Here is a 51987-nt window from a genome sequence, read left to right on the forward strand (position 1 = left end):
AGCCTTGACTGGATGGACCTTATTTGGCAAAGCAATGTCTCTGCTTTTCAATATGCTGTCTAGGTTGGTCATGACTTTTCTTCCAAGGAGTAAGTGTCTTTTAATTTCATGGCTTCAATCACCATCTGCAGTGATTTTGGAGCCCCCCAAAAATAAAGTCTGACACTGTTTCCACTGTTTCCCCATCTATTTCCCATGAAGTGATGGGACCAGATGCCATGATCTTCATTTTCTGAATGTTGAGCTTTAAGCCAACTTTTTAACTCTCCTCTTTCACTTTCATCAAGAGGCTTTTTAGTTCCTCTTCACAGATTAACTGTACCTAAAACAATCAAGACAACACTGGTCAGCTCACTGATGACCAATTTCAAGATGACTGTCAGAGTGAACTGTGCTGTTTCTGAATGTATTGCTCTCTCTGAGTCTATAAAAGCTCTTGTGCTATGCTCAATCATGTCTGAGTCTTTTCGAATCTATAGACTGCAGCCCACCAGGCTCCTCTGTCCATGGGATTCTCCAGGCAAGAATACTGGAGGGCATTGCCATGCCCTCCTCCAGGAAACCTCCCAATCTAGGGTTTGAACCCAGGGCTTCTGCACTCCAGGCAGATTCTTCACTGTTTGAACCACCAGGGAAACCCAAGGATACTGGAGTGGATAGCCTATTCCTTCTCCAGGTGATCTACCTGACCCAGAAGTTGATGTGGTATCTCCTGCACTGCGGGTGGAATCTTTACTAGTTGAACTACTAAGGAAACCCATTGAAGCTGTTACTGTCTGCTTGTTGGGGTGGGCAGGGGAGTTGACCTTTGGCAGTAGTATAACCCCCCTCCCACCCATTGCTGGCATCCAAAATAAAGCAGACTTTCCTTCCACCAACCTGTATTCCACCCTCCAGTATTCTTAATGGCTTTTGAGGAGCCAGCAGCCAGACTCTGCTTTTGGTTATGACACGACTGAACTGATTGATTACTTAAAGAGGGTTAAAATGGTCAATTTCCTGTTATTTGTACATTGGTGGTGGTTTATTCACTAAGTCATGTCCAACTTTTGTGATCCCATGCACTTTAGCTTGCCAGGCTCCTCTGTGTATGGGATTCTCCAAGTGAGAATACTGGAGTAGGTAGCCTATTCCTTCTCCAGAGGATCTTCCCAACCCAAGAATCGAACCTGGTCTCCTGCATGAAGGCAGATTCTTTACCGACTGGGCTATGAGGGAGATGTCATTTGTACATTACCCCAGCTTAAAAACATCTTTGAAAATCCCGTGACGGTAACCACAGACATGTTAAGGGCTGACAGGAACTTTGCATAAGCTTCCGGTCCTCCCAGCCTCCTCCCCACCCCAACTACCCAGGGGTTAAGGGTTGTCTTCTGTGCTCAGACTTCCCTCTTTGGTTTTTGGACAAAGATCAGCTCCTGCCATGCACGACTTACCCTCAGCCTCCCTGACTGACCCAGTGCTCCAGGCTCTGCTCCAGGGATCCAGTAAGTCTCGGGTCACCCTCTTCTGTGGGAGACTGAGTGCTGAGTTCACATCCTCCCAAAGAGACCTCTGCAATCCCAGAGTGCAGGGGTCACCCTGGCTCCAGCCTGAGGGTGGAGAGACCCATTTTCCAGATGAAAGTAGGAAGAGCTGGGAGCTGTTGTGTTTGTGTGAGAAGAGGAGGGGCTGGGAGAGATTGAATCTATATCCAAAGGCTCTTCGACCAGGTTTAAACTGGTGCTCACTCAACACTCAGATGACCCTCACATAGAGTTTGTGATTTGGGTACCACTGCCTTCAGTCTCCTGTCCCTTTCTGCCCTCCATGTCTGCTGATGCCTCATCTAGGAGCTGAGCATTCTGCTGAGGACAACTCGCTGGTGCTTCATGTTAAGTTACCTTGGAGTTTTGTACACTCAGCAACTTTGTGAGGCTGGCTCTCCTGTTCATCACTGGCATCATTTTTTTTAAAATTGTGGTAAAATACACATAAATTTGCTATCTTCACTATTTTTGAATGAACTGTTCAGCAATATTGGGTAAATTTACACAGCTGTGACACCAATTTGCAGAACTCTTTTCATCTTGTAAAACTGAAACCGCGTTCTCATTTAACAATGACTCCGTATTTTTCCTCTCACCCAGGCCGTAGTAAACCACCGATCTATTTCTGTTTCTGTAAATTTGACTGTATCAGGTACTTCATAGAAGTGAACTATAGAGTATTTGTCTTTTGGAGACTGGCTTTTTATCATTTAGCATATTGTCCTCAAGTCTCTTGTCCACAAGGGTATTGTCCCTGTTGTAGCATGGGTCAGAATTTCCTGTCTTTTTATTCCTGAATGATATTCCTCTGTAGGCATACATCACTTTCTGTTCATCCATTTTTCGTGGATGGCCATTTGGGCTGCTTTCATCTTTCAGCTATTGTGAACCAAGCTGCTACAAACATGGGTGTGCAAATGTCTCCTGTGACCTCAGTTTCAGTTCTTTTTAGTGTATGCTGAGAAATGGGATTGCCCAACCATGATGGTAATTTCAGTTTTGGTTTTTTGGAGGAGCCACCATACTTTATCCACAGCAACTGCACCATTTTATGTTCCTAATGAGAGGGCTCAAAGGTTCATCACAAGCATTTGACCAAGAAGGAAACACAGGTCCAGAGAAATATATGACTTGTTCAAAGGCAGAGAGGTGTTTGTGGGGCCCAGATACTAATCATAGCTTCCTGACTCTTTGAATGCTTGTCCTCAACCATAATTGAGGCCACCCCTATGGTAATGTTTGTGGCTATGCTTGCTGTGTTGGCTTGTCAGCCGAGGCCCTCCAGTGCAGAAGAAGTTCATTGTGCCTATTTGCCTAATCCGCCTTTCCTGCGTGTTGATTGGATGAATGAACTCATTCGTGTTTTTGTTAATGATACTCTTCTTTTGGGCAGGGCTCCCATCTATCCTAATAATGTTAAAACAGTGGTGAGCACTCCCTTCAATTTTTCAGGTGTGTCCATTTATCCACCTATTTGCTTTGCCATACCTTCCTCTCTTCAAGAAGTAGCTGCAGTTTTGAATGGATACATTAGCACTTCCTTGAAAGGCATGCTTACTGATTCTCTGAGAAGTGATGGCAAGATAGAGTTTTGGTCTTTACAGCTGCTGATGCCAGGGGCGCAAGAAAGACTATTTGAAGCCTTAAAAAAGGCAGTCCGAGCTGTGCACTCCCCACCTTGGACTCTGATGAACAAGGACTACAGGCCTGGGAAAGCATAAGCAGAATTTCTGGCTTTCCTCATTGGAAAGAATGCATGTACGCCACAAAGTTATCTATTTCCATTGCTGCCACCAGACATTTTCTGACCGACTGGGGGTGCCCCTATCTTTTGAATCAACAATGGGGCTTAACTTATGTAGAACCTTTTAGGTCCACATGGAATAATTCATTTCTCCCTATGCCTTTAGTAATTACTAGGTGGCATGCTAATGGATGGGTTCCTCCTTTAGTGAGCTTCAATGGAACGGGTCCCATGCAGCCTGAGTTTTGGAAAGGGTTGGCTGATGTGGCACCTGTGATTTTACATAGACCTTTAAATGAACGAAGATAAACTGTATGGGCCTGCGTACATTCTCCCTATGCCTTTTTGTTGGCCAGAAATCAGAGTGATTTGCAAGTTTCTGAAGGAGAAACTGTTTACAATGTTATATGTGTGAATTGTTTTATATCAAATTGTGTTGATGGGAATGATTATAATAATTATAAGGCTGTGATGATTGTAAAACAACCACCATATTTGATGGTTCCTGTAAAATTAGAGTGACAATGGTTTGATGATTATGCATTGAAAGTTTTATATGAACTTAATGGCTTAATTTCTCAACCTAAGAGATTCATTGCAGCTCTGGTTGTGGGAATAACTGCCTTGATTGCTATAACTGCATCAGTTACAGTTTCTGCTGTTGCCCTGTCAAAAGAAGTGCATACTGCCTCGTTTGTTGATCAGCTGTCCAAAAATGTCTCCGTAGCTCTTACTATGCAGGAAATTATAGATAAGAAAATAGAAAATAAGGTCAATGCTTTAGAAGAAGCAGTTCTGCTTATGGGGCAAGAAATTACAAATTTAAAAATAAAATTGTGTTTAAGGTGCCATGCTGAATTTAAATGGATGTGTGTTACCCCTCTACAAGTGAATGAGTCCATGCACTCTTGGGAACACATTAGAAGTCATATTTTAGTCGTCTGGAATCATTCAGATTTTAGTATTGATATTTCTAAGTTGCATCAGGATATTCAGAATATGAAGCAGGCAGAATCTGACTTTTCCTCTCAATGGCTTTCTAATTCCCTCTCTGAAAATCTGGAGGGATATCTTTCCCACGGATCCTTTGTACAGTAATGATTAATGTGGCCATGTGCTTATGCCTGTTAGTTCTGATTTGTGTGATGACCCCGTGCCTTTTCAGAATGCTCAGCCAAAAATTCTCTGCTCTATCTACTGAGTTTCATACCTATGCTCTAAAAAATAAAAAAGGGGGAAATGGAGGCACAGTCCCCAGCCCCCTCTCCTCATTCTGCAGTCACAGATCCCGGGATGAAGGAGTTAGGCCTTGTAATTCTGACTTGTATTTTCCTCTCCTCAGCTGAGTTGACTGAAAAGGAATATTAAGGTGCTTATTGTTCTTGAGAGGAGCATGAGAAGGCATAAAGCCTTCTGCAGCATTGCTCTGAAAATAATTCATAAAGTTAATCATTGACATTTGTTCAAGGACTTTTATAAAAAAGTGTTCCAGGATGAGCAGATAGGCTGCAGCTTGAGGCCATGGGAGGGATTGATATCTGAAGCCTATTTGTGAGGAGAATGTTTGTGGGGAAGAAGTTTACTGAGTTTAGGGTTTAGAAATAATTTAAAAAGTTAAAAGTTAAAGATTTAGGGAATGTTGTAAAATTAGCATATTTTACTATAGCTTATAGAAGTTAGGAATTTTTAGAGACACTATAGCTAGAAGCCTTTTTAAGAGATAGTGAGCTCAGGATGTTAGGGGCAAACAGGATTTAGGAAGATAAGTAGTAAACTGAGGAGTGTAGCATAAGTTACAGTGTAATCACAAGTTAGCTATAGGACACATTAGAGGAGGTAGATAATAGATGATAAGGTTGATTCTGAGAGAATCACTGAAGCAGGAACTCTGTTTGAAGAGCAACAATGATTTATGGAGATAATAAATCTGGGGGAGGGGGATCTGAAAATGTCAAACCTCTGGACTAATGCTTTTGTAAAAGTATAAAAGAGAATCTTAAACTTGGAATAAACAGGCAGTCCATAGAAAAATGAGAGGCTGCCTCATTCACCGACACCATCCATCTCTTAGGTTGAATCCGTGGCTGCTGGAGTTGGACTCCGGCACATAATTCTCAACTTGAACTTTAGAGTAACATGGACAGAAGCCGTCTGACCTTAACTGGTGTTCACTGAGTCAGCCTAGCCCTGCAGAGCAAGTGTGATGGGGAGACATTCTATGTCCCAAAGGATTGAAAACACAGTCTCTCATTTCTGATTGAGAATGAAGATTAGTCCTTCCTCCCTCCAGGCACTTGGGAGGCCATCTGTTTTTCCTTTTTTTTTTATTTCCCAAAATTTAATACTTTATTTTCTTAATTTTTACACTTTTTTAGTTGGAGAATAATCACTTTACAATGTTGTGCTGGTTTCTGCCTTAAAACAAGGAGGCTCAGTCATAACTATATGTGTATGTCCCCATCCCTCTAGGTCACCACAGAGCTCCAGACTGAGCTCCCCATGCTCTACAGTGGCTTCCACGAGCTGTCTGTTTCACACACAATCGTGTATAAATGTCAGTGCTACTCTCTCAGTTCGTCCTCCCCTCCCCTCCATCAACTGTGTCCACAAGTCTGTCCTTACGTCTGCATCTCCATTCCTTCCCTACAAATAGGTTGATCTGTCCTATTTTTTTAGATGCCATACATATGCATGATATACGATATCTGCTTTTCTCTTTCTGAGTTCCTTCACTCTGTATAACAGACTCTAGGTTTATTTACCTCACTACAAGTGACTGAAATTCTTTCCTTTTTATGGCTGAGTGACGTTTCATTATATGTATGTACCACATCTTCTTTATCCATTCACCTGGCTGTAGACATCCAGGTTGCTTCCATGTCCTGCCTGTTGTAAACAGGGCTGCAAGGAACATTCATGTACATGTATCTTTCTGATTTGGTTTGATTTGACTTTGGTTTTCTCAGGGTTTATGCCCAGTAGTGGATTGTCAGGTCATATGGTAGTTTTATTCCTAGTTTGTTAAGGAATGTCCATCCTATTTTCCATAGTGCCTGTGTCAGTTTACTTTCCCACCAACAGTGCAGAAGAGCTCCCTTCTCTCCTCATCCTTTCCAGCATTTACTGATTGTAGATTTTCCAATGGTGACCATTCTGACTTCTGTGAAGTGATAGCTCATTGACATGAGGACCAGTGGGGGAAGGAGAGGATTGAACGAACTGGGAGATTAGGATTGACATGTATACACTACATGTGCAAAACAGGTAGCTAATAGGAACCTGCATAAAGCACAGGCACCTCAGCTTGCAGCTCTGTGATGCCCTAGAGGGTTGGCTTGGGGGATGGGGTGGGAGGGAGGCCCAGCAGGGAGGGGACATATGTATACATATAGCTATTCATGGGGCTTCCTTCCCTTGTGGCTCAGCAGTAAAGGATCCACCTGCCAATGCAGGAGATGCCAGTTTGATCCCTGGGTTGGGAAGATTCCTTGGAGAAGGAAATAACAACCCACTCCAGTATTCTTGCCTGGAGAATCCCGTGGACAGAAGAGCCTGGCAGGCTACAGTTCATGGCGTGGCACAGAGTCAGACACGACTGAGTGACTAACCAGCAACAAAGCTGATTCACTTCATTATATCACAGAAACTAACACAACATTATAAAGCAATACACCTGTGGCTGAATCATGTCAATGTATGGCAAAAACCACTACAATATTGTAAAGTAATTAGCCTCCAATTAAAATAAATAATTTTTTTAATGGAAAAAGAGAACACTCAAATAAATAAAATCAGAAAGGAGGAGATATTATAAATAGTAGTTTAAATATACACAGTCTTATAAGAAACTACTATGAAAAACTATATGCCAACAAATTGGATAACCTAGAAGAAACAGACCAAAATTTAGAAGCATCCAACATATCAAGACAAAATCAGGGTAAAATAATATGAATAACAAGTAAGGAGGTTAAATCAGTGATAAGAAACCTCTCAACACAGAAAAGATAGTTTCACTGGCAAATTTTACAAAACATTTGATTTTTTAAAAGCTGTTAAAATGTTGGCTGCACTAGGTTTTAGTTGCTGCGTGTGGGCTTTCTCTCTGGTTGTGGCGAGGGGGCTACTCTTTGCTTTGGTGTGCATGCTTCTAACGGTGGCTTCTCTTATTGTGGAGCACAGGCTCAGTAGCTGTGGAGCACAGGCTTAGTTGCTCCATGGTACGTGGGATCTTCCCAGACCAGGAATCGAATCTATGTGCCCTGCATTGGCTGGTGGATTCTCATCCACTGTGCCACCAGGGAAGTCCAAAGAGTAAGAATATCAACAAACACAAAAAAACTACATTTATTTCTAGACTCCTTGCTTTTTACAAGATAGTGGAGAAAACTTGGGGTGTGTGTGTGTGTGTGTGTGTGTGTGTGTGTGTGTGTGTGTTCCCAAGAGGGTCCCCTCATAATGGAAGAATCGTTGACAATACCGTGATTGGGAATTTTTTCATGCTCTTCCCAGGTTACATGACTTTTTCTCGACTCCCCTGTGATTTAGTTTCCATTCTGTCAGGGCTAGCCTGACTTAGGGATTTGGATTGGTTTCCAAATGCAACCAAGACAGGAAACCCACTGGTCTAAGGCACAGTGATGAATTCATGTCAACAACAGGATGCATGGGGGAGGGGGCAGAAGGCAAGAGAGAGACAGAGTGAGATGAAGAAGTGTTTCCATCTGAGACAGAAAAGAGGCAGAAAGAGGAGGCGCAGATGGGAGGACTAACATGCTGAATCCCAGAGTGGCGGGAGGGGAGGGGGGCAGGTTATCAACTGTGAATCACAGGCCACAGTGAACTCAACATCAATGTAAAATATTCACATATAATGTAAATACAAAGCACCCAAACTCAGCGAGGGATATAGAATTGAGTAATAATTTCAGACACTTTAGGAAGTACACAAAAATGAAAAGGTGTTAGTATGGGGTCATGAAGAGTCGGACACGACTGAGCGACTTCCCTTTCATTTTTCACTTTCATACATTGGAGAAGGAAATGGCAACCCACTCCAGTGTTCTTGCCTGGAGAATCCCAGGGACAGAGGAGCCTGGTAGGAGGTCGTCTATGGGGTTGCACAGAGTCAAACACGACTGAAGCGACTTAGCAGTAGCAGCAGCATTTGAGAGATAGAGGTCAGAGGGCTGGGAAGTTAGAGAAGGGATAATGGTCAGGACACTCACTTGGAAACACAGGGTAACTGTTGAATGAAAAAGGAAAAAGAACAGGAATGTGAGCATGTCTCTGACAGTTACTGCAGTCACCGTGAGATGAATTAAAAACATGGGAAATTATGTTGGAAAGAGGAGAGGGTGGGGAGAAAGCAGCAGAGGTGGACCTGAGTGGCTCTCTCATGAATCGTAGCAGGAAGAGAGTGCCTGTCAGTTGGGCTTCCCTGGTGCATCAGTGGTAAAGAATCTGCCTGCCAATGCAGGAGACGTGGGTTTGACCCCTGGGACAGGAAGATCCCCTAAAGGAGGAAATGGCAACCCTCTCCAGTATTCTTGCCTGGGAAACCCCATGGACAGAGGAACCTGGCATGTTACAGTCCATGGGGTCACAAAAGAGTCTGACATGACTGAGTAACTAAACAACAAGAAAATTCTATACAAGGGGATATCAGACATGCCTTTCTCATGGCTTAAGTCTCTGTCCTTACATTATTTTAAACTCTGTATGTTTTCTCCTTTTATATTACAGTTGTTTAAAAAGTCAGATTTTTAAAAACCAATGTGGAATTTTTTTCAGTATAATATATGTGGGTTGGATTCCAAATGTCCTGCTGCTGTTAAAGAGGGGAGTGCTCCTTACTACTAAATCCCTAATGCCTATTTTAGATGTCTTATTTTTTAAATTTAGACTCTCACTTATCGGCTGCTTCAATTTGAACTATTTTCTTTTCATTTTATTGAAGTATAGTTGATTTACAGTGTTGAGATAATTTCTTCTGTACTGCAAAGTGACTCAGATATACATATATATTGATATATTCTTTTCAGTGACATTTATCACAAGATATTGATTATAGTTCCCTGTGCTATACATAGGATCTTGTTGTTTATCTATATAGAATAGTTTGCATGTGCTAATCCCAAACTCCCAGTCCTTCCTTCTCCCTCTCCCTTGGCTATCATATGTGTGGTCTCTATATCTGTGAGTCTCTTTCTGTTTCATAGATAAGTTCATTTGGACTGTATTTTAGATTCCACATATAAGTGGTATCATATGGTATCTTTCTTTCTCTTTCTGACTTTCTTCACTAACTATGATAAGCTCTAGGTCCATACTGCTGCAAGTATCATTGTTACATTTTTCATGGCTGAGTCTCATTCCATTGTATGCATGTATGAATATATATGTATGTGTATATATATATATATTTGTTGTTGTTTAATCACTCAGTTGTGTCTGGCTCTTTTGTGACCCCATGGACTATATCCTGCAAGGCTCCTCTGTCCATGGGATTGATTACCCAGGTGAGAATACTGGAGTGGGTTGCCATTCCTTTCTCCAGGAGATCTTCCTGACCCAGAGGTTAAACTGGGAACTCCTGCATTGCAGGCAGATTCTTTACATCTGAGCCACCAGGGAACCCTCATCATATTGTAGAAGCATTTAAACTTTATTGCTCTTGGGGCAGATAATCTTGTCCTCTATCCTCCTAGGTTCTCTGTCTAGAGCCTGCAAAGAAGACACACGAAGGGTAGATGAACAGGAGAAAAACTACATCTACAACTAGCCTTCTGTTTACATTTCCTGAGGAATGAGGCGGGTGAGGGCTAGGCTAGATATTTACACTAGATTTCTGTTTGCACTTGGGGATGGAAATGCCAGGAACAGGGTAAATAACTGGACTTTGCCTGCTGTGGGCATGTTACTATAACAATCATGGCAGGGACAGAAAGGGGCTAAACCCTGTGTGTGTAAAAGGTCAAGAGGTCACATATTTTCTATCTTTGGGGCACCACACATGTGCAGAAAAACTCCTTGGGGGGGGGACAAAAAGGAGGGGGTGCCATCTCATAATAGGTGATGTCCAGGCCCTCACAGGCCTGTGTGCTGGAATCCATCTAGAAAAATAGCTGCACACACCTGTCAGGGAGGGTCCTAAGGCAGGGGCAGGTGTGGAAAAAGAAGGCAGGTAATTGGCCAAGGTAAACAAAGACGGGAAGAACTGCCCTGCATAGACGATTTAACAGTCTCTTTATGGGGCCCCTCCTCCTTCTGGAGGACGCCCACAGCCTTTCTCTTGGGTATGAGCTCTGCCTGGCTTCTGTCTTAACTAAACAAACTGTTCCTCTGTGTGCTCCCACACGGCTGTGCTGTGTCTCTACTAATACACTTTTACCATATTTTTGTTTTTGCCTCCTGGAGAAATACTTCTTTTTTTTTTTTTTTTTAACTGGGTACTAGAGCCAGGAGAACCTTGTCTCTAGTTTCTAGCCCCCGATGTACTGGCGACTAGAGGTCCTCGTTTTCTTACAGCGTACTCGAGCCCAATTCTTGGGCAAAGAACTAAGCCAGCACTCACGGCTCTCTCTCTCTGGGATCATTTGGGACTGAAACCCAGGATTTCACGGTAAACTGCAGGTCTCCCCAAACTGCTGGCTGGAGACTTCTGACTCTCTCTCTCTCACAGGAGAACTTGCTCTCACTCTCTGCTTTGTTCTCTTTCCAAGACTTGCAGAGGTTTATCTAGGTCTGCTCAATAAAGGAGCCCCAGTTATCTTTTTCTTGCCCTTCTCCCCATTTCTTTCATTCTGCCTAAACAACAACACCCAGCCTTTCCCTCACCCAAGCAGAGCTTCCTCATCAACTTTGGGAGAACCATGCCTGGAATCAAGGCACAGCACCTACCACCACAGCCATCAAATAGCTCCCACTTTGTTGTAGCTGTTGTTTAGTCGCTAAATCATGTGCGACTCTTTGCGACCCTGTGGACTGTAGCCTGCCAGGCTCCTCTGTCCATGGGATTCTCCAGGCAAGGATACTAGAGTGGGTTTCCATTCCCTTCTCCAGGGCATCTTTCCCACCCAGGGATTGAATCTGTGTCTCCTGCACTGCAGGTGGATTCTTTACTGTCTGAGCCCCCAGGGAAGCTCAACCCGGGAGGATTCCCTTCAAAAGCCAGATGGGCCAAGAAAAGGAAAACTCAGGTTTGCTTTAACAAGGTCTGGCCTTTATTTAAGTTGAGGGTTGGAAAGTGGCCTAAAACTTGGGTCTCTAGATTATAATGCTATCTTACAATTAGATCTTAGTTGCCACAAAATAGGTAAATGGACTGAGATTAACTCTCCTGACATTCTAAATGACCCCCTTCTAACTTCTCCCAACTCTCAGAGGGAACCCAAGCTTCGCCAATCCTGTTGTTGTTGTTTAGTCGCTCAGTCTTGTCTGACTCTTTGCAATCCCTTTGACTGTAGCCTTTGAGGCTCCAGGTTTCCTTACTCCTTCAGATTCAGTAGTCTTAGGACACTGTATCTGTAAAAAGAAACATTGCTAACCATCATCTGACAACATACAGTTGCCACAAACCTTCAATTTTTTAAAAAAGTCTATATATTGTGGCACAATAAGTGGATGTATGTTTGTGCTTGTGCATCTACATTTGAACAGTTAAGGAGAGACAGAAAGCATTTCCTGAGTCTGCAGGTCTTAACTGCCTTCAGCTCAAGACAATCCAGGGATCTCCCAGGGGTCTCAGTGGTAAAGAGTCCACCTGTCAATGCGGGAGACACAGGAGACTCAGGATTGATCCCTAGGTTGGGAAGATCACCTGGAAGAGATCATGGCAACCCACTGCAGCATTCTTGCCTGGAGAATCCCACAACAGGGGAGCCTGGCAGGCTGCAGTCCAGGGGGTCTCAAAGAGTCAGACAGGAGTGAGCATATACACACACCAAACAATCCATATTCCAAGTGGCACATTTTGGGGGAGACCTAATCCTCTCCATCTCACTTCTCTTTAAAAAGCCTTTCCAGTAACTTTGAAACATGTGAGAAGATTTCTTTGTGTTTGAAGAAACCAAAACTCAGAGATGGAGACCTTGTCCCAAGTGTCCTTTTACCACCTGCCCCTCATTGCTCCACTGCTCCGTGGAATTGGACTCCCAGGGCCAAGGGCGGGTGGACCTTGCTGATGGCTTCATGTCTTGTTTCCTCAGCAGATCACAGCTCCTCAATTCCATCCAGGATGCGGTGTCAGGACCTCCACCAGTTTGGTCAGAAGCTAGTCCGCAGGCGGTTCCTGGAGCCCGCCAAGGATTCTGAGAGTCCCACGGCTCCTCTGAACATCCTGAATCTGGTGGCTTTCGGTGTGGCCAGCACCCTGGGGGCTGGCATGTACATCCTGGTGGGAGAAGTGGCCATGTTCATCGCTGGACCAGCGATCGTCATCTCCTTCTTGGTGGCTGCTGTGTCTTCTGTGTTATCTGGGCTTTGCTATGCCGAGTTTGGGACACGGGTCTCGTGGACCGGTTCTGTGTATCTCTACAGCTACATCAGCGTGGGAGAACTATGGGCTTTCGTCACTGCCTGGAACCTCATACTGTCCTATGTCGTTGGTGAGGGGATGGGTGGGGGGTAGGTGTGGGGCTGAAGTCTGGGAGACCAGGAGCGGGCATTTGGGTCTTCGGTCATGCATGAGAACTGCATCATCCACTCCATGAAGGGAGGAGAGAAATAACGTCTGGAAAAGTCCACAACTTCATTCTCAGCTCTCCCCTGCTTTCCTTCAATGATGGACCAAGAACCCAGAGGAAAGGGCACTGTAGGGAGTGGGTGAGAGGGAGGCATGGCCCACAGGCTTATCCCCTCACCATACTGAAGTCTCTGCTTAGCAGTTGCCTTCATAGAGTTTCTATTAGCATTTGAACTAAAATTTTAATCCTCATCACCCAGACAACTTGCTCTCACTTCTCTCTTTTCTTGCATAACTTTGATCTCTCACTGACATTAAATAGTTAACCTATTTTAGAATTATCTGGGTCTATTTTCCCCACCCCATGAAAAGAAGCTCTCTGTGATTTGGTATTTTGTATTTTTTCCCCAACATACATGACTTTGTGTATTTGTTGTTGTTTTTTTATCACTAAATAGTGTCCAACTCTTTGCAACCCCTTGGGCTACAGCATGCCAGGCTCCTCTATCCTCCAATATCTGGAGTTTGCTGAAACTCATGTTCACTGAGTCGGTGATGTTGTCCAATCATCTCATACTCTGCCGCCCCCTTCTCCTTTCATCTTCAATCTTTCCCACGTTGGACACCTTCTGACCTGGAGGGCTCCTCTTCAGGCATCATAACTGTTTGCCTTTTCATGCTGTCCATGGGGTCCTCCTAACAAGAATACTGGAGTGGGTTGCCATTTCCTTCTCCAGTGGCCCATGTTTTGTTAGAACTCTTCACTGTGACCCGTCCATCTTGAGTGGTCTTGCACGGCATGGCTCATAGTTTTATTGAGCTATGCTCGCCCTTCACCACGACAATGCTGTGATCCACGAAGGGGTCTTGGTGTATAGCGGGGGGTCCAATTTATATTTGTCAATGAATGTTCCTTCTTATTCTGCTGCAGTCACGGGCAGCGTGGCCAGGGCCTGGAGCATCGCCTTTGACAGCCTGATTGGGAACCACATCTTTCAGGCCTTAGAGGGAACTTTCTCTCCATATATGCCCTACTATCTGGCCAAGTATCCAGACTTTGTCGCCCTGTCCCTGGTGCTGTTGCTCACGGGTGAGACAGGGATCCAAGTTAGGATGGGAAGACTGGGATGTGGAGTGGCGGGGGAACTAGGGTGGGAAAGGCATGAGGTGGCAGAACTGTGGGAACTAGAAATTAGGGTCTGGTTAATGAAAGACAGGAAGTCAAGATGTAGACCGTTGTTTCCCACCCTTGGCATTACTGACCTTCCAGGCAGAAACAGCCTTTGGTTTTGGGGGCACTGCAGGATTTTCTTCATCAATCACTGTCAGGCGTGTAGCATCTTTGGAATTCATTCACTAAACACCTGTGACTCATATTTCCCAAACTGTGACAATCAGATGTCTCCAGACATTGCCAAATGTTCCTTGGGAACCCAAATCACCCCCAGCTGAGAATTATTTACTTAGAGTGACAAGTTTCTTCCTCTGTACTGAGACCTTTTTCAAATGGGAGGAAATTAATGTTGCATAAAATTAGCCATTTTATTATTTTTCCTTAGCCTTATTGATATATAATTGACATACAACATTATGTAAGCTGAAGGTGAACATCATGATGATTTGATAGATGTGTATATTATGTGACTGGAGTAGGAAATGGCAACCCACTCCAGTAATTTTGCCTGGAAAACTCCATGGACAGAGGAGCCTGGCAGGCTACACTTCGTGTGTCTCAAGGGGTTGGACACGACCGAGTGACTGAGCCCATATTATATGATAATGGCCACAGTAAGAAACTAACCATGTTAAAATATGCAATTCAGTGGTACTTACAGCATTCAATACGTATAACAATCACCTTCATCTGGCTTCAAACATTTTCATCATAGCAAAAGGAAACCCGGTACCCACTGAGCAAAGACAGACTATCCATCTTAATCTCACAGCCCCCTAACCTCTGGCAACTACTAGTCTGCTTTCTGTGTCTATGGATTTGATTTGGCTATCTTGGAAGGTCTCATATTCCATCTTTCCCACAGGAGTACTGGTTCTGGGAGCTCGTGAGTCAGCCCTGGTTGGAAAAATATCCACAGGCATCAACCTTTTGGTTCTCAGCTTCATCATCCTCTCTGGCTTCATTAAGGGAGACCTACACAACTGGAAGCTCACAGAACAGGACTACACATTGAACACATCTGAATCTGGTGACATCTATAGGTCAGGAGGGTGCTCCTGGTCCTTGTCATGCTTGTTGGGGCTGGTGCAGAGCTGGGAATCTGGCAGGGACTAAAGAGACCTGGGCTGGTGGATCTGGATAACGAGGTCCTGGAGCCCAGGGCTTGTGGTATTAACTGTGAAGTCCGGCAGAGATGACTGAACGCACCTCCCTCATGGTCTTTCTTGCTTCTTCTCTCACTGTAGCTTGGGCCCTCTGGGTTCTGGAGGGTTTGTGCCCTTCGACTATGATGGAATTCTCCATGGAGCAGCTCTATGTTTCTACTCGTTTGTGGGTTTTGATGACATTGTCACTAAAGGTAACTGGTCATTTTGTGCTCCATCAAGGGATTGGGCTGCCCTTGGGCATAGGGGTTGATAGAAGATTTTTAAAAGCTTTTGCAAGTTTAGAGGAAAGTGGATTTTGTGCTGTGTCATCAGTGTTTTCCTAACCTGAGATGTTCACCCACCCTGCAGGGGAAGAAGCCCCAAATCCTCATCGCTCCATCCCCATCAGCATCATGAGCACGGTCTTCATCTGCTTTTTGGCGTATTTTGGTGTCTCGGCGACTCTCACCCTCATGGTGCCCTACTACCAGATTCAGCCTGACAGCCCCTTTCCACAGGCTTTCGTCCATGTTGGGTGGGGCCCTGCCAGATATGTCGTGGCTGTTGGCATCCTCTGTTTTCTTTTATACAGGTCAGTGTCAAGGCCTTCTCTCCATGAACTGTCAGATGCTCAGGTGTTTCAGCCCTTGGGATTGAGAGACGAGAGGGGAAGACCCCTTACCAGGTAGACTAGGGAGCCAGAGCCCTGGTCTCTCCTGCTTAACATCCCCACCGTCCCTTCCAGACTGCAGAGCTCCTTGTTCCCCGTGCCTCAGGTGATCCAGGAAATGGCAGAGGATGGGCTCCTTTTCCGAGGACTTGCCCGAACCCATGCCCGCACGAAGACCCCCATCATGGCCACCGTGTACTCTGGAATTCTCGCAGGTGAGCAAGAGAATTCACTCCTCCTCTGATCCTTTTCCTTATCTGGATACATCCAGTGGTTTCTCACTGCCGACCCCCACCTCGTTTGTGCCCTCATTCTAGGGATCATGGCTTTGCTCTTTGAGTTCAGTAATCTGGTGGACCTCATGTCGATTGGACACCTGCTGGTTTACACTGTGGTGGCGTTTTTTGTCCTTGTCCTCAGGTGAGACTCCACTGCACCCTGACTGGGGCTCTTACATTCCTAAACTCAATGGCCGTTCATCCTTTTCAGGTTTTTTTTTTTTTTTTTTTTTAAATTGGAGGCTAATTACTTTACAATATTGGAGTGGTCTTTGCCATACATTGACATGAATCAGCCATGGGTTTACACATATTCCCTATCCTGAACCCCCCTCCCACCTCCCTCTGCATCCCATCCCTCTGGGTCATCCCAGCGCACCAGCCCTGAGCACCTTTTCTCATGCATCAAACCTAGACTGGTGATCTGTTTCACATATGATAATATAAGTTTCAATGCTATTCTCTCAGATCATCCCACCTTCACCTTCTCCCACAGAGTCCAAAAGACTGTGCTATACATCTATGTCTCTTTTGCTGTCTTACATATAAGGTTATTGTTACCATCTTTCTAAATTCCATATATATGTATTAATATACTGTGTTGGTGTTTTTCTTTCTGCCTTACTTCACTCTGAATAATAGGCTCCAGCTTCACCTACCTTATTAGAACTGATTCAAATGTATTCTTTTTAATGGGTGAGTAGTACAGGAGACAGGGATCAAGACCATCCCCATGGAAAAGAAATGCAAAAAAGCAAAATGGCTGTTTGGGGAGGCCTTACAAAAAGCTGTGAAAAGAAGAGAGGTGAAAAGTAGAGTAGAAAAGGAAAGATATAAGCATCTGAATGCAGAGTTCCAGAGAATAGCAAGAAGAGATAAGAAAGCCTGCTTCAGTGAACAGTGCAAAGAAATAGAGGAAAAGAACAGAATGGGAGAGACTAGAGTTCTCTTCGAGAAAATTAGAGATACCAAGGGAACATTTCATACAAAGATGGTTTTGATAAAGGACAGAAATGGTATGGACCTAACAGAGGCAGAAGATATCAAGAAGAGGTGGCAAGAATACACAGAAGTGTACAAAAAAGATCTTCATGACCCAGATAATCATGATGGTATGATCACTTACCTAGAGCCAGACATCTTGGAATGTGGGCTTGGAATGAAGTCATCCTGGAATGAAGTCAAGTGGGCCTTGGAAAGCATCACTACAAACAAAGCTAGTGGAGGTGATGGAATTCCAGTTGAGCTGTTTCAAATCCTGAAAGATGATGCTGTGAAAGTGCTGCACTCAATATGCCAGCAAATTTGGAAAACTCAGCAGTGGCCACAGGACTGGAAAATGTCAGTGTTCATTCCAATTCCAAAGAAAGGCAACACCAAAGAATGCTCAAACTACCGCACAATTGCACTCATCTCACATGCTAGTAATGCTCAAAATTCTCCAAGCCAGGCTTCAGTAATACATGAACCGTGAACTTCCGGATGTTCAAGCTGGTTTTAGAAAAGGCAGAGGAACCAAAGATCAAATTGCGAACATCTGCTGGCTCATGGAAAAAGCAAGAGAGTTCCAGAAAAACATCTATTTCTGCTTTATTGACTATGCCAAAGCTTTCAACAGTGTGGATTACAATCAACTGTGGAAAATTCTGAAAGAGATGGGAATACCAGACCACCTGACCTGCCTCTTTAGAAATCTGTATGCAGGTCAGGAAACAACAGTTAGAAGTGGACATGGAACAACAGACTGGTTCCAAATAGGAAAAGGAGTACGTCAAGGCTGTATATTGTCACCCTGCTTATTTAACTTATATGCAGAGTACATCATGAGAAACGCTGGACTGGAAGAAACACAAGCTGGAATCAAGATTGCTGGGAGAAATATCAATAACCTCATATATGCAGATGACACCACCCTTATGGCAGAAATTGAAGAGGAGCTAAAAAGCCTCTTGATGAAAGTGAAAGAGGAGAGTGAAAAAGTTGGCTTAAAGCTCAACATTCAGAAAATGAAGATCATGGCATCCAGTCCCATCACTTCTTGGGAAATAGATGGGGAAACAGTGGAAATACTATCAGACTTTATTTTTTTGGGCTCCAAAATCACTGCAGATGGTGATTGCAGCCATGCAATTAAAAGACGCTTACTCCTTGGAAGAAAAGTTATGACCAATATAGATAGTATATTCAAAAGCAGAGACATTACTTTGCCAACTAAGGTCCGTCTAGTCAAGGCTATGGTTTTTCCTGTGGTCATGTATGGATGTGAGAATTGGACTGTGAAGAAGGCTGAGTGCTGAAGAATTGATGCTTTTGAACTATGGTGTTGGAGAAGATTCTTGAGAGTCCCTTGGACTGCAGGAGATCCAACCAGTCCATTCTGAAGGACATCAGCCCTGGGATTTGTTTGGAAGGAATGATGCTAAAGCTGAAACTCCAGTACTTTGGCCACCTCATGCAAAGAGTTGACTCATTGGAAAAGACTCTGATGCTGGGAGGGATTGGGGGCAGGAGGAGAAGGGGACGACAGAGGGTGAGATGGCTGGATGGCATTACTGATTCAATGGACGTGAGTCTGAGTGAACTCTGGGAGTTGGTGATGGACAGGGAGGCCTGGCATGCTGTGATTCATGGGGTAGCAAAGAGTCGGACATGACTGAGTGACTGAACTTAACTGAACTGAATATTCCATTGTGTATATGTACCACTGCTTTCTTATCCATTCGTCTGCTGTGGACATCTAGGTTGCTTCCATGTCCTGGCTATTATAAACAGTATTGCGATGAACATTGGGGTACACGTGTCTTTCCTCGGTGTGTATGCCCAGCAGTGGGATTGCTGGGTCATATGGCAGTTTTATTTCCAGTACTTTAAGGAATCTCCACACTGTTCTCCATAGTAGCTGTACCAGTTTGCATTCCCACCAACAGTGTAAGAGGGTTCCCTTTTCTCCACACCCTCTCCAGCATTTATTGCTTGTAGATTTTGGATAGCAGCCATTCTGACCAGCGTGAGTTGGTACTTCATTGTGGTTTTGATTTGCATTTCTCTGATAATGAGTGATGTTGACCATCTTTTCATGTGTTTGTTAGCCATCTGTGTGTCTTCTTTGGAGAAATGTCTGTTTAGTTTTTTGATCCATTTTTTTGATTGGGCCATTTACTTTTCTGGAATTGAGCTGCAGGAGCTGCTTGTACATTTTTGAGATTAATTCTTTGTCAGTTGCTTTGTTTGCTATTCTTTTCTCCCATTCTGAAGGCTGTCTTTTCACATTGCTTATAGTTTCCTTAGTTGTGCAAAGCTTTTCAGTTTAACTAGGTTTCATTTGTTTATTTTTGCTTTTGTTTCCATTACTCTGGGAGGTGGGTCATTGAGGATCCTGCTATGATTTATGTCAGAGAGTGTTTTGCCTATGTTCTCCTCTTGGAGTTTTATAGTTTCTGGTCTTACATTTAGATCTTTAATCCATTTTGAGTTTATTTTTGTGTATGGTCTTAGAAAGTGTTCTAGTTTCTTTCTTTTACTAGTGGTTGAACAGTTTTCCCAGCACCAGTTGTTGAAGAGATTGTCTTTTCTCCATTGTATAGTCTTGCCTCCTTTGTCAAAGATAAGGTGTCCATAGGTGCGTGGATTTATCTCTGGGCTTTCTATTTTGTTCCATTGATCTATATTTCTGTCTTTGTGCCAGTACCATACAGTCTTGATGACTGTAGCTTTGTAGTATAGTCTGAAGGCAGGCAGGTCAATTCCTCCAGTTCCATTCTTCTTTCTGAGGATTGCTTTGGCTATTCGAGGTTTTTGCATTTCCATACAAATTGTGAAATTATTTGTTCTAGTTCTGTGAAAAATATTGTTGGTAGCTTTTAGGGATTGCATTGAATTTATAGATTGCTGTGGGTAGTATACTCATTTTCACTATATTTATTTTTCCAATACATGAACATGGTATATTTCTTCATCTATTTGTGTCCTCTTTGATTTCTTTCATCAATATTTTTTAATGTTCTATATATAGGTCTTTTGTTTCTTTAGGTAGATATATTCCTAAGTATTTTATTCTTTTCATTGCAATGGTGAATGGAATTGTTTCCTTAATTTCTCTTTCTGTTTTCTCATTGTTAGAGTATAGGAATGCAAGGGATTTTTGTATGTTAATTTTATACCCTGCAACTTTAGCATATTCATTGATTAGCTCTAATAATTTTCTGGTAGAGTCTTTAGCGTTTTCTATATAGAGGTTCATGTCATCTGCAAATAGTGAGAGTTTTACTTCTTTTCCAATCTGGATTCCTTTTATTTCTTTTTCTGCTCTGACTGCCGTGGCCAAAACTTCGAAAACTATGTTGAATAGTGGTGGTGAGAATGGGCACCCTTGCCTTGTTCCTGGCTTTAGGAGAAATGCTTTCAATTTTTCCCCGTTGAGGATAATGTTTGCTGTGGGTGTGTCATATATAGCTTTTATTATGTTGAGGTATGCACGTTCTCTTCCTGTTTTCTGGAGAGTTTTTTTTTTTTTATCATAAATGGATGTTGAATTTTGTCAAAGGCTATCTCTGCATCTATGGAGAAAATCATATGGTTTTTATCTTTTAATTTGTTAATATGGTGTATTACATTGATTGATTTGTGGATATTAAAGAATCCTTGCATTCTTGAGATAAAGCCCACTTGATCATGATGTATGATTTTTTCTAATATGTTGTTGGATTCTGTTTGCTAGCATTTTGTTAAGGATTTTTGCATCTATGTTCATCAGTGATATTGGCCTGTAGTTTTCTTTTTTCGTGGCATCTTTGTCTCATTTTGGTATTAGGGTGATGGTGGCCTCATAGAATGAGTTTGGAAATTTACCTTCCTCTTCACTTTTCTGGAAGATTTTGAGTAGGATAGGTGTTAGCTCTTCTTTAAATTTTTGATAGAATTCAGCTGTGAAGCCATCTGGGCTTTTGTTTGCTGGAAGATTTCTTATTACAGTTTCTATTTCAGTGCTTGTGATGGGTCTGTTAAGGTTTTCTATTTCTTCCTGGTTCAGTTTTGGAAAGTTATACTCTTCTAAGAATTTTCCCATTTCTTCCAAGTTGTCCATTTTATTGGCATATAGTTGCTGATAGTAGTCTCTTATGATCCTTTGTATTTCTGTATTGTCTGCGGTGATTTCTCCATTTTCATTTCTAATTTTGTTGATTTGATTCTTCTCCCTTTGTTTCTTGATGAGTCTGGCTAATGTTTGTCAATGTTATTTATCTTCTCAAAGAACCAGCTTTTAGCTTTGTTGATTTTGGCTATGATCTCCTTTGTTTCTTTTGCATTTATTTCTGCCTTAATTTCTTAGATTTCTTTCCTTCTACTAACCCTGGAGTTCTTCATTTCTTCCTTTTCTAGTTGCCTTAGGTGTAGAGTTAGGTTATTTAGTTGACTTTTTTCTTGTTTCTTGAGGTGAGCCCGTATAGTTATGAACCTTCCCCTTAGCACTGCTTTTATAGTGTCCCACAGGTTATGGGTTGTTGTGATTTCATTTTCATTCATTTCTATGCATATTTTGATTCATTTTTTATTTTTTCTATGATTTGTTGGTTATTCAGAAGTGTATTGTTTAGCCTCTATATGTTGGAGTTAAAAAAATTTTTTTTTCCGGTATTTGACATCTAATCTTACTGCATTGTGGTCAGAAAAGATGCTTAGAATGATTTCAATTTGTTTGAATTGACCAATGCTAGATTTATGACCGAGGATGTATTCTATCCTCAAGAAGGTTCTGTGTGCACTTGAGAAAAGGGTGAAATTCCTTGTTTTGGGGTGAAATGTCCTATAGATATCAATTAGGTCTAACTAGCCCATTGTGTCATTTAAAGTTTGTGTTTCCTTGTTAATTTTCTGTTTAGTTGATCTATCCATAGGTGTGAGTGGGGTATTAAGGTCTCCCACTATTATTGTGTTACTGTTAATTTCCCCTTTCATACTTGTTAGCATTTGCCTTACATATTGTGGTGCTCCTGTGTTGGATCCATACATATTTATAATTGTTACATCTTCTTCTTGGATTGACCCTTTGATCATTATGTAGTGTCCTTCTTTGTCTCTTTTCACAGCCCTTGTTTTGAAGTCTGTTTTATCTGATATGAATATTGCTGCTCCTGCTTTTTTTTGTTTGTTTGTTTTGTTTTCCATTTACATGAAATATCTTTTTCCAGCTCTTCACTTTCAGTCTGTATGTGTCCCTTGTTTTTAGGTGGGTCGACAGGGAGGCCTGGCGTGCTGCGATTCATGGGGTCGCAAAGAGTCAGACACGACTGAGTGACTGAACTGAACTGACATTGTAGATAGCATATATAGGTGTCTTCTTTATGTATCCATTCAGCCAGTCTTTGTCTTTTGGTTTGGACATTCAACCCATTTACATTTAAGGTAATTATTGAGAAGTATGATCCTGTTGCCATTTACTTTGTCGTTTGGGTTTGAGTCTATAAACCGTTTCTGTGTTTCCTGCCTAGAGAAGATCCTTTAGAATTTGTTGAAGAGCTGGTTTGGTGGTGCTGAATTTCTCAGCTTTTGCTTGTCTGTAAAGCTTTTGATTTCTCCTTCATATTTGAATGAGATCCTTGCTGGGTACAGTCATCTGGGTTGTAGGTTTTTCTCTTTCATCAGTTTAAGTATGTCCTTCAGGCCATTCCCCTCTGGCCTGAAGAGTTTCTATTGAAAGATCAGCTGTTATTCTTATGAGAATCCCCTTGTGTGTTATTTGTTGTTTTTCCCTTGCTGCTTTTAATATTTATTTTTTGTGTTTGATCTTTGTTAATTTGATTAATATGTATGTTGGGGTGTTTTGCTTTGGGTTTATCCTGTTTGAGACTCTCTGGGTTTTTTGGAGTTGGGTGACTATTTCTCCATTTTAGGGAGGTTTTCAACTATTATCTCTTTAAGTATTTTCTCATGGCCTTTCTTTTTGCCTTCCTCTTCTGGGACTCCTATGATTCGAATGTTGGGGAGTTTCACATTGTCCCAGAGGTCCCTGAGGTTGTCCTCATTTCTTTTAATTCTTTTTCCCCTCTGTGCTTCATTTATTTCTACCATTCTATCTTCTTCTACCTCACTTATCCTATCTTCTGCCCCCATTAAACTACTGTTGGTTCCCTCCAGAGTGTTTTTGATCTCATTTATTGCATTATTCATTATTGAGTGACTCTTTTTCATTTCTTCTAGGTCCTTGTTAAACATCTCTTGCATCTTCTCAATCCTTGTCTCCAGGCTGTTTATGTGTAACTCCATTTTGTTTTCAAGATTTTGGTTCATTTTTACTATCACTTTTCTGAATTCTTTTTCAGGTAGACTCCCTATCTCCTCTTTTTTTTTTTTTTTTTTTGGTTTGGTTGTCTTTTATCATGTTCCTTTACCTGCTGAGTATTTCTCTGCCTTTTCATCTTATTTAGGTTGCTGTGTTTGGGGTGGCCTTTCTGTATTCTGGCAGTTTGTGGTTCCTCTTTATTGTGGAGGTTCCTCCCTGTGGGTGGGGTTGGACAAGCAGCTTGTCAAGGTTTCCTGGTTAGGGAAGTTGTGTCAGTGTTCTGGTGGATGGAGTTGGATTTCTTCTCTCTTAGGTGTCTAGTAGTGAGTTTTGAGATGCCTGTGGGTTTGGTGTGACTTTGGGTAGCCTGTATACTGAAGCTCAGGGCTATGTTCCCACGTTGCTGGAGAATATACGTGGTATGTCTTGTTCTGGAACTTATTGGCTCATGGGTGGTGCTTGGTTTCAGTGTAGGTATGGAGGCCTTTGGATGATCTCTTATCAATGAATGCTCCCTGGAGTCAGGAGTTCTCTGGTGTTCTCAGGTTTTGGGCTTAAGTCTCCCACCTCTGGTTTTCAGTCTTCTTCTTACAATAGCCTCAAGACTTCTCCATCCATACAGCACTGATGATAAAACTTCTAGGTTAATGGTGAAAACATTCTCCACAGTGAGGGACACCCAGAGAGGTTCACAGAGTTACACAGAGAAGAGAAGAGGGAGGAGGGAGATAGAGGTGACCAGGAGGAGAAGAGGGGGAATCAAAAGGGGAGAGAGCAAGGTAGCCAGTAAACAATTCCCTATGTGCTCTCCACAGTCTGGAACCCTCAGAGAGTTTTATGGAGTTACATAGAGAAGAGGAGAGGAAGGAAGAAAATCGAGGTGAGCAGGAGGAGAAAGGGGTAGAATCAAAAGGAGAGAGATAGATCTAGGCTGTATTCTGTTCCTAAGTGTTCTCAACAGCCTGGAACACACACAGAGATTTACAGAGTGGGTAAGAGAAGAGAAGGGGGAGAGAAGAGATAGAGGTGACCTGGGGGAGAAAAAGGAGAGTCAAAAGGGGGAGAGAGTAATCAAGCCAGTAATCATATTCCTAAGTAAAAATGGGTACTGAAGATTGGATTCTTAAATGTACAAATTGATGACAAATACTATAAAGCAAAGATTAAAAATCTAGAGTCGAGGTTAGACTCTCAAAAATACAATATCATAAAAAAAACAAACCCCACAAAATATATAAGAAATATATATGATGTTTGCTTTGAAAAGAGGGTCTTTTTTTCAATGTAATAGTAGTTTATGAAAGTGAAAATTAAAGGAGTAATAGAGGAATTTTTAAAAAGGTAAAAAATTTTTAATTTAAAAAATGAAAATAGTAAAATATATCTAGGAGTTTCTCTGGAGCTGTTGTGGGCAGTGTAGGGTCAGTTCAGTTTCAGATAGTTCCTTGTTCCAGCTTATATTTCTCAAGATCTATAGGCCCCTTCCAATGTAGTCAGTGTTAATGACAGGGATTTAAATCTGTTGCACCTGTCACTTCCAAAGCGGTTCCCTGTGTTTATTTGGCTTCTGTTTGCAGGTCTCTTCAGTGTCTAATTTCCGACCTGACACAAGGGGGCGAAGGTGGTCTCTTGTTTAGGCTCACTTGTTCAGTGGTGCTGTGGGGAGGGAGAACACTGCAAACAAATATCACAGGAGTGTGTGGGGCATGCTCACAGTGTCTCAGCCACACTAGGTTTGCCCCTGCTCACCTCGTGTGTGCTTTCCCAGTCTACACGCTCAGGCTTCAGGTTGCTCTGCAGGGAGCGGGCTCTGGGTTGCATGCACTTCCCAGGTCTAAGCTGCTCAGGCTCAGGCACAGACTTGGTTGGGCCTGTGTTTTGTGCCCTTCCGTGATCCGAGCAGCTCAGGGGACCAGGTGCTTGGCGAGCGCACTCTTCTAAGATGCGGTACGATTTATCACCTCCCCGGACCCAGCCGCTTGGTTTCTGGGGCACACCCGTCTCCAGTGGGCAGTGTGTCTTTTCTGGGGAGCTATCGCTGGCTGCGACCGTCCCAGTGGATGTTACACTCCGAGAATCTCAGGAAGTCTTGGTTAGAAACTGGAAGCCTCTTCGCAGTTTGGTAGGGGATGCCCTCTCTGGGGCTGAGATTGCCCCCTGAGATTGTCTCTGGCTGCCCCTCCACCTGCCTCCAGCTGGGGATGGCCGGTCCGCAGCCAGCTAGCTCTCCTCTGGTTTTCGCTCAGTCCTTTGTTCTGTGAGCAGGCCGGCAGTGCCTTAGATTTGGGCTTTTCACAGGATAGTTCTCTCTCTCTCTTTTTCCCCTCGCTCTTTCTGGCTATCCCACCGGTTAGGTTTCCGTCTCATGTTAGCTCCCTCAGATTGCCCTCAAGGCATTCAGGCATGGTCCTTACCCTAAGCAAGGCAGCCTGCTCGTCCCCATTCAGTCCCTGCTTGCTGGTGGTGCAGGAAAGCGTCTGGGGTATTTCTTCTCTGGGAGTCGCCATTAGGGACGTAACATGTGGGTTTTATTTATTTTTCCTCCTGGTTTTGTTGCCCTCTGAGATTCCAAAACTCCCCCAGACCCGCCAGTGAGAGGGTTTCCTGGTGTTTGGAAACTTCTCTTTTTAGAATCCCTTCCCAGGACCGATCTCTGTCCCTATTTTGTCTCTCTTTTTATCTTTTATATTTTGTCCTACTTCCTTTTGAAGACAATGGGCTGCTTTTCTGGGTGGCTGATGTCTTCTGCCAACGTTCAGAATTTGTTTTGTGGAGTTTTCTCAGCGTTCAAATGTTCTTTCGATGGATTTGTGGTGGAGAAAGTGGTCTCCCCATCCTATTCCTCTGCCATCTTTGCCTAACCCCCCCCTCCCCACCCCCCATCTGCCACCTCCTTCAGCCTTCTAAAGTCCTGCTCTGCTTAAGGCAGGAAAGTGGTGCATTAGGATATCTGTTTTTGAATGAGTAGGGACTGCTGTTAATATTCCTATAATATCTCTAATTCAGATACCAGCCAGACTGGAATTTAAGCAAGAATGAGAAAACAGAAGACAAAATTCAGATGAAGCCTCTAGTCAAGGAAAATCCTTTGGACTCTGAACCTGAAGCAGGAAGCTCAAAGACTCTCAAGAGTCTGTGGTTGCCTGTCAGCAGCAGCCCTACCCAGAAATCCGCCCAGATTGTCTATGGATGTGCCTTCCTGCTTGGTGAGCACTGGGACCTCTTTGGTCATATTTTGAAACTGACAGGATGGAGTGAGAGTGTGTATTTTGTCAGTGGAGGAGTCTTGCAGATATGATGGCCCTTCCTGATACTGGTGGTTTCAGGGAGGGATGTGACCAGAGGTCCTGACGTCTTTGTCTTCTGGGTCCAGCCTGTTCTCCTCCTCCTTGACCCTTGCAGTTCTCCTGCTGATTATCCTGAGCCTGATCCTGGCCCAGTGGCCCAGCCAGGTGTTCTCTGGAGACCCCGTGCTCACAACAGTGGCTGTGCTGCTGCTGCTGCTCATCACTGGGGTCACGGTCATCATCTGGAGGCAGCCCCAGGACCCCTCTCCTCTTCCATTCAGGGTAAGTGAGCTGATGTGTCCAAAGTGTCCTCCTTGGGTGAATGAGGTCTGTGTCCTTTGATGGCAAAATGTCCTTTCCTGGACAGGGAATGAGGGGAGTTACTGAAACCAATGGACTCTTCCCTGATCCACCCTCAGGGCTTTGCATACATAATCTCAGTAGGCACTGAATGCACAGCCCGAAGAGGACAGGATCCTCCCACTCACGTGGGGTAGGGTCCCCTTTCAGACATCTGGGCTGTGTTCAGGGATGAGCTGCCTCTGCCCACAGGTCCCTGCTCTGCCTGTCCTCCCGCTGGTCAGCATCTTCGTGAACGTTTATCTGATGATGCAGACGACCTCTGGGACATGGGCCCTGTTTGGCGTCTGGAATGCCATTGGTAAGTTGCTTTCTGGGATAAAGAGGTTTCTCGAATGACTGCACCCAACATCTTCCTACTATTTCTCCCCACACTGTATCAGATGCCATAGAAGGTCTACTGGGCATTTGGAAGTGAGGAGAGCACCTACGTTTCCTTATCGTCTCATCTCCCTACTAGGATTTCTCATATACTTTGGATACGGGATCCGACACAGCCTGTCAGGGAACAATCATCAACAGCCACCAGCCACCAGCCTCCACCTCCCAGACTCTTGACAAAAACATCCCTGGTGCTGAGTCATCTTAACCACAGGAAGTAGATGCTGCATGGATACCTCCATGCCCTGGTGGATCTGCTGGTGCAGGGGACACTGTGAGCCTCGGTGGAGTGTGACGGTGGAGGCATCTAAAGCCCTGTATTTCTTGCTTGTGGAGAAAGTGACTGGACTGTTGTGCAATTTTCGGTAAACTTTTAAAAGCATACTATACATACTTATAAGCGCATGCTTCAGAAGTGTGCAGCAAGATGAATTTTCACAAAGTACCACAATGTAAGCAGCAATGAGAGGAAGAAATAAATTATTATGGGCACATTAGAAGCACCTTCTTGTACTTATTTCTAACAAGAACACAGAGGCTGCCCCATTGGAAGGAAACTCAGGTGAGGATGAATTATGTGAAGAGTTATACTCCAGGGACTTCCCTGGCAGTCCAGTGGCTAAGACTCCACGCTCCCAGTGCAGCGGGCATGGGTTCAACCCCTGGTTGGGGAACAAAACCCTGCATGCCCAATGGTGTAGCCAAAAAAAATTGGTTTAAGAATGACTGACTTTCCTCTCCTAGCTTCCCCTTATTAAAATGCAGGTGGACCACACGGGCAAGAGAATCTCTGGTTGCAGGTAGGTCACTGAAGCAAGACAGTGTCCTGGAGAAAATAGAAATTCAGCAGGCTTGTAGCAATGGAAAAATGACAGTAACTTTCTGCCTTAACGATTAACTGAGATCGTTTCCCTTTAAAGATGGTCATGGCTGAGCAGAACTGTCATGGATACAAGTCCACCTTTCCTCAGATCACTGGCTTCTCTGAATAAAGCATCTTTCTGCTCAATGAAATCTTGCCCCATAATTTATTGTCTGTTGAGCAGCAAGTGGCTGAACCTGCATTTGGTTAGATATCTAACTCCGGGTGCAGAATAGCCAATGGGTCCATATGAGTCACCATGTCTTTGAGTTAATATGCTCAAGGTGAATCTTCTATCTTAAGGAGCAAAGAGTGAAAATGGTCATTTATAGTTAGGATGGCCTAATGCTGGAGCTTGGGCTATTGCATATTTTAAAGCATTTATAACTTTATGACTTTTGTCATTTGTTCAATGGGTCTGGTTGGGTAGACTTTATTAAGGCACAGAGAGATTGGACAATGTGGAAAAAACTAGGTACCAAATTTCTGTAAAATTGTGTTGTTGATGTTCAATTGCCAAGTCATGTCAGACTCTGCGACCTCATGGACTGCAGCATGTCAGGCTTCCCTGTCCTTCACCATCTCCTGGAGTTTGTTCAAACTCATGTCCACTTAGTCGGAAACCCCCTGAGAGATTTCTTTATTCTGAGAATTGAAAAAGTCAGGATTCTCTCAATTCTTTCAGAATCAGTGAGTAAGCCTGTCTTAGTGATGTGTGTGTTTACAAAGTCAATTCTCACCCTTTGTGACCCCATGGACTGTAGCCTGCCAGGCTCCCCTGTCCATGGGATTCTCCAGGCAAAAGTACTGGAGTGGGTTGCCTTTTTCTCTTCCAGGGAATCTTTTCAGTGCAGGGATAAAACTGGTGTCTTCTGCTTCGCAGGCAGATTCTTTACCACTGAGCCACCTTGGAAGCCTCTGAGAAGGGAGTTACTCATCCTTATCTTCAAATCAGATGTTCTTTACCCCAAGGGTTAAATTAGATGAGCTGCGAGGGTTGGACAATGCAGCCTTGGTTCACACAAAGTTCAGGCTGAACCATGTATAAGCCAAATTGACCTCCCCTCAATATGTGAACATTCTCTCCATCATCAGCAGATAAAAATCTTAGAACTCCATGATCCAGTAATTCTACCTCTGAAGATATACCTGGAAGAGTTGAAAGCACACTCTGGAAGAGATATTTGTACACCCATGTTCACAGCACCATTGTTCACAATAACTAAAGCATGAGAGCAATCCAAGTGCCCACTGACTGAGAAATAGATGAGCCTATGTGGCAAGCACAAATAACAGAGTATTCTTCATCATTAAAAAGGAAGGGAATTCTAACACATGCTACAACATGAAGGAACCTCATGAACTCATTCTTCTAAGTGAAATAAACCTGACAAATATTCTGTGATTCCACTTAAAGGAGTATCTGGAGTGGTCACATTTATCAAGACAGAGAGGAGAAGGGTAATTTCCAGGAACTGGTGGAGGAGAAATAAGTCAGCTGGAATTCCATCACCTCCACTACCTTTGTTCATACTAATGCTCCGAGGCCTGCTTCACTTCACATTCCAGGATGTCTGACTCTAGGTGAGTCAGCACACCATCGTGGTTATCTGAGTCATGAAGATATTTTTTGTATAATTCTTCTCTGTATTCTTGTCACCTCTTCTTAGTATCTTCTGCTTCTCCATACAATTTCTGTCCTTTAGCGAGCCCATCTTTGCATGAAATGTTCCCTTGGTATCTCTAATTTTCTTGAAGAGGTCTCTAATCTTTCCCATTCTATTGTTTTCCTCTATTTCTTTGCATTGAAAACTTAGGTAGGCTTTCTTTTTCTCCTTGCTATTCTTTGGAACTCTGCATTCAGATGGATATATCTTTCCTTTTCTCCTTTACTTTTCTCTTTGTTTCTCAGCTATTTGTAACGCCTCCTCAGACAACCATTTTGCCTTCTTGCATTTCTTTTTCTTGAGGATAGTTTTGATCACAGCTGTGAAAGTGCTGCACTTAATATGCCAGCAAATTTGGAAAACTCAGCAGTGGCCACAGGACTGGAAAAGATCAGTTTTCATTCCAATCCCAAAGAAAGGCAATGCCAAAGAATGTTCAAACTACCGCACCTTTGCACTGATCTCACATACTAGCAAAGCAATGCTCAAAATTCTCCAAGCTAGGCTTCAACAGTATATGAAACAAGAACTTCCAGATGTTCAAGTTTGATTTAGAAAAGGCAGAGGAACCAGAGATCAAATTGCCAACATCCATTGGATCATAAAAAAGGCAAGAGAATTCCAGAAAACATCTACTACTGTTTCATTGACTACCTAAAGTCTTTGACTGTGTGGATCACCACAAACTGTGGAAATTTCTTGAAGAAATGGGAATACCAGGCCACCTGACCTGCTTCTTGAGAAATGTGTATGCAGGTCAAGAAGCAACAGTTAGAATCATACATGGAAAAACAGACTAGTTCCAAATTAGGAAAGAAGTACATCAAAGCTGTATATTGTCACCCTGCTTATTTAATTTATATGCATAGTACATTATGTGAAATGCAGAGCTGGATGAAACACAAGCTGGCATCAAGATTGCTGATGCAATAACCTCAGATATGCAGATGACACCACCCTTATGGCAGAAAGTGAAGAGGAACGAAAGAGCCTCTTGATGAAGGTGAAAGAGGAGAGTGAAAAACCTGGCTTCAAACTCAACATTCAAAAAACGAAGATCCTGGCATCCAGCCCCATCACTTCATGGCAAATCGATGGGGAAACAATGGAAACAGTGAAAGACTTTATTTTCTTTGTCTCCACAATCACTGCAGATGGTGATCACAGCCATGACATTAAAAGACACTTGCTCCTTGGATGAAAAGGTATGACCAACCTAGACAGCATATGATAAAGCACAGGCATTACTTTACTGACAAAGGTCCATCCAGTCAAAGCTATGGTTTTTCTGGTAGTCATGTGTGTGTGTGAGAGTTGGACCATAAAAAAAGCTGAATGCCAAAGAATTGATGCTTTTAAACTGTGGTGTTGGAGAAGACCCTTGAGAGTCCCTTGGACTGCAAGAAGATCTAACCGGTCCATCCTAAAGGAAATCAGTCCTGAATATTCACTGCAAGAACTGATGCTGAAGCTGAAACTCCAATACTTTGGCCACCTGATGCAAAGAAGTGGCTCATTGGAAAAGACTGTGATGCTGGGAAATATTGAAGGTAGGAAGAGAACAGGACAATAGAGGAGGAGATGGTTGGTTGGCATCTCCAATTCAATGAACATGAGTTTGAGCAAGCTCCAGGAGTTGGTGATGGACAGGGAAGCCTGGTGTGCTGCAGTCCACGGGGTCACAAAGACTTGGACACGACGGAGCAAACTGAACTGAACTGGTGGAGGAGAAAGGGGGAGTTGCTGATGAATGGGTACAGAGCTGAAGTTCTGCAAGGTGAAAAAACTCCTGGGGTTTGGTTGCGCAAAGTGTGTATGTACTTACTACTACTGATATGGAGACTTAACGGTGGTTAAAATGGTCAATTTTAAGTTATGTGTGTTTTACCACAATAAAAAAAAAAAAAAAGCCCTCTCAGAGTCTCCCTCGAGGGTAACCACATAAGTGTCAAGGACTGATAACAACACTGCAGATCCTCCCCACCCGCCCAACCCCATCTCCACCCCCAACAACCCAGGGGTGGGAACTGTTTTCTGTGCTCAGGACTCCCCACTTCAGTTCTTGGAGATGTCTCAGCTCCAGCCCCGCATGGCTTACCCTCAGCCTCCCTGACTGACCCAGTGCTCCAGGCTCTGCTCCAAGGATCCAGTAAGTCTCAGGTCACCCTCTTCTGTGGGAGACTGGGTGCTGAGTTCACATCCTCCCAAAGAGACCTCTGCAATCCCAGAGTGTGGGGGGTCAGCCCAGCTCCAGCCTGAGGGTGGAGAGACCCATTTTCCAGATGAAAGCAGGAGCTGGGACCTACAGATGTGGGTGAAAAGAGAAGCGTGTGTGTGTGCTGGGGAAGGGGAGTGACTGGATCAACGTCCTTGCATATGAGACTATTTTGACCCATGTGCAAACAGTAATTATGCTCGCACAGTGAATGTGACGCGTGCACCACTGACTTCACTCCTCACTCTACCGTCTGCTCTTTGTGTCTGCAGATGCAGGGGTGACTAGGAGGAACTCGAGCACCCACGGCTGTGGGTATTCCTGAGGGGCGACAGTTTGGTAATTTATATTACATCATGTTGAGGTTTGCTACTAACAGCAACTCTGTGAAGCCGGCTGTATTATTTACCATGGGCAGCAGTTTAGGAAAGTGGTGGTAAAGCACACGTTAACATAAAATTCCCCATATTAACTGTTTTAAGTGTACAGTTAAGCAACATTGAATATATTTAAATTGTTGTGCATCCAATTTCCAGCACTCTTCTCATCTTGTAAACTCGAAACTGTGTCCCCATTTAGCAATAACTTTCTGTTTTTCCCTTCACTCCAGCCCTGGAGAAACAACTATTTTTTGTTTGTTTGTTTGTTTCTACTTCTATAAATTTGACTTCTTAGGAACTTCACACAGGAAGAAATAGACACATTTGTCATTCTGTGACTGTGAAATCACTTATCATAATGTCCCAATGGTTCCTTCACATTGTAGCATGGCCCAGAATTTCCTGCCTTTTTCACACTGAATAATATCCCGATATTTATAGACCACATTGTGTATGTCTGTTCTTTCCTTCATGTACCGTTGGGCTGCTTCCAACATTCAGCTATTGTGAATAATGCTGCTATGAGTATGAGTGTACAAATATTTCTTTGAGATCCTGATTTCAGTTCTCTTGGGTGTACACCCACAGAGAAATTGCTGGATCACATAGTAAATGCATTTTTAGTTCTTGGAGGAACCACCATATCAGCTGCACCATTTTACATTCCTACTAACTGTGCACCATGGTTCATCAGCCAGTTTAAACAAGAAGAAAGCAGAGGACCAGAGAAGTAAGTGAATTGTTCAAAGGCACAGGTGGTATCAAGATTCCAACCATACTTTTCTGGCTCTTTGAATGTTTATTCTTAACCAAAATGCTAAACCTGGACTTTGGAGTATCACAGGCAGAAATCCCATGGCAGTAACTTGTGGTCACTGGGTCATCCTAGTCCTGCAGAGCAGTGTAGTGAGGGGACATTTCATGCCCCAAAGGAGCAGGAAACAGAGTCCTGTCATTTCTGATTCAGAATGAAGGTTAGTCCCTCCCTCCAGTTGGGAGGCCACTCTGGTTTGATGTTTTGCCTGAGCTGGGCCACAATCTGTCCCTCCTACAAATTCCATCTCCTTCAGCTGTAAAGCAGAGTTCCTATTCCATGTCACTCTGTAGTAATAAACAGGAAGATAACAAGTTTCAGGATCCTTGGTGAAGATATGTGTGGAGTCTGAACTCTCTGATCATCAGGCTCCTAAAAGAGTCACTTCAAGCATATCAAACAAGGGAGGGGATAATGATGTTAGTTAAGTTCCCTGTTTTATGGAGTGAAAGTGAAAGTGAAAGTTTTAGTCACTCAGTTCAGTTCAGTTCAGTTTCTCAGTCAAGTCCGACTCTTTGCGACCCCATGAATTGCAGCAGGCCAGGCCTCCGTGTCCCTCATCAACTTCCGGAGTTGACTCAAACTCATGTCCATCGAGTTGGTGATGCCATCCAGCCATCTCATCCTCTGTCGTCCTCTTCTCCTGCCCCCAATCCCTCCCAGCATCACAGTCTTTTCCAATGAGTCAACTCTTCCAATGAGGTGGCCAAAGTACTGGAGTTTCCGCTTTAGCATCATTCCTTCCAATGAACACCCAGGACAGGTCTCCTTTAGGATGGACTGGTTGGATCTCCTTGCAGTCCAAGAGACTCTCAAGAGTCTTCTCCAACACCACAGTTCAAAAGCATCAATTCTTCGGTGCTCAGCTTTCTTCACAGTCCAACTCTCACATCCATACATGACCCCAGGAAAAACCATAGATGGACCAAAGATGGACCTTTGTTGGCAAAGTAATGTCTCTGCTTTCAAATATGCTATCTAGGTTGGTCAGAACTTTCCTTCCAAGCAAGGAGTAAGCATCTTTTAATTTCATGGCTGCAGTCACCATCTACAGTGATTTTGGAGCCCACCGAAAATAAAGTCTGACACTGTTTCCACATCTATTTCCTATTAAGTGATGACACCAGATGCCATGATCTTAGTTTTCTGAATGTTGAGCTTTAAGCCAACTTTTTCACTCTCCTCTTTCACTTTCATCAAGAGGCTTTTAGTTCCTCTTCACTTTCTGCCATAAGGGTGGTGTCATCTGCATATCTGAGGTTTTTGAGATTTCTCCCGGCAATCTTGATTCCAGCTTGTGCTTCTTCCAGCCCAGCATTTCTCATGATGTACTCTGCATAGAAGTTAAATAAGCAGGGTGACAATATACAGCCTTGACGTACTCCTTTTCCTATTTGGAACCAGTCTGTTGTTCCATGTCCAGTTCTAACTGTTGCTTCCTGACCTGCATATAGGTTTCTCAAGAGGCAGGTCAAATGGTCTGGTATTCCCATCTCTTTAAGAATTTTCCACAGTTTCTTGTGATCCACACAGTCAAAGGCTTTGGTATAGTCAATAAAGCAGAAATAGATGTTATTCTGGAACTCTCTTGCTTTTTCCATGATCCAGCAGATGTTGGCCATTTGATCTCTGGTTCCTCTGCCTTTTCTAAAACCAGCTTGAACATCTGGAAGTTCATGGTTCACATATTGCTGAAGCCTGGCTTGGAGAATTTTGAGCATTACTTTACTAGCGTGTGAGATGAGTGCAATTGTGCAGTAGTTTGAGCATTCTTTGACATTGCCTTTCTTTGGGATTGGAATGAAAACTGACCTTTTCCAGTCCTGTGGCCACTGCTGAGTTTTCCAAAATTTGCTGGCATATTGAGTGCAGCACTTTCACAGCATCATCTTTCAGGATTTGAAATAGCTCAACTGGAATTCCATCACCTCCACTAGCTTTGTTTGTAGTGACGCTTTCTAAGGCCCACTTTACTTCATATTTCAGGATGTCTAGCTCTAGGTGAGTGATCACACAATCGTGATTATCTGGGTCATGAAGATCTTTTTTGTACAGTTCTGTGTATTCTTACCACCTCTTCTTAATATCTTCTGCTTCTGTTAGGTCCATACCATTTCTGTCCTTTATTGAGCCCATCTTTGCATGAAATGCTCCCTTGGTGTCTCTAATTTCCTTGAAGAGATCTCTAGTCTTTTCCATTCGGTCGCTCAGTATTGTCCAACTCTTTACGACCCCATGGACTGACTGTAGCCCACCAGGCTCCTCTGCCTTTGGAATTCTCCAGGCAACTCTACTGGAGTGGGTTTTCATTCACTTCTCCAGGGGATCTTCCTGACCCAGGGATTAAGTAAAGGAAGACAAAGAGTGGTATGTAGCTTGTGCAAAATCAGATAAACTATTATGTAGCAGAGTGAAATTTGAACCAACAGATGGATTTCTATCCAAAAGTCAGGATTCTTATCCACTCAACTCATACCGACTAAGCAGCTACTCTGTGCCTGGCACTTTGCTGGAAGCCTTTGCTTCTGTAGGAGCAGAAAACATTTCTTTATAGGGTGCTTTGACTGGTCTACTAATTAAATTGGCATAAATTAGATTGACAAGCTTAATTTGTTATGTATTGGAGCCCCATGAAAACTCAGAGGCTCAAAGACAGGCATTTGAGGCTTATATGCCCTCTGCCCCGAGCTAAGGAGAAGGGGTTAAGGATCTGGGGCTTCAAAAGGGAGGAAGACAACCCACAGGGTGATGGGAAGAGCTATTATTTGGGAAGCAAACATTTGCCACTCCAGACAGGTAAGTCTTTCTGAGATAAAAAGCTATCCCTCGTAAATGACTCTCTTCCTGGCATAGGTCTCCTAATCTACATTATTTTGAGCAGTTAAAGGAGAGACAAGGAACTCCTCCTGAGTCTTCTGGGTCTTAATTAATTTTAGCTCAAAGCAACCTGCGTGCCAAAGTGGGACATTTGGGGGAGACATAGTCTGCTCCCCTTCACTTCTCTTTAAGCGAACTTTCTAGTAACTTTGAATTATATTAAGAGCCTTCTTTATGTTAAAGAAACCAAAGCTCACAGATGGAGAACTTGGCCAATGTGTCCTTTGACCATGTGGTCCCCATCACGCTGTTCATCTGTGAAACTCCCAGGACCAAGAGTGGATAACATTCTTGATGGCTTTGTGTCTTGTTTTCTCAGCAGATCTTACTTCCTCAACTCTGTCTAGGATGTGATGTCAGGATGTTCACCAATTTGGTCAGAAGCTGGTTTGAAGGCAACAGTTGAAGCCCACTGAGGGGTCTGAGAGTCCCAAGGCCCGTCACCTGAACACCCTTGACCTGGTGGTCTTGGGTGTGGCCAGCACGCTGGGGGCCAGCGTGTACATCCTGGTGGGAGAAGTGGCCATGTTCATTGCTGGACCAGCGATCGTCATCTCCTTCTTGGTGGCCGCCCTGTCTTCTGTGTTGTCTGGGCTCTGCTATGCCGAGTTTGGGACACGGGTCTCATGGACCGGTTCTGCGCATCTCTACAGCTACATCAGTGTGGGAGAACTGTGGGCTTTCGTCACTGGTTGGAACCTCATACTAGCTTATGTCATTGGTGAGATGATGGGTGGAAAAGGTGTGGGGTTTGAGATCAGAATTTAGGAGTGAGGAGTTGGGTCTTTGGTCATTCATGAGCACTATGTCATCCACTTTGTTGGAGGAGGAGGAGGGTAATAGTGTCAGGAACACTCCACAACTTCATTCTACTCAGCTTTCTCCTGCTTCCTTAAATGATGGACCAAGAACCCAGAGGAAAGGGAACTGTTGGGAGTGGATGAGAGGGAGGTGTGTCCCACAGGCTCCTCCCCTCACTGTACTGAAGTCTCTGCTCAGTTGTTGCATTCATGGGATTTCCCTTTACCACTTGATTTAAGATTTCAACCCTTGTCTCCCATCTTTCCTGTTCCCACTTCACTGTTTTCTTACATAATATTGATCACCTGCTAATGTGTTAAATAGTTGACCTATTTGGTGATCATTTGACTCTACTCTCCCCACCTCATGAAGAAGAACTCTTTGAGAGTAGGTATTGATGCAAAATCTTGGCTCTCTGTGCACCAACACCAAACAGAAATAGAGACAGAGTCATAAAGAAGAAGGAGAGAGTGGCTTTATTTCTTTGCCAGGCAAAGTGGGAACACAGTAGGTTCGTGCCTTAATAACAGTGCCCCCACTCCCGTGGGAATAGGGAGAGAATATATAGTCAGGGCTCCTGGTCAGAGCTATCCTGAGAAGCTCACGGTATGTGCAGAGTCTCAGGTGATCAGGTCTGCTAATTTTTTTTTAAGTGTTTTCTTCTTTCTTTCTTTTCTTGAATATTTATTTGTTTGACTGTGTCAGGTCTTAGCTACAGCACACAGGATCTTTCATTGTGGGGCATGGACTCTCTAGTTGTGATGCTCACATTTAGTTGCTCTGTGCCACATGGGATCTTGAATGTGAATCCCTTCATTGCAAAGCAGATTCTTAACCACTGGACCATCAGGAAAGCAACCAACAAACCACCTAGATGAGCTTCTGTGTTCCCTTTAATCTTGCCTCAGGTGGTTTCTTGGCCCCCCTGCCTTGATTAGCAGCTCTTTGAATCTGTCCTTTGGAGCTCAGGGAAGGTCATGGAGGCTGGAGCTTTGCCTACAAGAAATGAAGGACAAAAAGGCCTCTGTGCCCAGAGTCCCACAGAGCCCTGCTCAGCATCAGTATTTTGTAATTTTCCCCCAAAATATATCCTATGGCACACAGAGGGGTTCAATTTATGTTTGTTAACAAATGTTCCTTCTGTTGCTGCTGCAGCCGTTGCAAGTGTGGCCAGGGCCTGGAACACACCTTCGACAGCCTGATTGGGAACCACATCTCTCAGGCGTTAGAGGGAACTTTCTCTCCGTATATGCCCTACTTCCTGGCCACATACCCAGATTTTGTTGCAATGGCCGTGTTGCTGCTTCTCACTGGTAAGCTGGGGATTTTCATGATAGGACGGGAAGGGTGGGGTGTGGAGGGGAAAAGGGGTGGGGAAGGTTTGGGGTAGCAGCATATGGGAGATTAGAACTAGGAAGAATGGTCTTTGGTATGAGAGACAGGAAGGCAAGACATAGACTGTTATTTCCCACCCTTGGCATTACTGATCTTCTAGGCTGGAGGAGCCTTTGGTGTGGGGGCTAACCAGTGCACTGTAGGGTTATCTTAATTTAATCATTGTTGGATGTGTAGCATCTATGAACTATGTTCATTAGATATGGGTGACACCAACCCCCCAAGTTGTGACAATCAGAATGTCTCCAGGGAGTTTCTTGGTGGCTTCACCTCAGATCAGTCGCTCAATCATGTCCAACTCTTTGCAATCCCTTGGAATGCAGCACACCAGGCTTCCCTGTCCATCACCAACTCCCAGAGCTTGCTCAAACTCATGTCAATCGAGTCAGTAATGCCATCCAGCCATCTCATCCTCTGTCATCCCCTTCTCCTCCAGCTTTCAAGCTTTCCCGGCATCAGGGTCTTTTCCAATGAGTCAGTTCTTTGCATCGTGTGACCAAAATATTGGAGTTTCAGCTTCAGCATCAGTCCTTCCAATGAACATTCAGGACTGATTTCCTTTAGGATGGACTGGTTGGATCTCCTTGCAGTCCAAGGGACTCTCTAGAGTCTTCTCCAACACCGTGGGTCAAAAGCATCAATTCTTCAGTGCTCAGCTTTCTTTATAGTCCAACTCTCACATCCATACATGACTACTGGAAAAAGCATAGCTTGGACTAGATGGGCCTTTGTTGGCAAAGTAATGTCTCTGCTTTTGAATATGCCATCTAGGTTGGTCATAATTTTCCTTCCAAGAAGTAAATGTCTTTTAATTTCATGGCTGCAATCACCATCTGCAGTGATTTTGGAGCCCCCCAAAATAAAGTCTGACACTGTTTCCACTGTTTCCACATCTATTTCCCATGAAGTGATGGGACCAGATGCCATGATCTTCGTTTTTTGAATGTTGAGTTTTAAGCCACCTTTTTCACTCTCCTCTCTCATGTTCATCAAGAGGCTCTTCAGTTCCTCTTCATCTTCTATCATAAGGGTGGTGTCATCTGTGTATCTGGTGGTTTAGTGGTTAGGATTCTGGGTTTTCACTGCCATGGCCCAGGTTCATCCGTGGCAAGGGAATGGAGATCCTACAAACCATGGCATGGCCAAAAAATGAACCCACAACAAAACAAAGAGAATGTCTCCAGACGTTGCCAACAGTCCCTTGGGGAACAAAACCACTCCCAGCTGAGAAGCATTTACTTAGACTGACAAGTTTCTTCCTCTATACTAAGACCAAACTCTTTTTTTAATTGAGAAAAAATTTACATAGCATAAAATTAACCATTTAATTATTCTCCCCAATTTTGTTGAGTTAATTAACATCCAACATTGTATAAGTTTAAAGTGTACCACATGATGATTTGATAGACATGTCTACTGTGAGATGACGGCCACAGTAAGAAACAAGCTGTCTGAAAGTGTACTTAGAGGGACTTAGTACCTTCACAGTGTCGTGTAACCATCACCTGCATCTAGTTCCAAACATTTGCATCACAAGCAAAGGAAACCCTGCACCCACTGAGCAGTCACTGTCCATCTATCCACCACCATCAGCCCTCCTGACACTGTAGCCACTGGTCTGCTTTCTGTCTCTATGGATTTGGTTATTTTGGATGTCTCATTCCTTCTTTCCCACAGGACTACTGGCTCTGGGAGCTCCTGAGTCAACTCTACTTTACAAAGTGTTCACAGGCATCAACGTTTTGGTTCTCAGTTTCATCATCGTCTCTGGCTTCATTAAGGGAGACCTGCACAACTGGAAGCTCACAGAACAGGACTACACATTGAACACTTCTGAATCCATTGGCACCTCTAGGTTAGGAGGGTTCTCTTGTCCATAGCGACACTTGTGTGAAGGTGGGTGCAAGTCTGGAAATCTGGTGGGGACTAAAGTGTGGCAACCCACTCCACCATTCTTACCTGGATAATCCCATGAACAGAGGAGCCTGGCAGGCTATGGTCCATGGGGTCGAAAGAGTTGGTCGTGACTAAATGAGTAAACCACCACCAAAGAGACCTGGGCTTATGGATCTAAGTGATGGGGGTCCTGGAGCCCAGCACTTGTGGTATGAAGGGAAGAGTCCAGTAGAGATGGCTGAACTCACCTCATTCATGTTCTTCCTCATTCCTCTCTCACCATAGGTTGGGCCCTCTGGGTTCCGGAGGGTTTGCACCTTTTGGCTTTGATGGGATTCTCCAGGGAGCAGCTCTGTGTTTCTACACATTTATTGGTTTTGATGCCATTGTCACTAAAGGTAATATAGTCACTGTGCTTCTCATCAGGGGTTTGGGGACAGATTAGGCTGCCCTTGGGCATAGGGGTCGGAAGAAGGATAAGCTGCTTTTGATTGTGCAAGAGGAAAGGGGGTATTGTCTTTTCATTCCCTGTGTTTTCCTAACCTAGTACATCCCTGCTTCCTGCAGGGGAAGAAGCCCTAAATCCTCAGCGGTCCATCCCCGTGAGCACCATGATCACGATCTTCATCTGCTTTTTGGTGTGCTTTGGTGTCTCAGCAGCACTCACCCTCATGGTGCCCTACTACCAGATTCATCCTGAGAGCCCCTTGCCAGAGGCTTTCCTCCTTGTTGGGTGGGGCCCTGCCAGATATGTCGTGGCTGTTGGCGCCCTCTGTGCTCTTACGTCCAGGTCAGTATCATGGCTTTCTCCCCATTGACTGTCAGATGCCCGGATATCCCAGCCCTTGGGATTGAGAGACAAGAGGGAAGGACACCTTGCCCCAAGTAGACTAGGAAACAGAAGCCCCGGTCCTCCCTTCCTGTCTCTCCATGTCCTCATACACGTTTCCATTTTCTTTTCCAGTCTCCTAGGTGATATGTTCCCCATGCCTCGGGTGATGTGCTTGATGGCAGAGGACGGACTCCTTTTCCGGGGCCTTGCCCAGATCCACGCCCACACAGGCACGCCAGTCAGGGCCATCATGTCTTCTGGAAACCTTGCAGGTGGATAAACAAAACCCACCCCTTGTTTGATCATTTCCTTACCTTGGATATTTCTCGCTGTTTCTCACTCCCTTCCCCACCTTGTCTGCGCCCTCATCCTAGCAATCATGGCATTACTCTTCAAGTTCAGCGATCTGGTGGACCTCCTATCAATCGGGACCCTGCTTGCTTACTCCCTGGTGGCTCTCTCTGTGCTTGCCCTCAGGTGAGACTCCACTACAACTTGGCTCAGAGTCGTGGACTCAAGGGGAGCTAAAACTCTTCTAGCTTCATGTCCTGCTCTGCTGAAATCAGGAAAGAGTTGGATTAAACTCTCTGGTGATGGATGAGTATATGGTCTGTTGTTAATATTGCCTTAATATCCTCTCACTCAGGTACCAGCCAGATCAGAAGTTCAGCAAGAAGGAGAAAACAGAGGAGGAAATTGAGATGAAGCCTAAACTTGAAGAAAACCCTCTAGAGCCTGTATCTGAAGCAGGAAACTCAGACATTCTGAAGAGTGTGTGGTTCCCTACTGGCACCATCCCCAACTGGAAATCTGGCCAGATTGCCTATGGATGTGCCTTCCTGCTTGGTGAGCAATGAGACTTCTCTTTGGTGGTATTCTGAAATTGACAGGATGGGTTGGAAATACGTGTCTTTTTCAGTTATGAAGTAGTAGAGATATGATGCCCCTTCCTGATGTGGGCAGCCTGGGGAGGGATGTGGCCCGAGGTCCTGACATCTTTGTCTTCTGGGTCCAGCCTGTTCTCCTTCATCTTGACCTTTGCAGTTCTCCTGCTGGCCATCCTGAGCCTGGTCCTGGCCCAGTGGCCCAGCCAGTTGGTCTCCAGAGACCCCGTGCTCACAACAGTGGCTGTGCTGCTGCTGCTGCTCATCACTGGGGTCACAGTCATCATCTGGAGGCAGCTCCAGAACCCTTCTCCTCTTCCATTCAGGGTAGGTGAGGGACTTCCCTGGTGGTCCAGTGGTTAAGAATCTACCTTGCAATACAGGGGATGTAGGTTAGATTCCTGGTGGGGGAAAAAATACCCCATATGCTGTAGGGATGATAAGCCCATGCCCCACAACTAGAGAAGCCCTTGGGCCACAACTCAGTTCTGATGCAGCCAAATTAATTAGTTAATTAATTTTTTAAAAAAGTAGGTTACCTTATGTGTCCAAACTATTCACCTTGAGTGAATGAAGTCTACCTGCTTTGAGGTCTAAACATCCTTTACTGAATGTGAGAAGATGGGAATTGCTCAAACCAATGGACCCTTCCCTGATCCACACTCAGTGCTTCACATACCCAGTTTCAGTAGGCAATGAACACACAGCTTCAACAGGACTAGAGTCTTCCTGCCCACATGTGGGTTGTGGGCTCCATTTCCGAAATCTGGGCTACGTTCAGGGATGAACTGACTCTGCCCACAGGTCCCTGCTCTGCCTGTCCTCCCACTGGTGAGCATCGTTCTGAACACTTATCTGATGATGCAGATGACTTCTGGGGCCTGGATCCAATTCAGTGTCTGGAATGCCATTGGTAAGTGGTTTTCTGGGATTAAGAGATCTCTCAGTTGACTGATCCCCATCCTCTTCTTAATACCACTCCCCTATTCTGTGTCAGACACCCTCATAGGAGACCTAGTGAGCAAGTGTGGGGTTCCCTGGTGTCTCAGTGGTAAAGAATCCACCTGCCAATGCAGGAAACATAAGAGACATGGGTTCAATCCCTGGGTCAGGAAGATCCCCTGGAGGACGAAATAGCAACCCACTCCAGTACTCTTCACCAGAGAATCTCATGGACAGAAAGGACTGGAGGGCTATGGTCCATGGGGTCACAAAAGAGTCAGTCACGGCTGAAGGACTGAGCATGCTCACGAGCATGTACATGACTGTGTATCAGTAAGGAGAGCACCTACTTTCCCTTCTCATCGTCTAATTTCCCTACTAGGATTTGCCATATACTTTGGCAATGGGATCTGACATAGCCTGGAGGAGAACTAGAAGCAACAGCCTCCACCTCCTAAACTCTTCACTCAAGCATCCCTGCTGCTGAATCATCTTAACTACAGGACATAGATGCCATGTGGAATCTCTTCATATGCTAGAGGAATCTTCTGGTTAAAGGGGCACTTTAAGCCTCTATGGACTATGATGGTGCAATGCATTTCAGTTCAGTTCAGTACAGTGGCTCAGTCATGTCCGACTCTTTCCAACTCATGAACTGCAGCATGCCAGGCCTGCCTGTCCATCACCAACTCCTGGAGTTCACCCAAACTCATGTCCATTGAGTCGGTGATGCCATGCAGTCATCTCATCCTCTGTCATCCCCTTCTCCTCCTCCCCTCAATCTATCCCAGCATCAGGGTCTTTTCAAATAAGTCAGCTCTTCAAATCAGGTGGCCAAAGTATTGGAGTTTCAGCTTCAACATTACTCCTTCCAATGAACACCCAGGACTGATCTCCTTTAGGGTGGATTGGTTGGATCTCTTTGCAGTCCAAGGGACTCTTGAGAGTATTTTCCAACACCACAGTTCAAAAGCATTAATTCTTCTGCACTCAGCTTTCTTTATAGTCCAACTCTCTCATCCATACATGACTACTGGAAAAACCATAGCCTTGACTAGATGGACCTTTGTTGACAAAATAATGTCTCTGCTTTTGAATATGCTGTCTAGGTTGGTCATAATTTCGTTCCAAGGAGTAAGTGCCTTTTAATTTCATGGCTGCAGTCACCATCTGCAGTGATTTTGGAGCACCGCAAAATAAAGTCAGTCACTGTTTCCATTGTTTCTCCATCTATTTTCCATGAAGTGATGGGACCAGATGCCATGATCTTAGTTTTCTGAATGCTGACTTTTAAACCAACATTTTCACTCTTTTCTTTCACTTTCATCAAGAGCCTTTTTAGTTCTTCTTCACTTTCTGCCATAAGGGTGGTGTCATCTGCATATCTGAGGTTATTGAGATTTCTCCCAGCAATCTTGATTCCAGCTTGTGCTTCTTCCAGCCCAGCGTTTCTCATGATGTACTCTGCATAGAAGTTAAACAAGCAGGGTGACAATATACAGCCTTGATGTACTCCTTTTCCTATTTGGAACCAGTCTGTTTTTCTATGTCCAGTTCTAACTGTTGCTTCCTGACCAGCATACAGGCTTCTCAAGCGGCAGGTCAGGTGGTCTGGTATTCCCATCTCTTTCAGAATTTTCCACAGTTTATTGTGATCCACACCATCAAGGCTTTGGTATAGTCAATAAAGCAGAAATAGGTGTTTTTCTGGAACTCTCTTGCTTTTTCCATGATCCAGCAGATGTTGGCAATTTGATCTCTGGTTCCTCTGCCTTTTCTTAAACTAGCTTGAACATCTGGAAGTTCACAGTTCATGTTTTACTGAAGCCTAGCTTGCAGAATTTTGAGCATTACTTTACCATCGTGTGAGATGAGTGCAATTGTGCAGTAGTTTGAGCATTCTTGCATTGCCTTTCTTTGGGATTGGAATGAAAACTGACCTTTTCCAGTCCTGTGGCCACTGCTGAGTTTTCCAAATTTGCTGGCATATTGAGTGCAGCATTTCCACAGCACCATCTTTCAGGATTTGAAGTAGCTCAACTGGAATTCCATCACCTCCACTAGCTTTGTTCATAGTGATGCTCCCTAAGGCCCACTTGACTTCATATTCCAGGACGCCTGGCTCTAGGTGAGTGATCACACCATCGTGATTATCTGGGTCGTGAAGATCTTTTTTGTAAAATTTGTATGTGTATTCTTGCCACCTCTTCTTAATATCTTCTGCTTCTGTTAGGTCCATACCATTTCTGTCCTTTATTGAGCCCATCTTTGCTTGAAATGCTCCCTTCCTAATTTTCTTGAAGAGATCTCTAGTCTTTCCCATTCTATTGTTTTCCTCTATTTCTTTGCATTGATCACTGAGGAAAGCTTTCTTAACTCTCTTTGCTATTCTTTGGAACTCTGCATTCAATTGAGTATATCTTTCCTTCTCTCCTTTGCTCCTCGCTTGTCTTCTTTTCACAGCTGTTTGTAAGGCCTCCCCAGACAGCCATTTTGCTTTTTTCATTTCTTTTCCATGGGGATGGTCTTGATCCCTGTCTCCTGTACAGTGTCACAAACCTCCGTCCATAGTTCATCAGGCACTCTATCTATCAGATCTAGGCCCTTAAATCTTTTTCTCACTTCCACTGTCTAATCATAAGGGATTTGATTTAGGTCATACCTGAATGGTTTAGTGGTTTTCCCCACTTTCTTCAACTTCAGTCTGAATTTGGCAATAAGGAGTTCATGATCTGGGCCACAGTCAGCTCCGGGTCTTGTTTTTGCTGACTGTATAGAGCTTCTCCATCTTTGGCTGCAAAGAATATAATCAATCTGATTTTGGTGTTGGCCATCTGGTGATGTCCATGTGCAGAATCTTCTCTTGTGTTGTTGGAAGAGGGTGTTTGCTATGACCCGTGCATTCTCTTGGCAAAACTCTATTAACCTTTGCCCTGCCTCATTCTGTACTGCAAGGCCAAATTTGCCTGTTACTACAGGTGTTTCTTGACTTCCTACTTCTGCATTCCATTCCCCTATAATGAAAAGAACATCTTTTTGGGTTGTTAGTTCTAAAAGGCCTTGTAGGTCTTCATAGAACCATTCAACTTCAGCTTCTTCAGCGTTACTGGTCAGGGCATAGACTTGGATTACCATGATACTGAATGGTTTGCCTTGGAAACAAACAGAGATCATTTGATTGTTTTTGAGATTGCATCCAAGTACTGCATTTTGGACTCTTTTGTTGACCATGATGGCTACTCCATTTCTTCTGAGGGATTCCTGCCCACAGTAGTAGATATAATGGTCATCTGAGTTAAATTCACCCATTCCAGTCCATTTTAGTTCTCTGATTCCTAGAATGTCGACGTTCACTCTTGCCATCTCTTGTTTGACCCCTTCCAATTTGCCTTGATTCATGGACCTGACATTCCAGGTTCCTATGCAATATTGCTCTTTACCGCATCGGACCTTGCTTCTATCACCAGTGACATCCACGGCTGGGTATCGTTTTTGCTTTGGCTCCATCCCTTCATTCTTTCTGAATTTATTTCTCCTCTGGTCTTCAGTAGCGTATTGGGCACCTCCTGATCTGGGGAGTTCATCTTTCAATGTCCTATCTTTTTTGCCTTTTCATACTGTTCATGGGGTTCTCAAGGCAAGAATACTGAAGTGGTTTGCCATTCCCTTCACCAGTGGACCACATTCTGTCAGACCTCTCCACCATGACCCGTCTATCTTGGGTGGCCCCACATGGCATGGCTTAGTTTTGAGAGGGTAACAGGCAGGAAGGCCAGAGGTCTCCAAATGGAGGAAATAGCCTGCAAGTGTCAGACATTTTTATCTCTCTTGAGTGGCAGGAGGAAACAAAGTAGCGATATTTTTTCCTTCTCTGTACAAATTTAGAAGGAGGTTTCTCTTAAAATTCTGTGTTGCCATGACACCTGGTTTCACCTGAAGTTAACAAATGCCTTTTTCTTATGGAAAAAGGCATTTGTTTATCTTAGGCTATGCTAATGTACTATGCATTTACCCCAAACTCTGTCTTCCGCCTTTTGGCTCAGAACCTACTTGATAAACCAGTATGTTATACTCCGATATTGTTCCTCTAATCTATGTACACAACACTGTTTGTATGGTGCTCTGCCTTCTTCAAGATCCAAGTTAATCCTTTTATGGACCAAGATGAACCATTTGGAGCCAAGATTATCCCAAAATACATCCTATGGGTGAGGGGCCTGGTGCCATTCTAAGTTTTGAGACATTCCTTTCTTTCATTAACAGACTGCTGGTGACTATATAACATCCAGCTAAAGACTAGCAGGGGGATACTCTTTCTGCCCGCTTCTGATGCCTATGTCAGAAGCTTTCTCTATCTCCTTTATACTTTAATAAAACTTTATTACACAAAAGCTCTGAGCGATCAAGCCTCGTCTTTGGCCCTGGATGGAATTCTTCTCCTCCTGGGGCCAAGAATCCCGTTCAGGTACCACTTGCCAGGGTCCAGCCCCGGTGGATCCAGGGTGATTCGAAGGTGGGGACGGAGTCGTCGTCTTTGGAAAAATGCATATTTAATCACAGATATAGAGAGATTAGAAATGGATAGTGTAGTAGGAAGATTAGTGGAGAAAAGGAGGCCGAATAACTTGGATTAACGTGGAATAGCATCCATGCTCCAGATGGGAATTCAGCCAGAAAAATGGGAGCAAGAAAGAAGCGACATGGGGGAATCAGTCTTTCTGGAAACTGATCCGATTTCTTTATTTTGGGGTTTGCTTATGTACCTTTCGTTACACATAGGGACAGATACAGAGTCACGCGGGGGTCAGCAGTCCTGACCTTTATCAAAATCAGGTGCTTCACATAAATGTATAAAAAAGGTCTTAGGGATATTACATCATCTTCTGGCCATGAGTGAGACCTGCTGACATTTTATGATCCTTTCTTTCTGATAACCAAAAAACTTATTTTTTCCAAGTGTGTTTTTTCTTAAACCAGGCACCACCCTCCAAATAAAGTTGCATTCCTATAGGGTGAGGGTGTAGTGAGTTACAATCAAGAAAGGAATTTATTTAACCCAAGGTTAACATGATTACTCTTAAAGGTTAATACTTATTTCTCCTATATGCTTAAAGGTTAATACTTATTTCTTCCTATATGCTAGTTATATTCATTATAAGGGTAGGGAACATGGAGATTTAGCAGCAAACATCAACCCACCAAATGAAAATCCTTTCACCAATGCTCCCCTTAAGATCTATCTAGTCTTAAGATATGATAAAGTTACATTTTTACATAGCAAGGACACAGTGATTTATAACAAAGCACAGTGATCTATTATGAAAGAGAAAATCCATTAACTCAAAAAGTCTAGTATTGCTAACCTTAAAAACTACTATATTTCCTTTTCTATATTCCAAATACACTGATTAATATATTCCCAGGTGCCTAAGGATATGGAGGCCTGGCGGCAATCATTGACTCAACAAGAAGAAAAGGCACTATGCTAATTAAGACTCTCAAAATACTCCAAAACTCTCTGTGCTGTTTATGGTTGAGAGGTAGTAAACAATCATGTGCCTAGTGGCAGCAGTATGGATAATCCTGTCACACAAGCTAGTCTGTCAGCAGAGAGGTTTGACCTGAAACATCCTTGTCCCACCCAGAGCAGGGAATTAGCAGCAATTATTGACACAACAAATGAAAAAACTCTTCACCAATATAATTCCTAACCAACCCATTATACTAATAATTTCTAACTACCCAAAAGAATTTGCCTTTAGTAAGTCTAAAACATCTCATGCCTCTCAGATTGGGAGGCTGTAAACAATCACATGTGGCTGGATGAACCTATACAGGCGGGCTAGATAACCTTCAGAGGAGTCCATAAGCTGAAACACTCTTGTCATGCTCAGGAATTTTTATTGCCTTGGAGCTGCACGTTTACTCCTTCTCCAAGAAAAACGGTTATGGAGGAGAGCATAAAACAGACTCTGGTTTTGGGGTTAGATGCTCGGGAACAGGGGGTTTCCTGAGGCTTGATCACGCCTTTGCGTATTCCAAGCCTCCTTCCTCATGACCTTTGCCATGGGCGGAGTTCCTCACGCTGGCTCCTGGCACTTCTCCTCCTGGGGCCAAGAGTCCGTAATTCAACAACAACCTTTCAGTTTCACTGAGTTAGACAAGGCTGTGGTCCATGTGATCAGATTGGCTAGTTTTCTGTGATTGTGGTTTCAGTCTGTCTGCCCTCTGATGCCCTCTCTCAGCACCTACCATCTTACTTGGGTTTTTCTTACCTTCAATTTAGTTGCTCAGTCATGTCCGACTTTTGCAACCCCATAACTGCAGCACCCCAGGCCTCCCTGTCCATCACCAACTCCTGGAGTTTGCCCAAACTCATATCCATTGAGTCAGTGATGCCATGCAACCATCTCATCCTCTCTTGTCCCCTTCTCCTCCTGCCCTCAATCTTTCCCGCATCATGGTCTTTTCAAATGGGTCAGCTCTTCACATCAGCTGGCCAAAGGATTGGAGTTTCAGCTTCAACATAAATTCTTCCAACAAACACCTAGGCCTGTTCCCTTTTAGGATGACTGGTTGGACCTCTTTGCATGCCAAGGGACTCTTAAGAGTCTTCTCCAACACCACAGTTCAAAAGCATCAATTCTTTGGCACTAAGCTTTCTTCACAGTTCAACTCTCACATCCATACATGACTACTGGAAAAACCATAGCCTTGACTAGATGGACCTTTGTTGGCAAAGTAATGTCTCTGCTTTTTAATATGCTGTCTAGTTTGGTCATAACTTTCCTTCCACTGAGTAAGTGTCTTTTAATTCATGGCTGCAGTCACCATCTGCAGTGATTTTGGAGCCCAAAATAATAGTCAGTCACTGTTTTCACTGTTTTCCCATCTACTTGCCATGAAGTGATGGGACCAGATTCCATGATCTTAGTTTTCTGAATGTTGAGCTTTAAGCCAACTTTTTCACTCTCCTCTTTCTCTTTATAAAGAGACTTTTTAGTTCTTCTTCACTTTGTGCCATAAGGGTGGTGTCATCTGCTTGCATGTGGGGTATCTCTTCACGGTTGCTCCAGTAAAGTGCAGCCGCTGCTCCTTACCTTGGAGGTGGGGTATCTGCTCATGGCTGCTGCTCCTGTCCTTAGAAGTGGGGTATCTCCTCTGGCTGCTCACTGCTCCTGTGCCACACCTCTGCTGCTCACTGCTCCTGCACCACAAAATGCATTTAGGGGCCTATATTTATTGCCAGTGGCCAAGTGACTATAATGTTCTATAATTTTTAAGTATTCTTTTCAGACCATGATACACATACAAAAAAGGGCATGCTTTGTAAGTGTGCAGCAAGATGATATTTCACAAAAATTGTATAACAATGTAAGCAGTTACTGGACAAAGAAATAAAATATTAACCTGCACATACAAAGCTCCTCCTCGTGTTTCTTTTTAGCAAAAATGCAGAGATGGCTGTCTGGGGAGGAAAGGCAGGTAACTGTGTACTGTGTCGAGTGCTGCCCTTGAAATATAGGACAGAGGTAAGTTGGAAGGAAAAGGAAGGTAAGAGAAGCACTGGGCTAACAGTAACACAAGAAAGCTAAGGCGGCTATATTACCATCAGAAAGCAGACTCTAAGAAAAGGAGACGAATAACAGACAGAGCGGGTCATGTAGTCATGGTAAAATGATCACTTTTATCTTCTCCCCAGCTTTCTGGAGACACAGTGTCATCTTTTCTAAATGACTATTTCTCTTTACTTTTCTGTCACAGACTCTTGCAGTTACACAGTAGAGTCGATGATGGAAAGTTCCTAATTGGAAAAACAAAAAACACCTGCATTGTCAGAGGTGAGGGAAAGAAATAGTAAGTAATGATTTACTGATAAATGATTACGATTGTGTGGAACTAAAAGACAGGAAATGAAACAGGATAGACACGTTGAAGAGAACAGAGTGCCTGACACTGAGATTATGCACATTCAAGATACTGATAATAATGAACCAGAGGGTTGTTGCGGGAATGAGCATCTGCAGTAGAGTGAAGGAGGGATACAGGTCAAGAAACTGAGCGGCAAGATATTAGATGAATGAAAATACAGATGGAGGTGGACGAACAGAATTAGGAACATCACTACCTTGCCAGTTCTCATGACAGTACAGGCTTAGGAAGAAATGAACGGAGATTGAAACTATCAGGTGAAACTTTGTTGGAAAGGGTTGACATCACCTGATTGCTGTTCTTTGCTTACTGCTGTGGGCCAACCAGATATCCTGTGCTACCAATATGCTGTAACAGGCAACACTGAACACCGCCCATAAAAGAGCCTTGATGAGAAATTGAATCAACCCTTCCAGGTTCTTCTGGCCGGTCTAAGGATTAAATTAACATGAGAGGGTTTAATGGGACAAAAATCAAGTGATAGCTCAATAATGTGATGAAGGTGAAAGAGGAGAGTGAAAAAGCTGGCTTACAACTCAACATTCAAAAAATGAAGATCACGGCATCCAGTCCCATCACTTCATGGCAAATAGATGGGGAAACAATGGAAACAGTGGCAGATTTTATTTCCTTGGGCTCCAAAATCACTGCAGACAGTGACTGCAGCCATGAAATTAAGACACTTGCTCCTTGGAAGAAAAGCTATGACAAGGCTTCACAGTGAATTAAAAAACAGAGCCATCACTTTGCCGACAAAGGTCCATATAGTCAAAGCTATGCTTTTTCCAGTAGTCATGTTGGATGTGAGAGCTGGACTATAAACAAAGCTCAGCACTGAAGAATTGATGCTTTTGAACTGTGGTGTTGGAGGAGATGCTTGAGAGTCCTGTGGACTGCAAGGAGATCCAGCCAGTCCATCCTAAAAGAAATCAGTCCTGAATATTCATTGGAAGGA

The 51987-nt window shown here is 43.8% G+C and overlaps 1 protein-coding gene and 1 pseudogene across 2 annotated transcripts; both read left to right on the forward strand.

Annotated features, from left to right (window-relative positions):
• Positions 1-1410: 1410 nt before the first annotated feature.
• Positions 1411-28001, forward strand: LOC138095868 (cationic amino acid transporter 3-like). Of its 2 annotated transcripts, XM_068991804.1 has the most exons (12): positions 1411-1487; positions 12483-12881; positions 13890-14048; positions 14998-15175; positions 15380-15492; positions 15650-15872; positions 16026-16165; positions 16268-16370; positions 26514-26713; positions 26910-27076; positions 27347-27455; positions 27615-28001. In XM_068991804.1, the coding sequence occupies exons 1-12, from the start codon at positions 1424-1426 to the stop codon at positions 27710-27712; spliced, it is 1953 nt and encodes a 650-aa protein (XP_068847905.1). In that variant the 5' UTR covers positions 1411-1423; the 3' UTR covers positions 27713-28001. The 2 variants fall into 2 exon arrangements, with proteins under 2 accessions (XP_068847905.1, XP_068847906.1); XM_068991805.1 differs by lacking the exon at positions 27347-27455.
• Positions 28002-36698: 8697 nt separating this feature from the next.
• Positions 36699-43610, forward strand: LOC138096935 (cationic amino acid transporter 3-like; annotated as a pseudogene).
• The last annotated feature ends 8377 nt before the right edge of the window (positions 43611-51987 follow it).

This window comes from Capricornis sumatraensis, chromosome 20 (assembly GCF_032405125.1).
Source record: "Capricornis sumatraensis isolate serow.1 chromosome 20, serow.2, whole genome shotgun sequence".
NCBI lineage: Eukaryota > Metazoa > Chordata > Mammalia > Artiodactyla > Bovidae > Capricornis > Capricornis sumatraensis.

Coding starts and splice junctions, on each gene's coding strand:
- LOC138095868 (XM_068991804.1), top strand. CDS start 1,424: ATGCACGACTTACCCTCAGCCTCCCTGACTGACCCAGTGCTCCAGGCT. Junction 15,176..15,379: donor GAATCTGGTGACATCTATAG/GTCAGGAGGGTG, acceptor CTCTCACTGTAG/CTTGGGCCCTCTGGGTTCTG. Junction 16,166..16,267: donor GTACTCTGGAATTCTCGCAG/GTGAGCAAGAGA, acceptor CCCTCATTCTAG/GGATCATGGCTTTGCTCTTT.